General features: G+C 37.6%; 7 protein-coding genes across 7 annotated transcripts; 4 read left to right on the top strand and 3 right to left on the bottom strand.

Moving 5' to 3' along the window:
- The first annotated feature begins 6115 nt into the window (after positions 1-6115).
- Positions 6116-8070, top strand: LOC111802316 (gibberellin 2-beta-dioxygenase). Its single transcript, XM_023686634.2, has 3 exons — positions 6116-6577; positions 6662-7007; positions 7643-8070. Exons 1-3 carry the CDS (start codon positions 6123-6125, stop codon positions 7904-7906), a joined length of 1065 nt encoding a protein of 354 aa, XP_023542402.2. The 5' UTR covers positions 6116-6122; the 3' UTR covers positions 7907-8070.
- Positions 8071-8564: 494 nt separating this feature from the next.
- On the bottom strand, positions 8565-11246 carry LOC111801505 (uncharacterized). The gene is made up of 5 exons (XM_023685517.2): positions 11011-11246; positions 10635-10784; positions 10252-10491; positions 10102-10161; positions 8565-8875 (listed from the first exon to the last, which is right to left on the bottom strand). The coding sequence occupies exons 1-5, from the start codon at positions 11119-11121 to the stop codon at positions 8771-8773; spliced, it is 666 nt and encodes a 221-aa protein (XP_023541285.2). The 5' UTR covers positions 11122-11246; the 3' UTR covers positions 8565-8770.
- A 3779-nt stretch (positions 11247-15025) lies between these two features.
- On the bottom strand, positions 15026-17496 carry LOC111802108 (glucan endo-1,3-beta-glucosidase 11). The gene is made up of 4 exons (XM_023686355.2): positions 17354-17496; positions 16955-17265; positions 15385-16137; positions 15026-15243 (listed from the first exon to the last, which is right to left on the bottom strand). The coding sequence occupies exons 1-4, from the start codon at positions 17388-17390 to the stop codon at positions 15154-15156; spliced, it is 1191 nt and encodes a 396-aa protein (XP_023542123.2). The 5' UTR covers positions 17391-17496; the 3' UTR covers positions 15026-15153.
- Positions 17497-20179: 2683 nt separating this feature from the next.
- Positions 20180-32352, top strand: LOC111801834 (cullin-4). The gene is made up of 17 exons (XM_023686016.2): positions 20180-20657; positions 21408-21523; positions 21645-21991; positions 25724-25904; positions 27649-27771; positions 27873-28160; positions 28755-28880; positions 29018-29119; positions 29263-29316; positions 30069-30175; positions 30267-30327; positions 30413-30544; positions 30696-30833; positions 30921-31001; positions 31086-31166; positions 31328-31408; positions 31969-32352. Exons 1-17 carry the CDS (start codon positions 20282-20284, stop codon positions 32080-32082), a joined length of 2508 nt encoding a protein of 835 aa, XP_023541784.2. The 5' UTR covers positions 20180-20281; the 3' UTR covers positions 32083-32352.
- Positions 32353-33934: 1582 nt separating this feature from the next.
- LOC111801954 (Transketolase family protein) lies at positions 33935-38660 on the bottom strand. Its single transcript, XM_023686202.2, has 4 exons — positions 38292-38660; positions 38110-38210; positions 37959-38002; positions 33935-35197 (listed from the first exon to the last, which is right to left on the bottom strand). The coding sequence occupies exons 1-4, from the start codon at positions 38398-38400 to the stop codon at positions 34225-34227; spliced, it is 1227 nt and encodes a 408-aa protein (XP_023541970.1). The 5' UTR covers positions 38401-38660; the 3' UTR covers positions 33935-34224.
- Positions 38661-42186: 3526 nt separating this feature from the next.
- LOC111802755 (protein TIFY 5A-like) lies at positions 42187-43883 on the top strand. Its single transcript, XM_023687243.2, has 3 exons — positions 42187-42364; positions 43405-43492; positions 43579-43883. Exons 1-3 carry the CDS (start codon positions 42237-42239, stop codon positions 43750-43752), a joined length of 390 nt encoding a protein of 129 aa, XP_023543011.2. The 5' UTR covers positions 42187-42236; the 3' UTR covers positions 43753-43883.
- A 2766-nt stretch (positions 43884-46649) lies between these two features.
- On the top strand, positions 46650-55461 carry LOC111802343 (ornithine aminotransferase, mitochondrial). Its single transcript, XM_023686671.2, has 10 exons — positions 46650-47072; positions 48451-48559; positions 48725-48955; positions 50177-50336; positions 50521-50576; positions 51368-51520; positions 51743-51840; positions 53613-53693; positions 53830-54063; positions 55156-55461. The coding sequence occupies exons 1-10, from the start codon at positions 46951-46953 to the stop codon at positions 55307-55309; spliced, it is 1398 nt and encodes a 465-aa protein (XP_023542439.2). The 5' UTR covers positions 46650-46950; the 3' UTR covers positions 55310-55461.
- The last annotated feature ends 5487 nt before the right edge of the window (positions 55462-60948 follow it).

Genomic DNA, 60948 nt, shown 5'->3' with positions numbered 1-60948 from the left:
ATCAAAGAAAAATATGAACGATTATTTATAAACAGGTCGAAAACGTTCTTCTGAGAGTACTATAACGTGCTATTGAGCTTTAACTATAGGTTGGTTGAGTTTGAAGTTCGGTTCGTTTGAAGTTTGAAGTTTTGTAAGTGTGCTATATGTATTGGAGATGTTTATGGGACGGAAACACGAAGACTTTCCTATTTCTGTTAAATTTTCCATTTATTTTTCTGAAAGTTGGGATGAGGTTCTCCGCACGAAATTCACGAGCATCGGGTTTCTGCAGAATTGTCCATTTTTCAATATAATTTATATTAAAAAGGTAAAACATTCCAATAAATCCAATTTTCATAAGAAAAAATATATAATATAACGTCCTATCGACATAATTTTAAAATTTCATAGTTTTCAACGCTCTTGCTCAAACAGATGGAAATAAGAAATATATATAAGGCAAAACGAGGATGGAGAGAATAATTCCCATCCCCGACCCGTTTCGGTAACGGGAGATACCTCTCCTCGATTCTTCCCTATTTTCCATTCAAATGAAGATTTTCTACCCCGTTCGAGTTGATATATATATAACCTCTAAATCATAGAACATTCAACAATAAAACGAGCATCCTAATTGCTCCAATGTTGTAAATCACTGAACTAAAGATTAGAGAGTCGAGATCGAGATCGAGGTCGAGGTCCTTTAATCTAACGTTCATTACGAGTAAGCAATCAAACTCAATCACGATCGTCCTCCCGAGCATGTAATAATAGAAATAGAGAGGAATTAAAAAGAAAATAATAATAATAATAATAATAATAATAATACAAGATGTAGACATACTTCAGACAGGATCAGTGAACCATGAAGAAGAGTGGAGTGTCGATGGCAATATGGTAATTTTATTTATTTATTTATATTTGGAAACTTTTAAAATATAAAATATAAAATATAAAATAATTTTAAAAAAAGGAGGGCCGTTGGGTTATTATCCAGTGCGGGACCCTAACTCTAGAAACGAGCACGTTAAAAACGGAAAAGGGGACAGATGGCGACAGGAAATTGCATCTTAGTCGCGCTTATTTATTTGACCCACTTTCCAACTCATCGCTTACCAACGCCCACGTCAGCAATTCTCCCCTCTGACTCACCCTTCTCTTACACGTGTCCTCATCTCTTTCCTCCATCTCATCATTTTATTTACCCCATGGATCTTTAACATAACCCCAATGGGCCAACTAGACAATTTTCTATGCCAATTCATTACATGCCACGTTTGCACAATTTTAAAATAATATGGAATTTATATAATTATTTATGAGAGAAAATTTGGGAACATTTTTATAGTGAATAAAAAAAAATACATTTTAATTTTAATAATTATATCAATTATCGAATGTCTTCGCTGCTACGTTATATTCACGTTGATTATTTTTATAAGGTATATATATATGTGTAACGCTCATGTCAAGGATTTAAACTAGAATTTTGAACCTAGATTCGTCATTTGATGGACTCGACATTCTCCTACATCCTCTGCACGATAACCATGTTATCTACTTGTCTTGAACTGATACTACGAGTGAAAACTATCTTCACAAACTAACACGGATTCTTTAGAATGTTTTGTCCTCATCCATACATTTTTTACGAAAATTTCTAGGAAGTCACCTAAGATCGAAAAATTACTAAAGTTATTTAGCGTCAGATCCATATTGTAAAATATTATTTAGTTCCAAACGTTGAATTAATATGTTTTGATATACATTTCTTATCTCATATCTTGTATTCATTTATTGCTCTTTTCATTTTTTTTTTTTTTTTTATAATCTATTTGATTCTGTAAATGATTATACATAGAAAACTCTCACCACCTTTTAGATACTCTACTGAGACAAAGATGGGTTGTGTCAAGGACGTAGAGTATGGATCGTACATGGACGGTAGTTGGAGTCAGTAGCTCTCTTAGGGTTCTCTCATCTGGGATCCCTGGGGAAGTGGATCAAGTTAGTCCTTGCGAACAGCTTGATGCACTATCTCCCTTCAACCATTTGAGCTACCCCATCGTCTCCACCCCGTAAGAACTACTAGATCACTCCAAGGACGCCTTCGATATCCATGGGTCGCAGACTGACCATAGAACCCAGTTCAATAAGTGGAACGCATTAGCTGTCCGCTATCCCGTTGAACAGTAAGGGTCGGAGAAGGGCAATCACTGATTCTTAAAGTATATTTAAGAAAATAGAGATAAAATGAATGAAGGAAACGTGCGATGACGTTGCTCCACCAAGACTTTTTTATTGGGGGGAGACAAAAGATCTAGTACTACGACATCAAAGTCCTATCACGTTGAATTATGTCGAGACAATAAAAGACACGACGGTTATTAGAATCACGTACCAAAATGTTAATATTGTACAATGAATGAACTATTAGGCAACGTCATTCTTACACAATATCCCATCACTTTCATTTCTCAATCAATAGGCTTAGATTAAACGAATATGGTCACAAAATAGTTGTAGGCTGCTACCAAAAAAAGCTTGTTGTATGTTGATGATATTTATTTTTATTTATATATATTTCGCTAAATTAATAAAAATATTTCTAAATTTTTAATAATTTTAATAACTTTAATAATTTTAACTCTTCTTAAAACTAAATAATAATAATAATAATAATAATAAAATAAAATAAAATAAAATAAAAAGTTTATTTGTTTTTAAAATATCTTTAAATTTTGAAAAGTTTTATTAATATTCTTTTTTATTTTTAAAATATTAAAGAAATACCCATAAAATTTAAAAATAATATTAACTCTAAAGTTTTTATCGAAAATTATTTATTTACGCCTCATTTTTCGACTGTAAATTTTTATTTTTTTTAAAAAAAAGTTAAGGATATTAATATTTAACGTAATTAGTGATAAAAAAAAAAATTTAGTTTTTAAAAAAAATTAAGGTTTTAATAAATTTTAAAAAATTTAAAAATATTTCTTTTTTTTAATTATTATATATTTTTTTTAATTTAAGGATATTATTGAAATAAAATATATATTATTAATTTTATCTCATCATGAAGTCATCTTTTATCTTTATGATATGATTATACATATATTTATTTTAATTTTCCTTTCTTCTATAATTATCCGTTCACAATTCACCCATCCTTGCTGGCACTCTTTCCTTCCTCCAACCGATGTGGGACCGCCTCCAAATCCACCCCCTTCGGGGAACAACGAGAAGGCTGACACATCGTCCGGTGTCTGGCTCTGATACCATTTGTAACGACTCATATCCACCTCCAATCGATGTGGGACCACCCCCAAATCCACCCCCCTTCGGGGAACAGCGAGCAAATCCACCCCCCTTCGGGAACAGCGAGAAGGCTGACACATCGTCCGGTGTCTGGCTCTGATATCATTTGTAATGGCCCAAATCCATTACTAGCCGATATTGTCCTCTTTGGGCTTTCACTTCCGGACTTCCCCTCAAGGCTTTAAAACACGCTAGGGGAAGGTTTCCACGCCCTTATAAATGGTGATTTGTTCTCCTCAATGTGGGACATCACATATTATAACATTTTCTAACCCCTTTTTAAATAATTTTTCAAAATATATATTACAATTAAATAACCAATCTTAATTCAACATTAATAAGTAAATAATTATTTTACTCATTAACATTTTACCTTTAGTAAAAATAAAAAATTCAATAAATTACCTATACCATCTGAACGAATAAATCCCAAACATTTTACGGTTGGTTCAGATTGTATCAACTCGACACAGTTTAATCCATAAATCCTTTTAACTTTTTATCGAATATATTTATTAATTTACAACACTTCATTTTTTTTTATTAGCGGTGAGTAAAAATTTATAATTATTATTAATATTATGAATGATCGGGGAGACGAAGGGACACGAAGCAATATGTGATATTACAAAATAAAAGAAATTTTGATGGGTATCAACAATTATTACTTTGTGATATTTCATATCAGTAATAGTTTGAAGCGTCCTATTGAATATTTAAATAATATTTTTTTTTTTTTAGATTTTAAGGAAAGGATGATCGATCGTTGTTTGATTATCAGTATTGACTATAAGTTATGAAAGCTAACGACTTAGACTTGTTAACCGTCAATCGTTGATAATTGGCCTATAATAATCATCTTTGAGTATTTGTTGACTGTATGGATATTGCATGAAAATATACCTCGCAAGTTTGTACCATACAAAATAGGTTCGTGAAAAATGTTGTTATAACGAGAATAATTTTGGTTTACGATTATCATCAATTTAGTTTTCAATATCAGTTTAACACTAACGTTGTAGCTAAATGTCAATGAATGAATATAAATACACTGAGTTCATTCTCGATTTGATACCGACATCATAATTAATGATGATACCTATAAAGATGTCAGTTTACAAACTATCATCATATTGTTTCAATGACTGTGTAAATATAGCCTCAAAGGTCAAATTTGTTGGAGTGCTCACAATGGTACTGATAGACACGAAAATTCTAATCTAGAAAGAAGACCCAAAATATTTTATAACTCAAAAGGTGTTCAATGGCATCATGTTGGATTAAAGAACAAAGAACAGTCTAATACTAAGAGTTTTCTAGAATTTGTTCGATCATGCCACGAGAATCTAGGTTATAGAGGCAATCAACTCACATTTACGATGAACGTATTCGTTGAAGGAAAAGGTTATGTCGAGCCTTATGAGTTAGGATCGACTTGTCAAACTTCATCAAAGAGTTAAATTTGAAGCTCAAATATGAGTTCACCATTGACGACATGGCCTAATTTGGAGTCGAAAGATTCGACAATTACAATATATCTCAAGTTGATCCAAACTTAACGAATTCAGGAACTTGTGTGCAAAACACTAAAGAAAATCGAGGTAAAACATGATAAGGGAGACTCGTATACGTACCTCTAGGCTTGTCTCGTTAGGCTAGTGCACGCTTACGCTACTTAGAAGGGAAAGAGCTCACATAATATCATGTCGAACATAGGTCATACAATTCGTCCAACTAAGCCAACAGTGAAGTCACTTACTTAGTTGGCCTAAGCTAGAGATACCATCTTATTCTTGGTGCTAGTCCGAAACTACCCCTAGAGCATGAGTCAACCTATATGGGTCTATGGTATCGAGTTAGCTTAATGTGTCTAATGATCTCAAATAGTCCTGTGATTTAAACACACTTTAAATCGGTGAAAGAACAAATCTACCCACCTGAATTACCTCCAATAACGTTAGAAATAGCTCAATTAGACTTGAGTTCTTGAATCTTGGTTCTTTGTCCTTAGACACTCCTCGAGGAGACTTGTAGGGTCCTATGGTCAATGACTAACTCGATCCTAACTAATGCCCGAGGCTTCAAGCGTTCTTGTAAGATAGTTTGAATACATATGCCCGAAGTTTCACGCATTCTCTACGACGTAATGTCTGTGTCATAAGACCATGTTGCACTGCACGTTGAGAAGTCTTTTAGGGTATCTTGGGTTTAACTCTAAGAGTTTCTTGTAAAGTCCAGAGACATGACCAAAGTAAAACTCTTAACGTATACGCCCTAATCCATATGAGTCATAATCCATGTGCCACACACCCGTTGATGTATATTGGGTATGAGCACGGAAGCTAAGCAAAAACCCAGTAGGTTACATTAACACAACAGACTCTCTTTTCACACCTAAGTAGATTCTAGTACATCGTTAGTACATCATGCAAGCGTAAAGCTACTAGCGTTATCAATAGCAACCTGTTAAATATTACCATAATCAGCCCGATCTAATATGAACTTTCAATAACAACCTATTAACATCTTCGTCAGAATTTGTAACTTAGCTTTGGTTGTCGAACAGATCGAACCATGAATTCTAGTAGGCCATCGTAGTATTAAAGGGGAGTACGCCATTGAAGCACATTCAAAATCAACAACCCTTCAAACCAACATCATGATCAAACAAGTTCATTGTTAAAAATAAAAAGAAAATCATGTCCTTTTCTTTTTCTTTTGAATTGAAAAGATAAACATGAAATGGTAAATAATAATGATTTGTTTTTTAAAATTAGCAGCTCGTTCCTGATGGTATAAATATACGTTGTAAGCCAAGGCTAATGCCTCTCCTCATCCATTTCCTCATTCAAATTCAAAAACCTTCTTGTTCAATCATGGTGGTTCAATCACAGCTTGTGTTCGACCATTTTGCTCCGATCAAATCCTGCAAACACACCGCCCTGTTCACCGGAATTCCGGTGATCGACCTTTCCGACCCAGAAGCCAAAACCCATATCGTCAAAGCCTGTGAAGATTTCGGATTCTTTAAGGTTGTCAACCATGGCGTCTCCGACGACCTCATCGGAGCTCTCGAAGCCCAAGCTTTAAAATTCTTCCACCTCCCTCAATCTGAGAAGGAAAAAGCAGGGCCAGCTGACCCATTTGGATATGGCAGCAAGAGAATTGGCCCAAACGGCGATGTGGGTTGGATCGAATATCTCCTCCTAAACACGAATCATGAACTCATTTCTGAAAAATCCCTCTTCATTCTCCGTGAAAATCCAGAGATTTTCAGGTAAAAACACGTAAAATTACGAAGAACAGATTGCTCTGTTTTTTGGTTGCTCTGTTTTCTAATTTGTCGTGTTTTTTGTCGTAGGTGTGCGGTAGAGGAGTATATATTGGCAGTGAAAAAGATGGCTTGTGAAGTGCTGGAAGCAATGGCGGAAGGGCTGGGGATAGAGAAACATGATTTGAGCAGGCTGTTGAAGGACGAGAGAAGTGATTGTTGTTTCAGGCTGAACCATTATCCGCCATGCCCGGAGCTTGAAGCTTTGAGTGGCAGGAATTTGATTGGGTTTGGGGAACATACAGACCCACAAATAATATCTGTTCTGAGATCCAATAACACGACCGGACTCCATATTTGTTTGAGAGATGGAAGCTGGGTTCCAGTCCCACCTGATCAGAGGTCCTTTTTCATCAATGTTGGCGACTCATTGCAGGTATAGCTCACTCTTTCTCTGCCATTTTCATCTCAAGAAATGGCAATGGAATCTTGGGATGGTTTTGTTTATATTTTTGTTTCAAAGCCTACCCTTTTCTTAGGATTCTTGTGTCATCCTAACCAAGCATGCTTTATAAACATGTGTAAACCTCTCACACTAGTCGACCGTTTAAAAACCTTCGAGGAAAGCTCAAAAAGACACTATTTGCTAGTAGTGGACTTGAGCTGTTACTAATGGTATCAGAGCCAAACATCGGACAATGTGCTGAGGGGGTGGGCACGAGGAAATGTGCAAGCAAGGACCAAACACAGGGCGATGTGCCAGTGAATAAGCTGGGCCCCAAAAGAGGGTAGACAGTGAGATCCCATATCAGTTGGGGAGGAGAACGAGGAGGTTGAGTCTCAAACTGGGGTGGACACGAGGCAGTGTGCCAACAAAGACCAACACATCAGGTGATGTGCCAGCAAAGAGGCTGAGCCTCAGGCAGTGTGTCAGCAAGGACACTGGATCCCGAAGGGAAAGTGGATTGCGAAATCTCACATTGGTTGAATCTCCTAGCGGTGGCTTAGGTTGTTACGATTCTTGTTCTTCTTGTTCTTGGGTGGATCATAATTCGGGTTATATTGGTGCAGGTGATGACTAATGGGAGGTTCAACAGTGTGAAGCACAAGGTTTTAGCTGACCCAACAAAACCAAGGTTTTCAATGATATACTTTGGTGGGCCACCATTGATTGAAAAGATTGCACCTTTAGCATCACTATTGGAGGAGGGAGAGCAAAGGTTATACAAAGAGTTCACATGGTGGGATTACAAAAACTCAGCATATAAATCAAGGCTTGCTGCTTGTAGATTACGCCCTTTTGAGCACAAAAATCTCACCCCTTTGTTGACTTAAAAAAACCCAACAAAACAATACAATAAGGGATTTAGGAAGGCTTAGGAAACAAATAGAATAGGGTTTGTTTTTGTTAAATATTTTCCCCCAAAATACCTCTCACTTTGTTAATATACTTCTCTAATAACTTCCTCTTGCCCTCTTTGATTGCCCTCTTTGTATCAAAGCCTGTGGATTTCGATGTTATCTATAGTTCTTACCGGATAACACAATGTCAAATCTTTTGTAGTTTATCTCTAGGACTCACAGCTTAATACAATTGATAACCAACTTAAAATTGTTAACGAATAAGAACGATGATGAAATCAAGTGAAGAGAAGTCGATATCGAGATACTTGATGTAACAACTCGACACTACGAAACTTGGCATCAAATGTTAGGATCATACAACAACATACACTCGAACATAAATAACCGGAGAGAGAAAATGTAAGGACAAATATTGGCAGAAAGTACATTGTCAAATCACGGTACATTGCTACCGTATATAACTTTTTTACTATACATAATGGTTTACTATTTATGACCATTTAATTTATTGGGCTAGCTGATGTATTCCGAAAAAAAGGAGAGAATACCGAGCCTTAAACTCTCTTATTTGAGTTCATTGATCAAAATTTTCAACATCCATCATTCCTTAAAACAGCCCACTAACCTATGCAAAACATGAACTTTTTATAGATAACAAAACTCAGGAGCCAGTTTTATACAAACTCCATAACTAAAGCAAATAGAAAGGATTCAAAACCATATAAGCAAAGCCAGCCAAACGCGGTCCACTGATCATAAGAAAAACAGATATGATCTTCATCCAATCAAAGAATCGTTCCTAAAAGATGATTATTAGATTTGGAAAGCAATGGCTCAAGGAAACCCTTTAAGTGGATCAGCGGTCTTGCCGGATCTGGCATCAGTCCATGCCTTGGCTATCGTTTTTTTCATTTCATCATCACCATCATCATACATATTCTGCAGTTTTCATGTCAGCCATATTAAATCAGCAATCACACGGAGGTCAGTGTTCAGCCTAAATGCAGACATAGTTTCATGCTTATCCTAATTGTATATAAGATTATAAAAGGCGCGTGTAAGTGTACCTATTTCACATAGCATAACATACATGTGAGATCCCACATCACTTAGAGAGAAGAACGAGATCTCACATCCGTTAGAGAGGAGATTGAAGCATTCTTTATATAGATGTGGAAGTCTGTCCCTAGCAGACGTGTTTTAAAAACATTGAAGGGAATTCTGAAAAGAAAAGCCCACAGAAGACAATATCTGCTAGCAATGGACTTGGGTTGTTACAAATAGTATCAAAGTCAGACACCGGGCGGTGTGCCAGCGAGGACACTGAGTCCCAAAGGGAGGTGGACATAGGGCGGTATGCCAGCAAGGACGCTGGACTCCAGATCCCACGTCAATTGGAGAGAGAAATGAGTGTCAGCGAGTATGCTGGACCTCGAAGGGGGAGAATTGTGAGATCCTACATCGATTGGACAGAGGAATGAAATATTTTTTATAAGGGTGCGGAAACCTCTCCAAACGCGTTCTAAAAACCTTAAGGGGAAACTCGAAAGGAAAAGCTGGAAGAGGACAATATCTACTTGCAGTGGGTTTGGGCGGGCTGTTACAATATATCCATATACATCATGAGTTGAAAATCAATTGAAAAGTTTGGTTTTGTATTTGTACAAAAAGAAAAACAGGACAGTGACAAGACCAAGAATCAGTTAGTTAGGTTTCATGTAAAAATTCAGGTCATGGGACTTTTTTTCAGCCCAATTATCGAGCTCAAAGTGTCTTGTCCTCCATAGACATATGACAGCTATGGCAAAAAAAAGTGTCTAGTAACTCAACCAATCTCACAACCCATTTGAAGTGTGTTCCTTGACAAATCTCACAAGAAAATCATTCGACCCAACACTTTTGTTGTCAAGAAACTCATGATCCTAAACAGATGAAGAGGATGGGATTTCAATCATGGTGGAGCTTTCACTTATCACCTCCCAGCCCATCTAAGTAACTTGAAGAACACATCACATCATCATCTTTATCCACTCTTTACTCACCAAAACTCAGGCATAAATGTGAAAGAAATTTTAGGACCACCCACCCCAAAAAAATAAGAAAAGAAAGAGAAACGTTCCTTCATTTTCAATCCATAAAGTCTACATAGGCTAAGAAGCTGTTACCTTCATTAAGTCCATGATTCCTGCCATTGGGTTGCGTTCCTTATCTAGACTTGGCTTGAGCTGTAAGATGTAAAAAAAACATAACGTTAGCTGAATAAATGCTACCCAGATACAACTAGATCGCCACTTACTGCCTGTTAAATCAATTACCTTGTCCTCCTTCATCTGCAAGTCCAACCAATTCCCATTTGAAGCTTTAAACAATGTGATCACAGCCCGTGTTGGTCTAACTAAGAACTTGCACTTCTCAGGAACAATTTCCTCATTCAGCTTAGGAATTGCAAACCGATAATTCTTCCCTTTTACATCATGGAACTTGATATCGACCGACGTTTCCTTGTAGACAGCCTCTACTTTTTCTTGGTCAATTCCTTCCAGAGATATATATATCTACATCCCCAAAAAGGATAATGAAAATTACATCCATACATCCACCCAAATGAGAGAACATGATAATTTTAAATTTTAACATACACTAATTTTCACAAAAGGATTCTAATCATGCCATCCAGTAGAAACTTGAAGCCTTTTACCTTCAATTTATCATTGTCCTGGTCCCAGCTGAATCCAGGTAGTGGAGTGTAAACAATGGCTGAATTGATGGGCACCTTAGCTGTCGAAGTTGAAATTGGAATGGGAGTGGGAGTTTGTAGGGATGGAGCTGAGACAGTCTCTTTTGACAACTGAGTGAACATACACCATTAATGCAATGTATCAAATTAAGATAATCGATATCCATAGCTCAAAATTCACTTCCATCACATTATCAGTTTCAGAAAGCCACGAAAGAACAGCTAATGACGAACAATTACCGAACAATAACATTCAGATTTCTACCATAACGTGTAATTAAGATCATTGAAAAAGGCCAAAGTTAGTTCAAATTCATAAGAGAAAACAGCGAAGAACCTTCTCTAAGTTGCAAATCTGAGAGGAAATTAGAGAGATGACTCGAGGCCTCTTGGCAATGCTTTGGAGGTGACGAAGCTCCTCCAAATCAAGCGAAAAATCTTCCGCCATAATCAGAATATTCTTCAAGATTAAAATGAAAATGAAACAGGGGAGCGTTGGGGAATTTGGAGGAAGAAGATGAAGAAAATGGAGAAGGCCAAATCAGGGACGGGGATTGCTATAACCAATGAGGGTTACGTAGGGCTAAAATTTTGGATTCGCTTAAAAACCTTTTTTTTTTTTTTTTTTTTGCTAAATTAATAAAAATATTATAATACGATACCACTTGTCACAATCGCACTTTTGATGGCAGCGGACTTGCGATTGTGCTGCACTTACTTTCTAACGACTGAGTTAAGCCAATCCGTTCTTGCGTCGCCTACGGCTAAGTGACGTATGCTCGAGCCTCTGGCCTCGGTTTTAAGAGAAGGTTTTAGAAAACGAGGGCAAAGAGAGATTTTTGGAAGAGACGTTATATAAGCAAGCAAGAGAGAAATAACAACGGCTTCAAGTATATAACCTTGGGTAGGGAGAAGTTGAAAACTAGCGTATCTCCCTATAGTACATTCTGAGGCATTTCATGTCTGACAGGTCTAGACATGATATTTCTGAAACGTCATACTTCTTCTAAATACAAAAGTAAAACACTAGAATATGAAAAGACATAAAGGGTTGGGCTTGTCATGGGCATGTGGCCATGGGCAACACGCCTTGGACGAGCATGACCGTGACATCCTCCCCCACCTAATCAGTTAACGTCCCTACACACGATCATACGTGCGAATATGGACCCACCAGTCGGTTCGCACATCTCTTGGGCTCCTTTCCTTGTCGGGCTAGCATTATCTGGTGCTCTTATCAAACACCCGATAGGAATAGTGATCGTCGTAGTATTATGATAAACATAATAATCATTTTCCTTTTCGATATGTACACGTTCGTATCCATCGTAAACAGATAAATTTTCCGATGCATGAAGTCCCAACCTTTTTCATTTATCAAACCATATAAAAACAACCCCTCACATTTTCCTTCATATCATATCGCTTTTAAAACATATATCGGGGTTGTATACGATATGGAAACATATATATTGTATGTCATTCATGTCATGTCATGCACATAACATATTGTATCATATCATGCACGTATCATATTATAAACCATATCACAATATACGTCATATCGTCAATGATATCATATCATAACATATGTCATATTACCCACATGTCATATTATAACATGTATCATATCACAGACATATCATTTCATAAATATTTCACACATATTAAACATATGTTGCGTATAGAATCAAGAGGCATGTGTCATAATACAAGACACAAACTTTTAACCATACCGATAGAAAGATCACTTACTTGATTAGCTTAAGTTGATGTCACCAATTTATCCTTAATGAAAATTCGATTTTGTCCTTCGAAATTTAAGTCAACCTATGTGAGCTCGTGACATCAACACTAGATCATTAGACACTTTGTTAAAAAAAATTAATATAATCTATATGGTATCTTTTTTTAGGGTTTTGAATCACATCGTCGAACGTCCAAAAAATTTACTCAACCTAGCCCAACTCGACTAAGGTACACTCCTATTAATAACCCAACTCAAACTATATAATCTAATTGGGTTTAGGTGGATCGAGAGTCGAGTAACCTCAGATCGTCTAAGACCCATTGAAATAGGAACCACACATGGAAAAGCACTTGCCATTCGTTGGTTCATAGGGGCATCCCGAAAACGTCCGGGTCGAAATATGGCTATCAAATTAAGTTCCGAATTAGTAGATGCTGCCAAAGGGAGTGGCATTGTCATACGTAAAAAGGGAGAGACTCATAGAATGGAACCTAACTTAAATTGAAAATAGATCCACTTATAAAAGTTGACAATTTTGATCGTTATCGAAACGTCATACAAAATTCAAAGACTGATCTCTTCATAGAACGTGTTAGTCGGTAGAATATTTGAATGTAAAATCTAGAATGTTCTTGGCTTTAATTAAATGTGGAAGGGCACATGGAGAAAGGGCAATCCTCATCACCACCCTCAAAGGCTGACCTTAAAATGTCTGCACTTCCACCCCTAACCATAGATCCATGGCAATAAAAAAAGGGCTCAAAAGGGCTCAAAAGGGCTCAAAAGGAAGCACCTTTCCAAGTAAAAGCACTTCCAAACAACCCATCTTTCTCGTGGCTAGTTTTTTTGGCCACGGAATAAAGCACTTCACCGACCATTCTCACTTCAACAATGATTAAAAAAAACATGACAACAATCTGTCATGTCTCTTCACTTTTTATGACTTTCGTGATATCCTACATTGATTGAGAAGAGAACGAAACACCTTTATAAGAGTGTGGAAACCTTTCTCTATTAGATGCGTTTTAAAGCCTTGAAGGGAAACTCAAAAGAGGACAATATTTGCTAGCGGTGAGTCTGGGCTGTTACAAATGGTATCAGAACCATACACTGAGCGATGTGCCAACAAGGAGGTTGTTCCTTGAAGGGGGTAGACTAGGCGATGTGCCAGCAAGGAGGTTGTTCCCTAAATGGGGGTAGACACGAGGCGGTGTACCAGTAAGGATGCTGGGCCCTAAAGGGGGTGGATTTGGTCGAGATCCCACATCGATTGTAGAAAGGAACGGGTGCCAACGAGGACGCATGGGCCCTGAAGGGGGGTGGATTGTGATATCTCACGTTGGTTGGTGAGGAGAACGAAACATCTTTATAAGGGTATTCGGGGCTCAATTTGGTGGGGATCCCACATCGATTGTAGAAAGGAACGAGTGCCAGCAAGGACGCAGGGCCCTGAAGGAAGGTGGATTGTGATATCTCACATTAGTTGGAGAGGAGAACGAAACACCTGTGTAGAAACCTTTCCCACCAGTTTTAAAGCCTTGAGGGAAAGCCCGAAATAGAAAGTCCAAAGATGACAATATCTACTGGACTTAGAGTTTTAAAATAATCAAATAATGATATGACGGTAAATTCTAATATTCAATAATTTTTTTATTTATTATTATTATTATTTTTTTTTTTTTGGTCAAAAGTAACCTAACATATTCTTGAAGTTGAATGAAAAGATTCATAATTTTAAATTATGACGATAAAAGTAACAATGTGACAAAGTTGAGTGACAAAATAATATAATAAAGTAACATTTATATAAATGTATATAACTTTACTTTTTAAATGAACTCCATTATTACTCAATTATTCAAGTACTATTATTCTTAAATGAGTGGATAAAACATCATAGTACTAAAACAATAATAACAATAATTAATAATAATAGGTGGTGCACATTATTCCACGTCACGCACGACCCGAAACAACATTAGTAACTAACGAAGTCTAAGGAAAAATAGATGAGTGCCCACGTGTTGGGTTGCATAGATGAGTACTTCTCTAGTCGATATTGTCCATTTTAGCCTGTTACGTATCACCATCAGCCTCACAGTTTTAAAACGCATCTACTAGGAACAGGTTTCCACACCCTTATAAGGAATGTTTCGTTCTCCTCTCCAATCGATATGAGATCTCACAATTTACCTCCTTGAAGCCAGCGTCCTCGTTGGTACACTACCCAGTATTTGGCTTTGATATCATTTGTAACAGCTCAAGCTCACCGCTAACAAATATTGTCTGTTTTAGTGTGTTACGTATCGTCGTCAACTTCACGGTTTTGAAAACGCGTCTACTAGGGAGAGATTTCCATATTCATATAAGGAATACTTCATTCTCATCTTCAACCGACGTGAGATCTCACACATGCCCACGAATTTCCACCTTGGTTTCCTCAAACCATATTTTCCCAAGAGAGGTATCATCTAATACCTACTGTTACCGTCATACTTTTTAACCATACAAGATCATGATCTCGGCACGCTCATGACAAATCTTTAGAAAAAACTCAAACCCCATTTCTATTTTTCGCTCAATTTTGCAATTTCGTCGGACCTTAGGCAAGGTTCTCTTTCACTGATCGAACACAAGTCATACAGAAACTAAACGTATGTCAATTTCTTATTAAAATTACAATAACCAAATTTAGAGACTAAAATAGAATAAATCCCGAACGAAGAACGGTTAAAACAGTCTTCTCGTAAAAACTCGAGAGGTGATCAAATACACAAACATCGAGTACACCAAGCTTCGACAATACCCGATCGTAGAACCCTGTTCAATTCAATTTAAACAAATTCTCAAGAACATCACAAACTCGAATTCATATCGAATTATTCATACGAACAACCAAATCCAAGCCCTTTGGTGCCCTCTAATTACAATATATAGTGAAATTCAAGGGTTGTTCATTACCTTCATCTCTCTAGTAGCCATTGATGTGAGTGAAATGGAAGAAGAAGAAGGAGAGAAGGAAGTGCCCTTAAAGGAGGACAGCCCTACATTGTAGGCCATGGTGCCATCCGGCTGGTAAAGGCCATAGTTCCTTTCAGAGGTCGGTCCAGGCTTCATATTCTCATTAAACAAAGCAAACAAGTAAACCTCAAGCCTCAAATTAGGCCTTAATGGTGTCCCTTCATTAGCCATTTGTCTCCTCAACAAATTCCTATTATAATTGGCTGCATTTTCAAGGCTTGCCCCAACCTCATTAGGGTCCCCTTTCGATGGCCACCCCGTTTCCGAGACCCGAACTTCGATACCCCCGAAACCTAGCTTTGCCATCGCGAAAAGAACTGCGTCGGCTTGAGCGTAAAGCATGTTGTCGTAATGGAGATTCGTGTAGGGATCGATCATGCCTGGGTTCGGGTTGAAGATTACGTATTCTAATGGGATGTTATTTGGGTTGTCTTTGTAGGCGAAATATGGGTATGCATTGATCCAAAATGGTGCCTTTGTTGTGTTTAGGAATTGTAAGAATTGGGACATGATTCCGGTTATTTCGGGCTTGAAACTCCCGGCCGAGGGCGGGTAGGATTCTTGTAGGACGGCTAGGGAGCTAGGTGTCGAGACTTTTATGGTGTCTAGACCTAATTGGGATAAGGCTGTATGGATGCTTAGCATGGCCGGGACTAGCGTCTCCATCAATGTCAAGTCGTCGTCCGTAAAGACCTAACAAAAAATACAATGGTATCACGATATCAAAATAAGTACTTTTGTGTTAATCTGCATAGCTCGTTAAATACTAAACTAATTAGGTCGATTATTTAATTATATTTCGCTATTAAATATCGTTTTTAGCGTTTAATTTTTATTTAGTTTATAAAGTTTTAAAATGAATTTTCAAAATGTTTCTTGAGTTGACATAAAGACAATAGATGACATGAATCAATGAACTTTCTAGAGAGAGAAAAGGAGGAGAGAGAAAGAATCTTTTTCTTTTTTCTTTTCTTACCCAATTTTTTAATAACAAAACTAAATTTTTAAAAATTATTTTTGAAATTTTAGCTTATTTTTTAAAAATATTTATATAACGGCCCGATCCTACCTGGGTTGGGACGGAGAATAAAACATTCTTTAAAATGTGTGAAAACCCCCCTAGCAAAAGGGTTGAGAAAAAGCTCGGGAAAATACAAAAAAGGACAATATCTACCCGAAGTAGATTTGTACGGTTATAAAAATATAATTTTTTTTATTTTCTAAATTTTACCTATTTTTTAAAAAATATTTATAAAATCATATAGATAACAAAACATTGTTTATAAGCGTGTGAAAACCTCTATTGCTAGACAAATTTTAAAAACCTCGAGGAGAAGCTGGAAAGCGAAAACTCAAAGAAGACAATATCTGTTAGCGGTAAACTCGTACCATTACAAAAATATATAAATAAAAAAAAACAAATTTTTATAAACTTAATTTTAATAAAACAAAAAACCCATTATCCTACCGGAACGAACAAACTTTTGAGTTCGATAATGATTTAACTAACCTCATTCCCAATCGCGATTCCAGTAACCCGAGTCGCAGGAACATAAGGCTTAATCCGAGTAGCAACCCATTGAAGGGCTTGTTGGGGGTCCATAAGTTCACCCAGCATTTCATTTTCGACCGTAACGATAATCTCCACATTAGAGTTAGCAAAAGCCGACAATATCTGTTGATTCGTATCGTAAATCCTTACTTTAGTAATCTTCAAAGCCAACAACATATCCAAAACCTTGTCAGGTGATGGCAAATCATCACCAATTTGGCCATAATTGATACCCAAAGATGAAGCTCCTCTAAGCTCACCACCAAACCCTAAAAAAAAGCTTCAAACTTCAAATCAAAATCATGGGTAACACATAAAAAACAACAAGAACATGAATCAAGAACAGAAATTAAGTACCATGGAGAAGAAACAGAAGAAGAACATGGAAGAACATGGCATGAAGATTGAAGAAATGGGAGGAGAGGGAAAGAGAAAATATAAGAACAAGAAAGCCGCAATTCCTTTCTTTTCTTGTTTGTGAAAAAAAATGATGTTTTTTTTTTTGTTTTTTTTTTTTGATATATAAATTTGTTGTCTTTACAGCCACGCCAAGTTCTTTAATTTCTTCGCATGAAAGTAAATTCAAATGGGAAGGAAATGAAATGAAGAAATGTTGATATTGATTATATCTATGTCTATGCTTAGCCACTACTTCTTGTGCCCTTTGCATGTGGCCTTCCATTTTAGGTACTACGAGTAACGCGATCACGTTTTACGATATCGAAGCTTCATGTCTATGGTTTACATCATGATTTGGTTATGTATAACTGAACTCAAATGACCCGAAAGTTCGATCAACTCAATTCAGCTCGTACAATATGGGTTGAGTTGTGAACTTATTTGGGTTGGGTTCGTTAGAAACCACGACTTTCGTAATGGTATGATATTGTTCACTTTGAGTATAATCTCTGTCGTGAACTTATTTGGGTTGGGTTTGTTAGAAACCATGACCTACGTGATGATATGATATCGTTCACTTTGAGTATAAGCTCTAATGGATTTACTTTTGGTTTTACCGAAAGCTTCGTATCGATGGAGATGTACTGATCATCCCTTTAATTAGCCAGTGTGAGACTCTTTCACGACCATTCTCAACTGGGTTGAGTTCAAATAAACGAAATAAATGAAAATTTTATAAATTAAGTTGATTTATGTTCGCTAAAACTAGATTGGATTGAGCCAACTCAATTCAAATTTACTGTTAATTTTAAAATATACATTTTTATTTACCATACAATTATATATACATATATTTATTTAATTTTATAATTTTTTTTATTACTATTTTACTTTTATAAAATAAATTTTAATTAGCTACACGTGAGTGAGTGGCTAATCTCATTTCACTTTTACTAAAACGATTGAGTAAATGACTCGAACCAACTCGAGCTAATCGAACCTGAAAATTTATGACACGGTTGGGGTTATTATTTAATAAAAGTTGTTTAAATTGAAAAAATTTACAACTTGAACAATTGAGTTGAAACTAAAAAAACGTCACAATCCGACCTCACATAATACATAAACATCTCTAATAATCGCTAATAGTTTCGAGGGCTAAAGGGTGGCATGTGTGTTCATGTTTATTTTCAATAAAGGAAAGAATTTGGGGGGTCGTGTGGATCCATCACCTCATTTTGAGTGATCATTTCAAGCTTTATACTTGATTTTAATCATCATCTTCGACTCTTTTTTCGAGAACTTTGTAGAAATCCGACCCGAAGAAAGCATAATTAAAAAGAAACTATTTATTTTGAAGAATATTCGAAAACGTTTCGTGGGTATTTGAGTGTTCGGGAATAGTTAACTTGAACGTTATTTAAGTGAATAATATCTGTATGAGATCTCACATCAATTAGAGAGGGTAACAAAACATTCTTTATAAGAGTGTAGAAACCTCTTCCTAGCAAACACGTTTTAAAACCTTGAGAGTAAGTTCGAAGGAAAGTCCAAAAGGGACAATATCGAATGTTATCCTAGGTTGGAAGTCCAAGCTTTATTAAGAGGCCCAACGATATGGGCCTTTGCTTGGCCCAATTACATTACCGTCTAAGCGTTTAGGCCAAGTAAACTATCATCCTAATTTGAATCTTGGACATAGGACATTACAAATGGTATTGGAGGGGCACATGTCCTAGTTGGATGAGACTCGAGGACGAACCAAGGCAGAAGTTAATGAGCATATGATATTTCATGTTATGATGATGTACATGTATGAGATGTCATGTTGCATTATGATGAAGAGTTTTCTGATACACAATCCATAATGATGTTATAAATGATGAATGTGTAAACACTTATGCATACAAGTTACCAAAAGTAATATGTGAAAGATGTGTGGAGTTTGTATCACATGAATGATTTAAGATGAAAACTATAGAGACCTCATGCATATTGTATGTTCACTTACATCATCAGGTTACTTCTCCTTTTATAATAATGAGTACGGACGCGTACACTATGATGATGATCATGCCTTGCATGATATTCAAGGGTTTGTTGTACCTCCAGACGTCCAGTTACATCCAACTAGCCCGACAATGATGAGCTTAGGGGGTGTGCGAACCGCTTGGTGGGCTCATGCTCATACGTATGGGCCGTGTGTAGGGAAGTACTACACATCCAATTTATCTAGACTAGAGGACACCTCAAGTCATGTGCTACTTCTATATTTCAGCTAAAAGCAAGGCACATGCTTTCATCCAACTGGGCTATATCTCGGTATTGTGGTTATTTACTTTGTAATTAAAAACACGAACAAAAAGTAGTCAACAGTACCCCACGAAAAACGAATCAAAAACGGGTCACGAGCGTAACCTTTATTGAATGTTGATTACTAATCATACGTGTCAAAACCATCGAATTTGAGCGCTCCTCACAATAATGTATAAAAGTATTGATCTTAACTTAGGTTTTTTACCCGTGCTTTGGTTGACTCAATTAGGGTTTCGATTTTAAGGTTGATATATGCAGTAGTGCTGTAGGCTCATTTTGTTCGAAATCCAAGCCCTACTACGATTCCCTACGGGAATATTAGGATATTAGATAGGGAAACTAGGTTTCCGAAATTGCCCTAAAACACGAACAAAAAGCCGGGAACACGAACGATACCTATTTTGGCTAATAATAATAAAAAAAAGAAAAAAAAAAGAAAGAAAAGGGAATTCTGAAATTGTCTTGTGTGTTGGTTGGGTAGAGCGGTCTTCAGAAATCAATCTTCAATTTTGTGCTCAAAATTTCCTCTGTTCTGCTTCACTGGACAATGCCCTCCTCTTGATCACTTTCATGTCTCTCCCCACCAAACGCTCTGCTACCGCCACCGCCAACACCGCCGCCAGCTCCGTCGTCTCTTCTTCACCCACTTCCACCGCCTCCATCTCTTCCCCTCCTATGAAGAAAACCAAATCCCAACCTCTTTCCACCTCCCTCGACCCCAACAAGAATGGCCTCCACCACCTCGACCGCCCTTCTTCCAACATTACTTCCTCCGCGCTCGTCGATGACGCCGATTTCGACCCTTCTTCCATGGCCCTAGATGAAGATCTCAAGCCCGACGACTCCCATCTCATTGGCACTAGTCGCGCCGTCGCCACCAATTTGTCGCGGAAGAAAGCTACTCTTCCTCAGCCTGCCAAGAAACTTGTCATCAAGCTTGTCAAAGGTCTGTTCTTTAGATCTCGTTCCTCACTCGTGGGGTTTAGGGAATTCGTTTTGGATGTTTTGTTGGTTAGGTTTTGTTTTCGCGTGATCGATTCAATTTGTTCTTTCTGACTTCTAGGTTCAATTTGTTCTTGCTGATTGATATCTTCGTGTTCTTACTTTTAAATTACTTGGAATTTAGCTGTAACTCAACATGGGCTCTCGAGTTGAATTCAATTCATTTTGTTTTTGTGGCCATTCATACTAGATTACTTGTAGTTGAGCTTTAATTGGACGTTTTCTGCTGATTTTCCTTCTGATTGCTGAGTTCTACACAGCGGCATTTAAATTTTCAAGTGGATCCTAAGAAATTCTATGGTAGAGCTACCAGGATTATAAAACATTATTTCATGTTCTTGGAGATTAAGAGGACACTCTGCGTATAGAATTGGGGAAGTTCATTCATTATTTTGGGTAGATTTTGTAGCTAGAAATATGTACTCTTCTACCAATATCTCAATTGGAAGTTCATGATGATGGAAGATTTTTTGTCATCTGCCAAAAATTGGTAAGCTGAAGAAAACATACTTCAACTTGGTATCTATTATTACAGTGAGATCACGTCTATACTCTGTGTTAGCTTTTGCTTTTGTTTACTGCCTAGCCTTTTATGGTGTAGATGGTTCTAAATAGTTGTTAAGACACTGTTAAACTTAAATCTCATGTTGAAAATGGTTTACATTCGTCAATTTTTCTTTTTTTCTCTATGAAGCAAAACCGACCCTCCCTGCTAATTTTGAGGAGGATACATGGGCAAAGTTGAAATCAGCAATATGTGCCATATTCTTGAAGCAACCTAATTCTTGTGATCTCGAGAAGCTTTATCAGGTCAAATTTATGTCTATATAATTGTTCCTCCACTTCTTTGGTTGAAAAAGGAGAGTTTCTGAAATTTCGTCATTTATCCGTATCTGAGGTCTCTTGACCAATTGCTGTATTATGTATGCAGGCTGTTAATGATCTTTGCTTGCACAAAATGGGTGGAAACCTTTATCGGCGGATTGAGAAGGAGTGTGAACTGCACATATCTGCAGCATTACAGTCTTTGGTTGGGCAAAGCCCAGATTTGGTGGTTTTCTTGGCATATGTGGAGAAATGTTGGCAAGATTTTTGTGATCAGATGTTGATGATTCGTGGCATTGCCCTTTATCTGGACAGGACGTATGTCAAACAAACACCAAGTGTGTGCTCATTATGGGACATGGGCTTGCAACTTTTCAGAAAACATCTATCTTTATCTTCAGAAGTCGAGCACAAGACAGTTACTGGTCTATTAAGAATGATTGAGAAAGAAAGGTAAATCTCTATTCTGAATGATGCAATAATTTTTAGCATTATGGATATCGCATATTCACATGAAATTGGACGTTTTTTCTTTATTTGTGGACACTAATTTTGGACTGTGACTTCTCATGCACGTTTTGAGTTAATAATAAAGTTAATAGCCGAGGGATTTCTTAATGAAAAAGCTTGAATACTTGCAACAATTGTTAGCAGTCTTAGTTTACTAGAGGATATAAGCTATTGGCAAAAATGGTTATGACAGTCGTTTCGTATAAGTTTCTGTGATTGGAATGAGGATCGACAAACAATTAAGAAGATGTTTTCTTTTTAAAGTTATTTGTGTACGTTAGGTTTATGTAACGAGAAACTCTTTTCATTGATTTAGAGAAAAAGAATACAATTTCAGTTAATTACAGAGATTGGTACAAAATGAATTCTCAATGAAACAAGAAATTTGATTAGGTCAACAACGACCTCCTAACCTTTTTATTTGCATTGAATGATATGGTTGTTCCTTCCCGTAGACCAGCGATTGCTTTAAGGGCATTCAGCCACAAAATTTTCCTTCTCTTCAAACTATGCGCACCTAGCATTGGAGAAGGTTGTCATCTCCTCTTTTTAGCCAAGTGATCTTACCTTTTTGAATCAATCTTATTCCCTTTGTTATTGAGATGTCAAGGAGTTCTTTCCTTCATATCTTTCTCTAATCTTTTTCTTCATTAGAAAGTTGCATGTTCTCCTCCTTAGCATCGTAAAGTTCCGTCTTATTCTCGAGATTCTTCTTTTCAAGCAAACACAGCAATGAAAGGCACTTACTACATTCTTTGATGATTAGAACTGAGAGAAACTATAAACTCAGTTTTCTGCTTTTTTTCAAGCTGTTGGCAGCTTGGAAAATATTGGACATGCTGCAATGAAAGCCATCAGAACTAAGAAATGCCTCATCTATATTCATTTTATGTCTTTGTCAAATTTTTCTCGAGTTCATTCACCTTTGGCCTCTTCCTTCTTCCATGAATCTAAATTTTTGGATCTAACACCAGATAAGATATGATATGATTATTTAATATTTGAGTATAAGAGGAATTTTTTCTAAGTCATGGAATTAATATTTATTCGTAAGTCAAGTTTGGGTATATGATCCCCTTGGTTTGAGACCGGATGTGTTTGTGGCGTTAACATCTGGATAGTTGTTTGGGGATTGAATGCCGATTGCATATCTTGAAATGATAAAAAATATTTGTCTTTGTTGAGGGTGACAAATTCTTGATGCATCCCTCATGGCCAACGAACTCATTGATGAACGGGAAAGAAAGAAACAAAAAGGTGTAGTCATTAAACTTGACATGGAAAAGGCCTTCGACAAGGTTGATTCGACTTTCCTCGAAAGCATTCTTATGGCAAAAGGCTTTGGCCCAAAATGGCGAAGGTGGATTAGAGGATGCATCTCATCCATAAATTTCTCCATCATCATCAATGGAAGACCGAGAGGGAATATTTATGTCACACGGGGTCTGAGACAAGAAGATCCACTATCCCCTTTTCTCTTCATCATGGTAGTGGACTGTCTCAGTCGCCTATTGACAAAAGCAAAATACGAAGAGCAGATAAAAGGTTTTTAGATTGGTAATGAAGGCTTGAGCATCAACCACCTTCAGTTCGCAAATGACACAATCCTCTTTTCTGATTTGGTTGATGCCTCTTCCATAAAAAACATGATTGAGATGGTAAAAACCTGCGAAGGATTCTCTGGACAAAATATCAATCTCCAAAAAACAGAGATCATGGGCATCAATATTAGCACAAAGATCATTGAAGAATTTGCTAGCATAGATGGGTGTAAAAAGGGAGAATGGCCGAATATGTACCTAGGACTACCTTTAAAAGGAGACCACAAATCCTTTTTTTTTTTTGGAAGATTATTATTGAGAAAATAGAAAAAAGGTTGTCAACGTGGTCATCACGTTATACTTCAAAAGGCGGAAGACTGACCCTAATACAAGCCACATTATCTAACCTCCCTACTTACTACATGTCTCTATTTGAAATGCCACAAAAAGTGGCCGCGGATATAGAAAGACTTTTCAGAAACTACTTGTGGAAAGATGATGCACACCTTGTTCGTTGGAATATTATAAACCTCCCAACAGAAAGGGAGGCCTCGGTCTTCTCTCGATAAGGAAGAAGAACAAAGCTCTCCTCGCCAAATGGATATGGAGATATCATCCTGAAGAAAAGGCCTTATGGCAAAATCTTATAAAGGCTAAATATACTCCTACATCAAACAAAAATCACCCCCTCCATCTTCTACAAAAGGGCCTTGAAGTACATAAAGAAACATCAAAATCTCATCACCAACCGAACTCGCCATAAGGTGGGGAATGGGGGAAGCACATCATTTTGGACCGATTCATGGATTGAAAACACCACGCTAGCCTTGAAGTATCCATTTTTGTACAGGCTCTCTCATAGCAGAAAAGCCACGATTACAGAAACGTGGTATTTTGTCAACAAATTTTGGGACTTGAAGCTTGGTAGGAATTTAAAGGATAATGAAGCAACGGAGTGGGCCAAATTAAGCCTTGGTCTTGGCCTTGCCCCTGCCCCTGTGGTATTGTCAAACAAAGAAGATTTACTAACTTGGCTCCCCAACGCTGATGGGGTCTTTTCTACAAAATCCTTGATGATGGACACGGGGGAAAAAGTAGAAGCAATAAATTCCACGCTAGCAAAGACAATATGGAAAGGACATCAACCTAAAAAGGTGAAGTTCTTCCTTTGGGAAATAGCGCATAAAACCATTAGCACAAGTGAAAATCTTCAAAAAAAAAAAAAAAAAAAAAAGAATGCCTTACATCACTCTCTCTACACATTGGTGTCCATTATGCAAGAAAGAAAACGAATCAAAAAGTCACTTGTTTATGCAATGCACATACGCTCAGAATTTCTAGACAACGATTCTCAATATATTCGGATGACATCTCACATTTCCTAGGGAGGTAAAAGATTTTTTTGGATATGGCCTTAACGTACCACCCTTTCAAGAATGCAAAACCCTATTACGGAAAAATCTCATCATGACTTTCTTTTGGAATTTGTGGAAAGAAAGAAATCAGAGAATATTTGCAGAAAAGACACAACCCTACACAAAACTTTCGACAATGTTGTTTATCCAGCTATATCTTGGTGTAAATTGTCTAATACTTTTACTTCCTATAGTTATTACCTCCCTCATTGCAAATTGGGAAGGTCTTTTGTAAACACCATGGATTATACATCCCTCTTGTAAGTTTCAATCATCAATGAAATTGCCTCTTATAAAAAAAAAAAAATCTGTCTTTGATGGTTGAAAATTTTATATTAGTGACACTGACACATTACAGATCAGTAATCCCTATATGGGTGAATCTTCCCGTTCCTTTACTTCTCATCCGTGGGAATTATTTGCTTCATGTAGTTTTTTCTAAATTGACACAATTATCTACGGCGTGCAATCCAAACGAGACATTACAAGTTTGCAAGTGTAGATTACTTTATATTGGAATCTTTCCTGTTTCCCACCATGCATTAGAATTTCAGAATTTCATAAAACAGCATAAGCCAATTTTACTGAGGTTTGAATATTCATTATGAAGTAAAATAAAAAGTTTTTTTGTACAATTAGTTTATCTACTAGATTATTCCACATTATATATGTATTATATAAAATAATTGACTAACATGGATCTTTAATTGGTCTTTTAGGCTAGGTGAAGCAGTTAATCGGACTCTCCTCAACCACCTTTTGAAGATGTTTACTGCGCTAGGAATTTACTCAGAGAGCTTTGAAAAGCCATTCCTTGAATACACTTCGGAGTTCTATGCTGCTGAAGGCATGAAACACATGCAGCAGTCAGACGTTTCAGAATATTTAAAGCATGCAGAGGTTTGCATTCATCTATCTTTGTGATAATCTTGCTCTTTTTCTTAGCCATGTTTACATTGATTAAGTACGCAGTAAATCTTTTGGGAAAAATACACTTTTAGTACCTCTGGTATGAGGTTGGTGTTTATTTGGTCTCTGGGGTTTCAAAATCTAAATTTTTGTCCTGAAGGATTGAAAAATGGTTCTAAATGGTCCTGAGTTAAGTTGAATATTAGTTGACTTACCTAAAAATTAGGTACCATGTTGATGTGACAATTTTTAGTTGAGGTTTCAATTTTCATACTAATTTTGGCTTAGGTAATTTTTTTTTTTTTTTTTTTAACTTCCTTTTCCTTTTCCCTCTTCCCTACTCGTTCCTTTTCTCTTCCCTTCTCCTTTCTTCTCCTCCTCCAGCCGACGTCTACGGTAAAATGAAAACACGAACAACCCCCTCTCAAACTTTGGAATCTAAAAAGAAGGAAACTCCCCTATCCATAAACACACACTACCCCCTTTGTAACTCCTCTTGTCTCCATTCTCATTCCCAATCACATCAAATTCCTCGTGAACAAACGAGCAATTGAAGAGTCGAGTAGAAGAAGCATGATGAATTTAATCAAATTGAAGATGAATTTGATGCTCAGTTTGTTCTATGCCTTCATCGTCGATCCACTCCATTTTGATCTCCCAATTTCATCAGTTCTTTTCTATGATTGAACAACAAATGAATCGGGTGGGTGATTTAAAAGCTGGGTTGCAATCTCAAGTCATTGCTCTGCCATCATAAGCTTCAGTATGAGGTTGTAGAAACGTTTTGATAGGTTGGGTGTTATCAGTTGCATGGAGGAGCAGATTTCCCGAATTGTAATGTTTCCTTTTCAAAACTTTTTACTATTTTAGTGTCGTTCAATATAATTTAAAAAAATTACAAATAAGCAATCTATGTCAATAATTAACAACCTAGTCAATGTTTTGGTGTTAACCAACGGGTAATAGGTTCAGGACTCCTTAGAACTATATTTCAAACTTCAAAGACCAAATAAACACTAGGACCAAAGTTGTACCTTGCCAAAATCTCTTTTTAAAGCAAAAAAGTAGGGAGCAATGATTGGAAATCAAACCTAAGTTCAAGGTAGAAATTAGGAAAATGCTCTCGTAATTGTAAAAATAAGAAAAAAGGGGCTGGTCTGCAACTTATGTTCCAAGGATAGTCATTCTATCATATTCTTCTTCATTGTGTTTTTGCCGCTAATGGGTGGTTTCGGTTGATGGAGGAGTTTGGCCTCGTGGAGTCTCTTCTGAGGTTCTGGAAATCAAAACTGGTCTGGAATAAAGGGGCTGAAGTTTTCTAGGTTGGACATTAAAGTGGACCTTCTCTTAATTTTCTTTTCTTCCTCTTTTTTGTATATCCCAGCTGAATCCAGTTGGAATTAAGGGGATGCGCGTTCTTATTCCCAGTTGGACACTCTGCACTCATAAACATTGGATATCTCTTGGTTGTATAAATAGTAAGAGAACATGGCTTGGTAAATATTGGAGGCTACTTACCTGCAATTTGCAGTATCCCAAGTCGATCAGAATTATAGGTTTAGTAGTTCTTAGTTTTGAATCTCATAGTTAATGAATATGAAGGGGTTGGTTGATTCCTTGGCATAAAAAAGATTGCACATTGTGTCCATTGAAGAACCGAATGTTAATCTTCCTTCTTGTGTTTCTCACTAATCATCCATTTATGTTAATTCCAGTTCTGTATCTGTTGTTCCAGGGGAGGTTGCAGGCAGAGCAAGATAGATGTTTGCACTACCTTGATTCAAGTACAAGAAAGCCACTGATAGCAACTACAGAAAGACAACTCCTTGAACGTCATATATCTGCAATTCTTGATAAGGTTCCATCAATAACTCAATTTTCTTTATTCTTCCATAAATTCTTCGCTCCTACATTTTCTTCTTGCAGAATATATTTGTTTAGAATCTTTTTTGGCTTTAGGGTTTTACATTGCTGATGGATGGGAATCGTATGGGAGACCTTCTGAGAATGTACAACCTTATTTCAAGGGTCAATGCCCTTGAATCACTAAGACAAGCCCTTAGCTCATATATACGAAGAACTGGGCAAAATATTGTCATGGATGATGAGAAGGACAAGGATATGGTCCCATCGCTTTTAGAATTTAAGGCTTCTCTTGATACAATATGGGAAGAAAGTTTTTCCAAGAATGAAGCTTTTTGCAATACGATAAAGGATTCGTTTGAGCATCTGATTAATCTTCGTCAGGTACTACTCTCTCCATGTTTGTGTTCTTGTTTTCTTTTCAGCATGTTCCCATTCCCATTAATTGTTGAAGATAATTAAAATAAGTGGTGCATGCACATTCTTAAACTGCAACATAATTGAATTAATAACCTTGTAATTGGTATTATTCTATCTGGTGTACTTTGTCATCCTTGTTTAAAAGCGTATATCTGATGATGTTGAGAGTCGAGGCAGCTCACCCCATTTATTAAAGAAAACATTGAGAACTAATGTTCACCTTATTGCGCGACGAGGTGAATAAGCAACAATATCTGCTGAGCCAAGTGCTATAGCATGATTTGCAGGAAGAGTTCAACTCTTTTTTCTTCATATGTAATGTGATAAACTGGACTTTGATCTTGCTCATAATCATAAGTTGTAAAAACTATGGACCAAACTTTTATTGATATGTGAATTAATTCTGCTAATCTGTATTACTTTCAAGACCTATTTTTGATTTCCTCATCAGCTTTGCATGTCTTAACATACTTTTAACATTTTCTTTTGTATCATCATTTCAGCTGCAGGTTTATGTTCAATTATATGATCTAACAGCCAAATATTTTCCTTCTGTAGAATCGTCCGGCCGAACTGATTGCAAAGTTTCTTGATGAAAAACTCCGTGCTGGAAATAAGGGTACTTCTGAAGAAGAATTGGAGGGTACCCTGGACAAAGTGTTGGTTCTGTTCAGGTTTATTCAGGTAGTTATCATATTTGTCTAATTGATCTCAAATTATTTTTCGGCCACTTGCTATTTTATTTTGCCATAGCTTATGCACACTTGTAATTGCCATAAAGAATTTTTTTTTTACAGCCTGCTTGATTTTGTTCAATGTAGGGCAAAGATGTGTTTGAAGCCTTTTACAAGAAGGATCTAGCGAAGAGGCTTCTTTTAGGAAAGAGTGCTTCCATTGATGCAGAGAAGTCTATGATCTCCAAAGTCGGGGACTAGTTTTCCTTGTTTCAAATTTCAATAGTGATTGTTGAGTTTTATTTACTAATCATGCCAACAGTTTATTTGTCCAATTCTTTAGCTCGTAGTTGTTTTAATAATGCTAACTAGTTCTTTTTTCTTCATTGCAGCTTAAGACCGAGTGTGGTAGTCAGTTTACGAACAAACTTGAAGGAATGTTTAAGGTGCATACTTCTGAAATTTATTTTCAAGGTTTCTCCAACAATTGTGATTTTGTTTTCGACACAATCCCGAATAGTTGTGAATTGTGGTTAGTTGTTATGAAGAATTCATTTAATTTGACTTTAAATGACATCTTTGCTCTTAGAGGGAGAAGGGAAGTGACTGAGCATCTAGCATCTTAAAAAACACGTCCTCCACCTCGACAAAATTTCTGCTATAATTTCTCTCGAACAATATATTCCCACCCACTATGGCACTTATTGGTAGATTTCTGGCTACAGAAGGTCTCCTTGAAAAATTTAGTAATCCCAATGTCCGAAGATTGAATAGACCTACATTCCATCATCATCCGTCGTTGAGTCAGATAAACTCGATTGGAGCCCAGTAATCCCAATTTAGTTATCTCAAAGAGCTAAAAGAATGGACCTTTTGATGGGCTCAAAAATCATGGAGGGGGGTATTCGATAAACTCGATTGGAGCCCAGTCGATAAACTCGAAAATTCAGTGAGGGTGTTTTCCTTTGTATATGAATGAATTCAAATATTCACCATGCCATTTCTTGGGGTAAATTGTCTAATACTTTGTCTATGAATGAACTCAAAAATCATCTCTCTCCTTTTTCCCGTCTCCTTTTCTTATTTTTCGTTGCTGTCTTGGGCCTTTTTCCTTCACACATGTCTACTAATTACCATACCTATCCTACGTTGGAATTTCACTATCTTCTGAAATCTATTTTCTGTTGTATTGCATTAGGACATAGAATTGTCTAAAGAGATCAATGAATCTTTCAAGCAATCATCCCAAGCGAGGACAAAGCTCCCCATGGGGATTGAAATGAGTGTTCATGTCTTAACGACTGGGTAAGTTGTAATTAATGTGGTTATTTACTGATTAACTCTGTTTCATTGTTCCGCTTTTAACAACAATTTTAATAACCTATTGCATCTGTAGGTATTGGCCAACTTATCCTCCCATGGACGTTAGGCTTCCCCACGAATTGAATGTCTACCAGGTTGATATCAATAGACAATAGTATGGATCTTTAAGAGTACATGTAATTTGGAGTAATCCTTTGATTTCCTTGCTTTGTGTTGTAGGACATTTTCAAAGAGTTCTATTTGAGCAAGTACAGTGGGAGACGCTTAATGTGGCATAATTCATTAGGCCACTGTGTGTTGAAAGCTGAGTTCCCAAAAGGTAAAAAAGAGTTGGCCGTTTCCCTTTTTCAGGTGAGTTACTTTTGGGCATTATGGTTGTTTTTAGGGATTCTGTGGGACCTTTTTTTATTACTCTTCCTTGTCTTTCTTGGATGAAATGGGGCGGGAAATCATTGTATTCTCTTACCACGTCGAAAGATTTAAACTGTGCATTGTCGTCCAGACCGTGGTTTTAATGCTTTTCAACGACGCTGAGAAGCTCAGTTTTCAAGACATTAGAGAATCTACTGGAATTGAGGATAAAGAACTCAGGAGAACTTTACAGTCACTTGCCTGTGGAAAAGTTAGAGTACTGCAAAAGGTGGACTTCATTTGATGTCTTTTCTGGGAGAAAATACAAAATGAATTATGAATTTGAACTCCTTTTCTCTCTCCATTATATATTTAGATACCCAAAGGTAGAGACGTGGAGGACCATGATTCGTTCGTGTTCAATGAAGTGTTTACTGCTCCCCTCTACCGTCTTAAGGTACGTCGAATTTCATTTTGCCCACTCGGAATGATCGTGTTATTCCAACGTCTGAAACTACATGTATTATCGTGTGGGATGCAGGTCAATGCAATTCAGATGAAGGAAACAGTAGAAGAGAATACCAGCACAACTGAAAGAGTCTTTCAGGACCGTCAATATCAGGTTAACCATTTTTCTCTATAGTTCTTTGAACTTGAATGTAAACTTAGAATCGAAGAGAAGAATAAGACTTGAAAGGCTTGTTACTATTCTCTGACCAAACAGCAGATTAATAGTAGATTACGGATTCGTATACCCCTAAATTAGTTGTGTGCCATCTGCAGGTTGATGCCGCTATTGTTCGAATAATGAAAACCCGGAAAGTGTTGAGTCACACCCTTCTGATAACCGAATTATTCCAACAGGTAAAAGACATTATTTGTTTTTTGTTTCAACTATATGTAGGGGCTAGAGATTCGAACCTTTGTCTTTTTAGTTGAGATATAATGTCTTAATCGATGAGTTATGCTTGATAAGTAAAAACGCCTCATGCATTCCTAGTCCATATTATTCGTTATTTTTCCCGACAAGAAACACTTTTCATTAAATGGCACTTCTGGTAACTCCTTGACGTTTCTTCCTCCTATAAATGAGAGCGAAAATGGCTTCGTTTTTTGTTTCAACAATATGTAGGGGCTAGAGATTCGAACCTTTGTCTTTTTTAGCTGAGATATAATGTCTTAATCAGTTGAGTTATGCTTGATAGGTAAAAACACCTCGTGCATTCTTAGTCCATATTATTCTTTATTTTTCCCGACAAGAAACACTTTTCATTAAACGGCACTTCTTGCAACTCCTTGACGTTCTTCCACCTATAAATGAAAGCGAAAATGGCTATCTGATTCTGGTTTGTTTGGAGGAACTGAGAAGTGTGTAATATCTTGACTCTTGATATCGAACTGGATTTATGTGGTATGTTGAACAGTTAAAGTTTCCAATAAAGCCAGCTGATTTGAAGAAGCGGATCGAAAGTCTAATCGATAGAGAGTACCTAGAACGTGACAAGAGCAACCCACAGATATACAATTACCTTGCCTAAAATAGTGTTTTCCCCTTGCAAACGACACCGAAAATTTCGGGCATTGGAAGGAGGGCGGGATGTTCTTCATCAATCCCTTTGTCAAATTAATGTACAGAAAGAATTTTAGTTTCAATATTTTTGGTTATGTATGTTGGACGTTGATGATTGTAAAGGCATAATTTTGTCTCTTTAAATCTCTTCTGGCGTCTCTGGTGAAAGTTGTGTATCCCATGAAATCATCTTATCAAGTTTACACCCAAAAGTTATATTAAAACAAAGAGATCCCAATTGTAGTTTTATGATAATTCTTTGGGAAGTAAGATTAGGAATCTAGTAGATACAATAATTGGGTCGCCGGCCGATCTTTGAAGTCATTTTGTTTTAAGACGACGGATCTAAAGTTGAATTGAACACTGAGAAGCATATTAAGGCTAGTATCAAGAATAATTAGTAACTTCAACCTTGACCTACCAGGTAAGTGGCTTCTTCACTAGTATTTGGGTTGGATGAATTGTTCGGAAACAGCGCGTGCCCTATGGTCCTTACACGAGTTTTATCTTGTGATTGTTATGTTTGTTTATTATATTATGGTGTGCTTATGATGAGATATGTCATTTTATGGAACATCATGTTGACAAGTTATGTCATTGTTGAGTATGGTATCATATTGTACTCTACCTTATGTAATGACATGAAATGACTATGTTATGTATAAAATGAACGAAAATATGTATTGTATCATGGATACATGTCATGATTTTAAACTATGGGGCCTCATGCATATTGTATGATCACTTGCATTGAGATATTTCACCGTCATGATTAGTCAAACATGTATTCAACATTTATGTCCGTCATGATGTTATAATATGGTATTATATACCCCACAATACTATGCACACTCCCTTCCCTTCATGATATACCGACAGTGTGGGTTTACACTAGTTGAAAGCTAGGTCCAAGAGTACGTATACGAGCTCGTCTGAGGGTTGATGTGCGCGTAGGCCGTGTGTAGATAAGTACTTACACATATAATTCTATCCACAGTGGAAGTTGAGACCAAGGCCATGAAATAATGTTTTATGATAGGTCCTAAACACGATTGCATTTGATCGTATTTCTTGATCCCTAGGGTCACTTACTGAGAATATTTCTTAAAATACTCGAGGTACATGCTTATTTTTCAAACAAAGGTAAAGTACCCCTTGACAGTTGACGACATCGCATTGGAGGTCATTGGATCAAAGGTAGGATAGTTGTATTTATATTTAAATTGTAGCCCTAAAGTTAGATTAGGGTGTTTTTGTTACTTTGAATTTTTGTTATTTTGAGGTAATGTGTAAAAATGTTACCGTGGAAGCCATGGGATCGAAGCTAAGATAGTTACATTTATGTTTAAATTGCAACCTTAAGGTTCATTTATATTTAAATCATAGCCGTAAGTTGTTTTTATTATTTTGTTTATGCTATTTTTTTTATGGTTACTTTATTTGAAATTGATTTAACATCGCATACAAAATATTTTAAATGAACTTCTCAGTGCATATTAGAAATGACATACATGCAATGACGACTTTGAGTGCATATTAGATATGACATACATGTAATGGCAACCTTGAGTGCATATCAGACATGACATACGTGCAATGGCGACCTTGAGTGCATATTAGACATGACATACATGCAATGACGACTTTGTACATCCTTATGGGAATCCTTGCTCTCATCCCCACAAAAATAAGAGAAATTTTAAGATTTCTACATCCCCGACCCATAGACACATGTATAGAACCAATATTTAAAAGTAGAACAAACACATAATTTGTGGGTTTGAAAGGAGACAGCCACGGTCAATAAACCTTCAATTACGTGATACTAAAAATGGATCATAGATCCCTATTAAACTGATCAACAATTCCATATTACTCGGGCCTATCTGCGAAAGAACATTACAAAAACAAGTACTAAAGAAAAATGGAACCATGGGAGAAAGAAAGAGTTCAAACAAAACAAACAATCAAACAGTTTCATAAGTTTTCAATAATGAAAAATTGCTCAGAGATCTGAAGTGAAAACCTTCATTAACGCTAACTCTTCTATCACTGAAGACGAACCACAACTTGGATGCTAACTTCCATAGCTCTGCTTGCATCAGTTAAATTATTGGCAAAGCTGTTCAACGGCAGTGACAATCTGCGCAGGCTGTACCACAGTCCAATCTTCCAAAGTCCCTGCATAAGGAGTAGGCACATCCTGAGAAGACAAGCATACAATTGGCGCATCCAAGTAATCGTGGAAGTTCTCGGTGATTGCTGCTGTCAAACTAGCGCCAATTCCTCCGGTTCTCATGCACTCCTCAACGATCAGTACTCGATGAGTTTTCTTCACGGAGTTCCCAATCGTGTGAAGATCGAAGGGCTTCAACGACCTGATGTCGATTACTTCGGGATCGTAACCTTTGTTTACAAGAGTTTTAGCAGCCTGCATCACATGATACCTCATCCGGGAATATGTCAATATTGTGACGTGCTCGCCAGGTCTAACCATCTCGGCTTCCTCGAGAGAACAGATGTATTCTTCATCTGGGATTCTCTCTTTTAAGTTGTAAAGCAAAACATGTTCAAAGAGGATCACTGGGTTGTCACTCCTGATTGCAGCTTTCATCAAGCCCTTTGCATTGTAGGGTGTGGAACAAGCAACCATCTGGATTCCAGGGATTGACTGAAAATATGATTCGAGACGTTGCGAGTGCTCAGCACCAAGTTGACGCCCAACTCCACCGGGGCCACGAATAACTATTGGTATCTTGAATTGGCCGCCAGATGTGTAGTGAAGCATTCCACAATTGTTAGAGATTTGGTTGAATGCAAGAAGAAGAAATCCCATGTTCATTCCCTCAACAATTGGCCTCAGCCCAGTCATGGCAGCTCCAATACCCATACCTGTGAAGGAGTTCTCGGCAATAGGCGTATCGAGAACTCTAAGATCCCCATATTTGGTAGCTAGACCTTTGGTTACCTTGTAAGAACCACCATAGTGACCGACGTCTTCACCCATGACACAAACACATGGGTCCCTATCCATTTCTTCCTCCAAACCTTCTCTTAGTGCTTCAAAAAGCAAGAGTTCATGCCTGAGAAGAAGAATGAAGAGATTAAATGCAACAGAAATTGACAGCATGTATTTAGAATTGTGGCACAACTGATACATGAGAAGGGCCGCAGGGTTGTATAGTTTGTCGATCAACATGTATGGTAATTCAATGGCATGACTCAAATTAACGACACAAAATTGTAATAAGCAAGTACTATTTAAACTAGATGTGGTAATGTAATCATCTCTCCCCATTCCTCGTCTCGGCACGAGCTTTTCCTGGGAGTATGGCATGGGTTACTTTAGCGCCGTAGCGCTTGGTACTCAAACATTGGCCTCGAAGTATTTCTCTACCCCTTCTTAACCTGAAAAAATAGGGACACCTTGCATCCTTGAACCGACAACCATCCTTTGGCTAACCTAGCCTCCTCCATCCCTCGGGACCAAGGAGGGGTAGTACATGAATATTCACCTATTGTCCATTGACTACGCTTTTCGGCCTAATCTTAGGCCCTATCTCACCCTCTGTGGACGCGGAGGAACCCTTAGGTTTTCGGGGCATTGGATTCTCACCAATACAAAGCAAATTACCCATAAATAAAAACTACATTGCAAGAAGGCAATGGTTAAAGAGGTGTGGAGTCACTTTTAATAGCAAACTTGGGAGAAAGTTGAAAGGCATGGAGATGGAACGATCTCAGTCTCGATCTTGCACCAATTGTCATCTTACAAAGGGAATATCCATGGAGATGGGTTCCTAATTCAAATGGTTCCTTCTCCTTCAAATCTCTGCTTTATGATATGGTCAACTCAATTAACCTTTTGGAGACATGTTTGGCTAGATGTATTTGGAAAGATAATTACCCAAAGAAGATCAAGTTTTTTCTTTAGGAAATTTCTCACAGAGCCATCTTAACTAAAAATATCCTTCAAAGGCGAATACTACCATTTCCTCAGGCTGGTGTTTCTTATGCAAGGCTGATGGCGAAGCACAAAAGCAGAAATTCATTCATTGCCCGCTTGCTTGGAATTTCTGTAGCAAAATTCTCGAAGTTTTTGGCTGGTATTTGACAATTCCTAGTTATACTAAAGGATCTTATCAACTTTTCAGACAGATCACCCCTTTAACAATGCTAAAGCACTGCTTTGGAAGCACATCACCTTGGCCTTCTTTTGGGTTTTATGGAAGGAATGAATCCAATGGGCTTGTTTGGATAAAGAGTACACCTTTAAAGGGTTTTTCAATCTCATTATTTATTATGTTATTTCTTAGTGTAAACTGTCCAATCTCTTTGTTTCTTATGAGTATGCTTTCCTTTTAATCAACTCGGAAAGCAAGTACGACGTGAGCTACTTCGGTGCACAATGTGTTCAGTCTCTCAGACTGTCCTGAGATCATAATTTCACTACTAAAAACTTGGTTATCTTTTATGAATATGTATACTGAATCCAAATGCAGAGGGACAATAAAATCACATTGCAGATGCACAGATATTAAATAAATATATACAGAACATCTGACGATGATTCTATTGAGAGACCAAATTTCAGAAGCAAGAATAGGAAGGACGCAAGGCAATAGCATCAAGATACTTGAAAGAAAAGGGAGGCTGGGAAGCCTTCGCAAACATCAAGGTAATACACAGGCAACACTCTCCAACATTATTACAACTGACCTACCAACCGAAAACCCTCCCCAAGTCCCTAAATGAGAAGGTGTGAGAGAGAAAACCATCCAGAAAAGAAGCACCTCTTCCTAGGCAGAACCAAAAGCCAAGGCATTACCAAGAAGGCTTGAACCAAATTTGTCTAAAAGAAAAGCATTGATGAAGGAGATCCAAATCCTGATACCCTGTGTCTCTCCTATAAAACACACACCTCATCTAAAGCATAAAGACTGTTTCAGGTAGCGTGTCCATGTCGAACATGTGTAGGACAAGGATACATCCAGACATGCTCAAATACGTCGAACATGTGTAGGACAAGGATACATCCAGACATGCTCAAATACGTATCCAACGAGCTAAAGTCATGTCTAATATTATTCTTATGTTCTAATTTTGGACACGACTTCCTAAGCTCTTGGGATCCCATCCTCTTCCACCAGCCATAGCCCACCAAATCCTTCCATATCTTCAAGCTCTTCAAACATTGCTAGTTGTCTAAACTTCGTATATTTGTCGAGGCTCATAGTCACCTCTACCGTACTTGCCAACAGACCGAAGGACATTCTTCATGGTAAAATTGCTCCCAATGAATCAGCTTTTACGGCTAATTGCCAAATCATTGACTTTATCATTTTATTTCCAGTGAAACAATGGATGACTTCAAGCTCGTTTAGCAAAGGAAGTAATTGCTAAGACCATCTTCGGAAAAGTCCAACATGGTTGACTTGAATTTCTCGTGAGAGGTCCATGCTAAAAGACAAGGCTATAGCTCTAAAATAGTGGCGAAGTACCACAGGCCTATTAGCCCCAACACAACCTTTCACAAAAATAGTGGCGAATTGCTCAATAAAGTAAAGCTCAGAAGATATTTAGGCATTAAGCGTTTGTAACAGAGTTTCCAAATCCGAAACATGTCATGCAGTTTCAGAGAAAAAGAGATCCCAATTCCCAATACTCAAGTCAAAATGTTAACATAATCATCAAATAATTTCCGCATCCCACAAATCCCTTATCAAATATAATAACAACGCTTCAGCAATTCTATTGCTTTGAATAATCAAGTCAAGTACAGTAAGTTCAGGTGTTAATTACAGAAATGAAATAGCATTTCGGATTCAGGGATGAGAAGCATACCCTGGTTTCGATGCAGTGGAAGCAGAGGAACTATCAGCCTTGGTCTAACAAAAAAAACAAAAAAGAAGTTAGTACAACGAAGTGGGGTTTGATTAAGCAGTAAAAACAGAAAGAAAATGAAAGAGAGGAGGAGGAGAAGCAAGCAACTAACCGCAACTGCACTAGTGATGAACTGGTCAGAGCGAGATCTAGGCCTAAGAACATGGTTAGTTCTTCCCTCAGATCGAACAACGAACAACCCAGCCTTCCTGTCTAAATCAAATGAAAAGAAACAAGAATAAGAGACTCGAGAAGCATGGAAGGAAAAGAAAAAAGAAAGAAGAAAGAAAATACCAGAAACGGAGAGGGATCTGGGAGGGTGAAGGAGGGATTTGTTGGAATCTAAGGCATTGGGAGGGGAGAAAGGCGTACGAACTACAAGCCCCTGGAAAACAGTCGCCATATCCGATGAGTAGAGAGCAGAGCGGAAGGGGGAGGAAGAGAGATTGTGAAGCGGGTGGCAGGGAGAAGAAGAGGAATTTATATGAAACGAAAAGGGAAATGGTGGAGGGCGGCGGAGGAATCAAGGGGGAAAGGAGAAGAAATCGAGCTCCGTTACAGTAATTGCTGCTTCTTCGTCTTCTTCAGGCAGTGTGTTCCTCGCAGAGATTGGCGATTTAACTGCAGGAATATCATCGCCCACATCCACATGCTCCACTTCGATTTCATCGCCACCTCCAAAAAAAAAAAAAAAAAAAACCTTTTTTTTTTTTTTTTTTTTTTTTTTTTTTTTTTTTTTTTTTTTTTAATTCTCCTTTAATTGTAATCGTTTTCAAAAAAAAAAATTAAATTAAATTAAATTAAATTAAATTCCGGTCGGGTGAGACCACTACACCCAACCCTATCCCATCCAACATTGGGTTAGGTACGGTTAAGTTGTTAGGTTATGGAGACTGTTGCTTATTTATAGCTTAGTCAACTGTTAGTTATACTTAGTAAAGCTTGGTAAATAACGTAAAAAACACGATAGTTATATATATATATATATTAGATGGTTATATCTCATAAACTAAACCATATAGATCCAGTGTATTCTGTTCTTCTTACATTTTTGTATTCTGTTCTTTGTGTTTATCTAGATCGAGTGTTTGTGCGATCCTAACACATGTTACATTAATAACTAAAATTTTATAAAGTTCAAATATGAAATATTATGTACAAAAGTCACGAGTTGACTTGACCAAAAAATGTCAACTTTCAAAAATTCAATTGACTCAATCGAACCAAAATTTAGCTCAACTCAATTTTTATGGTTTTGATGATACGAACATAATTGAATCACTAAAAAAAAATTAATAAATAACCAAACTCATAAAATTTAGAATTGACTTTTTTTTTTTAATCCATTCTTTTATTTTCTTTGTTTTTTTTTTTATATATTTATTTTAGGTTTCTTTTTATTATTATTATTATTATTCCTTCAGTTCTTTGCTCTCACAACCTTTTTTAATTATATTTTTTTCTTATTTTCTTTTTCTTTTTTAATATAATTATATTATTTTGTTATTTTTCCATTATTTGAGTTTAATGTATGTTTTTATTTATGACTATTTATGGTTTAACAGTTTCATTTTCTTTGATAAAAAATTAATTTTACTTACTAATCATTTTCAAATGGTTTATAAAGTCATGGGAGAAAATGATAATAAATTGAAATAAATGTATTTTACATTATAAATAAGTTATATTTAATTTTTAAAATATAATATGCATAATTAATCACGAATAAAAATTTATACAATTTTATTAAAATTATTTATTCGAAAATAATTATTAATATTAATTGTTAAATAAACTCAAAAACATAATGAATTTTTAATTAGTTTAAATTATTTTAATTATTTGATAAAATTGTTAGAAGTAATTAAACAAAAATATTATATATTTATTTAGATGAAATTGTGATAGCTACTTAAACAAAATAATAATAATAATATTCTTAATAAAATAAACAAAAAATAATAATAATATTCTTAATAAAATAAACAAAAAAAGTTGGTAATTATATAAATAATAATAATAAAGGAGAGATAGTATTTAATGGGCGATAAAATATGGTGGCCTATTTTCCATACCTAACCAAAGTTTTGCTTTTAATTTTAATGAAATGGGTATTTTTTTTTTTTTTTTTTTTTTTAATTCGAGTAAAGTATCAATCAGTAACGGTTTTTATCGGGCTAAGTTTGAGTAAAGTATCAGTATAGGTGTGATTCGAGTAACGTATCAGTCAGTAACGATTTTTATGTTAGGCTCATACTATTTTTATCGGGCTAAGTTGGAGTAAAATATGTAAAGACGAGTCAGTAGTAACGGTTGGGTTAAGGTTTAAGATTATTTTGATTAGTTTTTAATTTTGATAAAAAGAAATAATAAATAAATAATAATAATAAAAAATGTCTTTTTCGAGTAGTTCGAATTTGATAACCTAACTCGAAAGGGTTTTATTTATCAATTTTAAAAAATATATAAAGTTGCATTTTTTTAATGTCTTAAATTTATATAATATTTGTTTTTTGTTTTCTTTCTTTTTATATTTTGACTTTTTCTGAGCGGTTTAGAGTTTAGGTGGACGGTTGATTGGTGTTATCTCTTATTTATTTACATAGTCATGTATATAGGTGTGAGATCTCACATCAGTCACGGAGGATTATGAAACATTCTTTTATAAGGGTGTGGAAACCTCTCCCTAGTAGATACGTTTTAAAAATCTTGACAGAAAGCCCGAGAGTGAAATTCTAAATAGGACAATATATGCTAACGGTGGGCTTGAGTTATTACAAATGGTATCAGAGCTAGACACTAGGTGATGTGTCAGCGAGGAGGTGAGCTCCAAAGGGGGTGGATACGAGGCAGTGTGCCAGCAAGGACGTTGGACCCTAAAGGGGGTGGATTTGGTGGGGGTCCCACATCGATGGGAGAAAAGAATGAGTGTCAGCGAGGACGCTGAGCACTGAACGAGAGTGGATTGTGAGATCCCACGTCGATTGGGGAGGAAAACGAAACATCATTTATGAGTGTGTGGAAACCTCTGTTTAACCGACATGTTTTAAGGGGAACCCCCAAATAGTAAACTCAAAGAGAACAATATTCTCTAGAAGTGAGCTTAGACGGTTACAATAGTTATTATTGCAAGTCCACTAAACCTCAAGCCGAGCTCACCGTGTGGCTATGTTGATGATTTTACACTATTGGTTGAATTAATGGCAATATTATTTTAATTTGAATGAAATTTTAGCATCAATAAGATAAGCCTCGTGTCTATTTCATAAAGTTATATGAACGACTAAAAATGAAAATTTAAAAAGTAAACGTGTGGAATTAACACAAGCTACGTACATTCTACCACCGTTTTTTTCAGTTGAATGTTTGAATTTTGATCATTATGTATATAACCGATTAATTCTATATTCTAAAAAAATAATAATAATAATAATAATAATTAGAAAATGTATATATAATTCAAATAAAATTAAGGGTTTAGGTTTAACGTACCTATTAAATAAATATTAGGCAGCTAGTTTAAGATAAAACCGTTTATATTTTGTTTTAAAAATACCTTTTAAATTTTGATATGGACGAAACTATTAGTAACAAATTTTAAAAATTTTTCTAATTTAAATAAACAGTTGTTCGTTCATATATTGATAATAGTAACATTTTAAAACGCTTCATACAGGTTAAAAATGTTAATACTGCTTTTAAAAGTTTACGATTATTTTTTGGATATGGTATTAATAGTAAGAATAATTTTGAAAATCAAATGAATTTTGAAAAAAAAGTAAACGAGTATTTCTTCAGTTTACGAATATTTTTATTAATTTAGTTTAAAAAATTTAAAAATACGAATAAAAATAACACGGGATAGTATATTATACCATCGAAAGTGTTCGAATTTTTATCGTACTATATTCTAAAAAATAAAGTGGAAAAAAAATTATGAAATGTTTATATAATTTAAATAAAATTTAGAGAAATATCCATTTAAATGTTGGGATAATGTTGCCGACTTAAGCACGTGATTTAAATGGGTAAAACACGACAAATTGAGAGCTACCAAATAAATAGCGGCGGATTATTTGGCCTCCTCTTAATAAACATTTAAAACGTGTTTTATTTAGAAAAAATCTTGTCGTTAAGCATTCATATAAACAAGCCTTCGGTTCTTCCATTTTGTTTAAGTCCAAAAATCTCATCTTTTTTGATCTGGGTCTGTTTGATTGTTTCGATTCTCCTCCTCTAATGGCGGTTCTTCCCATTTTCATGGAGAAAAATTGTAACTTGGAACTTTGTCTTTCTTCTTCTATGGCTTCTTCCGATCATGATTCCGGTGACCTCCGCCGCCATCAGCCTCCCCTCCACCAGTTCTTGTAAGTTTTCTCTCTAAACAACGAACCTCCACAATCACATATAATATTGTTTGTAGTTATACCTATGGTGAAATCCTACGTTGGTTGGAAAGGAGAATGAAACATTTTTTATAAAGGTGTGGAAATTTCTCTCTAACAAACCGATTTTGAAAACCGGGTAAGTCCAAAGAGAACAATTTCGACTAACGGTAGGTTTGAGGTGAACACGAAACAGTGTATCTCTAAGGATGTTGGACCCTAAAGTGGGTGGATTGGGGGTCCCACATCGATTAGAGAAGGGAACGAGTGCAAACAAGGACGTTGAGCCACTAAGAGAGTAGATTGTAAAATCCCCTGTCGGTTGGGGAGGAGAATGAAACACCATTTATAACGGTGTGGAAATCTCTCCTTAGCAGACGTTTTTAAAACGTTGAGGGGAAGCTTGAAAGGGAAAAGTCAATATCTGCTAGTTGTGGGTTTGAGCAGTTACAAATGGTATTAGAGTCAAACAACGGATGATGTGCCAACGAGGAGGCTGAGCCCAAAGTGGGTAGATTGGGGGGTTCCACATCGATTAGAGAAGGGAACGAGTGTCAACGAGGACACTGAGCCACGAAAGGGGTGGATTGTAAGATCCTCATCGATTGGGGAGGAGAATGAAACACCATTTATAACGGTGTGGAAACCTCTCTTTAACAAACGTTTTAAAAACTTTGAGGGGAAGCCTGAAAAGAAAACCTTAAAGAGGACAATATCCGCTAGCGAGAACACTGGGGCCCAAACGGAGTGGATCGTGAGATCCCACATTGGTTGGGGAGGAGAACGAAACATTATTTATAAGAGTGTGAAAACCTCTCCATAGAGTTTTAAAACCTCGAGAGGAAGCGGGAAAGGCCAAAGAAGACAATATCTATCAGTGGTAAGCTTGGGCCGTTACACGTACGAGGTTTGACACCTAAGGATTATCACTTATAAAACAACACACTTCCACCGTTCGTATGAATAAAGATAGTGTCAATCAATCGTGACTTTGCGATTGATTACGGTTGTTCTTATGGCAGAGATGATGAGTCGAGCAAGAACTCTCAACAGCAGATGACAATTTTCTACAATGGAAGAGTTTGTGTGGCTGATTTTACAGAGGATCAGGTACCCTTCTTCTTCTTCTTCTTGGGATTGCATTAAAAAATGGGTGATTTTGATTACAAATTCATGAACTTGTTGGTGCATTTCAGGCCAGAGCTATAATAATGCTAGCAACCCGACGATCCACGAGTCGTCGATATCGATCGGAACCGTGTAAACGTGAAGATGGCTCCGATTCCGGGCTCTCCATGAAGAGATCTTTGCAGAGGTTTCTACGTAAAAGGAAGCATCGGATTCAATCTGCTTCACCTTACACTCAATAACCCATCAATTGAGATGTTTAGAATTGTAATGTTTAGATCGGGCCAAATTTAGCTCTAAGCTGTAGAACGTTTTAAGTCCATACATCTTTTATGAAATATTTTAAATGAACGTTTTCGGTACGCATTAGTCATGTCATGCATTGTAATACCACTAATTTTCTTGTCCTAACAGTCGATGACGTCGCTTCTGTCCCACGGTAATAGTCGGTGGAGTGGGTTCTAGTAGTTCATCTTCTCCTTCCTTGGTTTTAGTTGCTCTCAGGGTGGCAACATAACTAGTAGGCGCTATCTTTTTGTCTAGTCCAGGACGAACGTCCATGCTAATTTATGTTCAGAGTCCACCAACTTTAGAGCGAACTATTTCATTATCATAAAATCCCTTGCATACGTGGTAATTGAATGTCTTCTCTGACTTATATGTGTGAACTCTTGCTGTTTACGGAGTTGAGTAATACTCTTCCAGAAAAGCGCTCTTGAAGTCTGACCACGAGATTACACCTCCCTCAGGACTAAGAATCTCACGGCTGAACTGCCACCACAACTCTACATCACCTCGCAGCATGAATGTTGCACATGGTACATTATGATCATTTGAGCAATTTGTCAGCGTGACCATTGTATCCATTGAAGTCAACCACAACTGTGCCACTATCGGATCATCTGTAGTCCCGCTAAAGTTACGAGGGTCACCTTTTTTAAAGTCTAGTTGATATTTTGCCTCTCTAGTTGATGATGAGACATTGTCTTGTTGGGTTGTTACCATCGTTTGCATAATTGCTTGTAATGATTCCATTAGGGCAGTTGTGGGGTCTTGTGTACTGTTGGAGGTGGGGTGACACCGTTCGTCAAATCGATTCATCGATTCCTCACGACTAAACCTCTTCTACCCCTTTCTCTACCGCTAGTAGGGGGTCGTCCCCTACGCCCTTTACCTCTTCCTCTAGGTAGCATAATCTATGTGCAGAACATAACGTACTAAGTCTATAACACTGCACTTACATACATTATATACTTCTCTAATCAATCACATAAATACAAGCTTACAACTTTGCATTAACACACTTGACATAATTTGTCTAACCTTGTACTATCAAAACATGGTCGGACTTTACTCTAGCATTCACTGTCATCCGTACATGGGAGCTTTACTCTTTTCTGAAAATATAAGGGTAGCATGTGACTTGAGTATGTTAAGAAATACTCAATAAGTCACCTAACTGTTGGGGTTAATAATGCAATCACACACTTAACAACATTGGGACCTATTTTAAAACCGTAACATGACCTTTGGTCTTTCCAGTCTTGGGCAGGGTTGGATGTGCAGTACTTCTCCACACACGGCCTGCGTACGGGCACATGGACCCACCAGGCGGACTCGTATGTGTACCCCCTGAGTCTGACTTGGTCAGGCATAATGCATTGTCACCGGATGCTTATAGAAAATAAATAACCTGCATGATAACATGGCAAACATAAATATCGAAAGTACGTGTCCTTACTAGCATAACATAACGGAGAAGTATCCCGATGCACATGACATACATATATGTGGTTCCCATGATTTTTATTCAAAACATAACATTAACTTCATGTGGCAAGACATGACATGACATACATAGCATTTTATTTCATTCATAACATAGTATATACATGCATATATTACACAACATCATATGTCAATACAAATAGCAAGCATAACATAAAATAATATGGTGCATGTCATATATTATCCATTTATCTGACTCGAACAGTAAGGTCACTTACTTGGTTGGCCTTGGCCGATATTACTAATTACTTTGTAGCTGTACCGAGCACTATACTTTGACGTTAAATGTCACCTATAGCAATCCATGTCACATACTTAGGGCATATCAATATCTTAATCTCGGTAAACATGATGATTATTTCTAATATAAGTCCTAAAACTTACTTTGCTCTGCTATTATTTCTTTAATTTCATCATATGGTATCAGAGTTATGTCTTTAACTTAGTCATGTCAATAGAATCCTCAAGTGTGAACAAAGAAGTTGTGAGTCTCGAAAGTGTAGTCAAAAGTGACTCAAGTGTCGAACAAAAGATGTACTTTGTTCGAGGACTCCAGAGAAGGAGTCGAGCCTCAATTACCTGGCTAGTCCCAGGATCGAAACTTGGCTTTGATACCAATATCTACTAGCGATGGGTTTGGGGCGTTACAAATGGTATCAGAACCTGATATCAAGAGTGATGTTATAGCGATGAGGTTGAGCCCCGAAGGGGGTGGACAAGAGGCAGTGTGCCAACAAGGACTTTGGGTCCCGAAGGGGGGTGGATTGAGGGGTCCCACGTCGATTGAAGAAGGGAACGAGTGCCAGCCTCAAGTGTTGAACAAAAGGTGTACTTTATTCGAGGATTCTAGAGAAGGAGTCGAGCCTCAATTACCTGGCTCGTCCCAGGATCGAAACTCGGCTCTGATACCAATATCTACTAGCGGTGGGCTTGGGCCGTTACAAATGGTATCAGAGCCAGATACCGAGAGTGATGTTCCAGCGAGGAAGTTGAGCCCAAAATGGGGTGGACAAGAGGCAGTGTGCCAGCAAGGACGTTGGGTCCCGAATGGGGGTAGATTGAGGGGTCCCACAACGATTGGAGAAGGGAACGAGTGCTAGCGAGGACGCTAAGCCTCGAATGGAGATGGATTGTGAAATCCCACGTCGGTTAGAGAGAAGAACGAAGCATTATTTATAAGGGTGTGGAAACCTCTTCCTAAACACGTTGAACAAAAGTCCAACAATGACAATATAGCAACGGGCTTGACAATTACAATTTTAACCATAATATTAGAACAACTCTTTAAACTTTTTGACCCTTAAAAGGTAAATGGATAACAATTGTACACATTTATTCCTTATTCTAAGATTCTATAAACATTGCTTGTGCCGGTTGAACTCTGAGTCCATCACGACGCGAATATTTTTCAGGGCAAAAAAAGTCTGCTGTTTATCGTCCGCTGCGATGCCACAACAGGAAAAAGCAACGGACGACAGCGATCAACTAGTGGGGTTCTTAATTTACGAAGAAATGGTTCCAATTTTCAATAGATAAGAGATATATTTAGCCGAATAAAAAGGCCTTAATCTCTGGGGTTTGGATATTTCGCTCTGTGGATGCTGTGAGGTGAAACCCAGAAGGGAATTTGTTTGAGATTCCGAGATTTATCAATGGCGTCCAGAAGGCAGTTGCAATGTTTGATCAGCTTGGTTTGCAGGGGAAGGAGGCCATTCTCTTCTTTTCCTGCTTCTGAGAAGCTCATCGATATGGAAAAAGATCATAGTGCACATAAGTGAGCTCCCCGTTTCATGATTTTGATTGTTTGGTTTCTTGATGAACTCTTGATCTTATCTTGAATTGAAGGTTTCTGGTGGTGTTCTTGTTTTCATGCTGTGATATCTGTTGTTTTCTGATGTTTTTGATTCTGGGTTCTCTCTGTTTTTCTTCATGTCTTTGATATAGATGATGATATGTGTTACTTCTCTTGATTTCTCCATGGGCGGCCTGAATAACCTTTGATGCAGCAAGCTTCTGTCTATCAGAAGATATCAATCATATTGCTTAATGTTTATAAGAGAGTGTTATGATGCTTATATTATTGATTGGATAAAAAGGTTTATGTAGTTCCAACTTTTATTGTTGTTACTAATCAAATGGCTGAAGTTGCAGCAGGCATTAGTTTATACAAGTCTATGTCATATCAAATGTCGCTTAAGAGCCTTGAATTTTCTTCTTTTCTTTGTGTTCTTGCAAGAGTCTAAGCTCACCGCTACTTTCGGACTTCCTCTCAAGGTTTTAAAATGCGCATGCTAGGGAGTAAGGAGAAGTCTCCACATCCTTATAAGGAATGTTTCGTTCTCCTCCCCCACCGATGTGGGATCTCATAATCCACTCCCCTTCTAGGCCCAGCGTCCTCGCTGGCATTTGTTCCCTTTCTCCAATCGATATGGGACGCCCCAATCCACCATTCCCTTCGAGGCTCAGCGTATTTGCTGGCACACTACCTCGTGTCCACCCCCCTCCGGGCATCAGCATTCTCGTTGGCACATCGCCCGGTGTCTGGCTTTGATACCATTTGTAACAGCCCAATCCTAACTCTAGCATATATTGTCCTCTTTGGGCTTTTCCTTTCGAGCTTCCCCTCATGGTTTTAAAACGCGTCTACCAGGGAGAGTTTTCCACACCCTTATAAGGAATGATGCTTCGTTTTCCTCCCCAATTGATGTGGGACCTCACAATCCACCCCCTTCAGGGCTCAGCGTCCTTGTCGGGATTCGTTCCCTTCTCCAATCAATATGGGACACTCCAATTCAGCCCCCTTCGGGGTCCAGTGTCCTTGCTGGTGCACTGCCTCGTGTTCACCCCCCTTCAGGGCTCAGCCTCCTCGCTCGCACACCGCCCAGTGTCTGGTTTTGATACCATTTGTAATAGCTCAAGCCCAGTGCTAGCAGATATTGTCCTCTTTGGGCTTTCCCTTTCGGGCTTCCACTCAAGGTTTTAAAACACGTCTACTAGGAAGAGGTTTGCACATTCTTGTGAGGAATGTTTCGTTCTCCTCTCCAACTGATATGGGATCTCACAGTTCCCATACCGAGGGAATTGTAGTATGTAGAGTGTCGAATTTATGTTGATTCTACCCTTATTGATGGATACTTAATGGCGTTATGCAGCTACCACCCGATTCCAGTTGTATTCTCAGAAGCAAAGGGGTCATCGATATGGGACCCAGAGGGTAAGAGATATCTGGATTTTCTATCAGCTTATTCTGCTGTCAACCAGGTACACGACTGTAATTGATCTCCATGCATGATGTGAACTAAATTGAACGTTTTTAGCATTGTTCATTCTGATAACAGGTGTTTTTTTCCTTTAATAATCATTTCTAAGTGACTTGTTTGATAATTCAACGCTTAATTGATATCTTTTATTGCCTCATGCCTGTAGGGACATTGTCATCCAAAGATTGTCAAGGCATTCCAAGAACAAGCAGAGAAACTCACTCTTAGCTCTCGAGCTTTCTATAATGATAAGTTTCCCCTGTTTGCTGAGTACTTAACACAAATTTTTGGCTATGATATGGTTCTTCCAATGAACACTGGTGCTGAAGGAGTGGAAACTGCTTTGAAGTTGGCAAGGAAATGGGGTTACAAGAAGAAGAAAATCCCCAAAGATGAGGTGCGGTATACGGAAATTTTGTGCTATAATTTAGATCTTGGTCTTCAAATTTTGAAAGTTTCTCCGTTCTCCATTTTAGTTCGGAACGTTTAGCATATTAGCTGTGAGATCCCTCATCGGTTGGGGAGGAGAACGAAACATTCTTTATAAGGGTGTGGAAACTTCTCCTTAGCATACACGTTTTAAAAAACTTGAGGGGAAGCCCGGCCCAAAGAAGACAATATCTGCTAGCGGTGGGCTTGGGCTGTTACAAATGGTATCAGAGCCAGACACCGGGCGATGTGCCAGCAAGGAGTCTGAGCCTCGAAGGGGGGTGGACACAAGGCGGTGTGCCAGTAAGGACGGTGGGCCCTGAAGGGGGTGGATTGGGGGGTCCGACATCGATTGGAGAAGGGAACGAGTGCCAACGAGGATGTTGGGCCCCGAAAGGGGGTGGATTGTGAGATCCCACATCGATTGGGGAGGAGAACGAAACATTCTTTATAAGGGTGTGGAAACCTCTCCCTAGTTTTAAAAACATTGAAGGGAAGCCCGAAAGGGAAAGCCCAAAAAGGACAATATTTGCTAGAAGTGGGTTTGGGCTTGTTACAAATGACACCGGGTGATGTGCTAGCGAGGAGTCTGAGCCCCGAAGGGGGGTGGACACGAGGCGGTGTGCCAGTAAGGACACCGGGCCCTGAAGGGGGTGGTTGGGGGGTCCCACATCGATTGGAGAAGGGACCGAGTGCCAACGAGAACGTTGGGCCGCGAAGGGGGGTGGATTGTGAGATCCCATATCGATTGGGGAGGAGAATGAAACATTCTTTATAAGGGTGTGGAAATCTCTCCCTAGCAGACGCGTTTTAAAAACCTTGAGGGGAGGCCCGAAAGGGAAAGTCCAAAGAGGACAATATTTGTTAGCAGTGGGCTTGGACTGTTACAAATGGCATCAGAACCAGACACCAGGCCATGTGCCAACGAGGAGACTGAAGACGATCTACTAGCAGTGGACTTGGGCTGTTACGTTAGCCTTCATCGTAGTTCAAACTTGATTACTGTTAAGTGCTAGTAGGTGCTTTTAGGAGCTTAATAAATTACTTTTCTTAAAACTTACTTGCAAAACTGTGATGAAACTAATCAATCTAGAACATATTGGTTGTGCTAAAAAATCAAGAACTTATCCTCCAAATTCTTCATAATTAAATGACCTTTGAAATCCCATGTTTTCTGTCACATATGCAGGCTATTATTGTTTCATGTTGTGGGTGCTTTCACGGTCGGACATTGGCTGTTATTTCCATGAGCTGCGACAACGAAGCGACGCGAGAATTTGGGCCCTTGTTGCCTGGACATCTTAAAGTTGATTTTGGTGATGCAGTTGCCCTTGAGAAAATATTTAAAGGTTGGTTGAATATATTGTTCCAAGACATGGTTTCCCTTGTGTTTTCTATTTACATGTCAAGAAATTTGTTCATGTATTTTCCCTATAAAACAATCCTATCCATTAATTTTTGTTTTGCTTGGTCATGGGGATTTGTATTTGGCGTTCGGTTTATCTTATGGCTCGTCGTTTTCATGGAGTGCAGAGCATGGGGACCGAATAGCTGGATTTTTGTTCGAGCCCATTCAAGGAGAGGCAGGGGTATGTATGAAGGGACAGAAATCTTTTACTAGGGAAGGTTGTTTTCTAAATGTTGTCGGCTAAGGAAACATTCTTTATAAGGGTGTGGAAACCTCTCTTTATCAGACGCGTTTTAAAACCGTGAGGCTGATGGCGATACATAACGAGCCAAAGCGGACAATATCTGCTAGTTGTGGGCTTGGGCTGTTACAAATGGTATCAGAAGCAGATACCAGGTGGTGTGCCAGCGAGGACGCTAGGCCCCAAGGGGTGGATTTTGAGATCCCACATTGGTTGGAGAGGAGAAAGAAACATTCCTTATAAGGGTGTGGAAACCTCTCTCTTGCAGACACGTTTTAAAAACCTTGAGGGGAAGCCCGAAAAGGAAAGTTCAAAGAGAATAATATCTGCTAGCAGTGGACTAGGGCCGTTGCAAATGGTATCAGAGCAAGTCACTAGATAGTGCGAGGCACTAGTCAGAGTAGGGCTAGACTCCCTACATAGTAGATGCGTTTTAAAATCGTGAGACTGACGACGATACGTAATGGGCCAAAGCAAACAATATCTGCTAACGGTGGGTTTAGGCTTGGACTGTCTGTTACAATAAATAATAAAATAATGTGTTATAAGGATCTTACATGAAACGAAAACACGTGCTATGATCTTTTTAGACATAGATCTACGAAAAGTCCAATACTACTTTCTTTTTTCGCTATCTTGAAGAATGAGGATTGCTACCTAATGTATTGACTCTTACAGTTTCGCTTTCGACATCTGAATCATTTTGTGTGGATATTTCGATATTCTTCTAGGTTATTATTCCCCCTGATGGTTACATGAAAGCTGTTCGAGATCTTTGCTCGAAGTATAATGTCTTAATGATTGCTGACGAAATACAATCTGGCTTAGCGAGGTCGGGAAAATTGTTGGCTTGCGATTGGGAGAATGTCAAACCAGATCTAGTGGTAATGCCCCGTCTCGCTCTTCCCATATGATAGGACGTTTTCTTTTATTTATTTATATTTATTAAGAACGAACCTATTTGATTCTCGACATTTCCTGTACTACTACGGGTTCATCTACGATAGGGGAAGGTTCGATCAACGTTCTTCATTTAACCAAACATCTCATTAATTCTTATATTTCTTCTGCTATAAACTTGTACATGATTTTTTTTTATGATTCAGATACTGGGAAAAGCATTGGGCGGTGGAGTAATACCTGTGAGTGCTGTTCTTGCTGACAAAGATGTAATGCTTTGTATCCAACCTGGAGAGCATGGGAGGTATGTAGCTTGTGTTTAGATTTATGAGATAGACTTTTTTTCGCCTTCTAGCGCCCGACTTTTAATCTTCACTTATCGTTAAAATTAAGACGTTTTCTTTTCGGGTGCTGTTTTTCAAATTAATAGTTTCATGAAAACTGACCAAAGTTTATGAGTCGTCGTCTATGGTTATCGTCTCCTTTCTCTAGAACACTCGTACTAGACTGAAAGTATAAAGAAAAATACATAGACGATAACCATAATTATACTACCTGTAACAGTCTAAGCCCACCGCTAGCAGATATTGTCTTCTTTAGGTTTTTCCTTTCGGGCTTCTCCTCAAGTTTTTTAAAACGCGTATGTTAGGAAGAGGTTTCTACACCCTTATAAAAAATGTTTCATTCTCCTCCCTAATCGATGTGGGATCTTATAATCCACCCCCTTTGGGGTCCAGCGTTCTTACTGACACACTACCTCGTGTCCACTCCCTTTCGGGGCTTAGTCTCCTTGCTAGCACATCGTCCGGTGTCTGGCTCTTATACCAACTATAACAGCCCAAGTCCACCGCTAGCAAATATTGTCCTCTTTAGGCTTTCTCTTTCGGCCTTATCCTCAAGGTTTTAGAACGCGTCTGCTAGCGAGAGGTTTCCACACCTTTATAAAGAATGCTTTGTTTTCCTTCCCAACCGATGTGGGATCTCACACTACCCCTCCTTTCCCAACACTCCACCATGCACGATCCCGATAAATTTCTAACCAACTTGTCATCCTTGTAATTCCCCTTTTCCCCCTTCTCGCAAACGGACCAAGAATCGGTTGGAAGATTAGCTGCGGCTGCTTGCAAATTGTGAGGCAGCCTCCACTTGAGATGGATGCATTGCCCACTTGCTAAGCCAGCCGAAGTACATCCGAGGAGATTTGAAAAAGGATCTTAGAGTGTCTAGGGTTGGGCAAGGAGGGTTTCTTTACGCCTTCTTTTTTCTTCTCATCGGAGTTAAATGGAAAAGTTGCCTTATTAAAGGTCCCTGTGAACATTATATTAGGCTTCACTCTCTGCAGAAACCGTCAGGCACAACTTAAGAATCAGTTCTATACATGAACCCTATCTGAATTAATATAAACCATGGAGAATGCTGCCACTTGACATGATCAGAATTTCCGCTACATATGTTGCTTTGTGTCTAAGACGTGTCTGTCTGTAACAGCCCAAGCCCACTGCTAGCAAATATTGTTCTCTTTGGGCTTTCCCTTTCAGGCTCCTTTTCAAGGTTTTAAAACGTGTCTCCAATTTTATCGGATGTCCCTGAAGGGGGTGGATTGTGAGATCCTACATCGGTTGGAGAGGGTAACGAAGCATTCCTTATAAGGGTGTGGAAATCTCTCCCTAGTAGATGCGTTTTAAAACCTTGAGGGGAAGTCCGGAAGGGAAAGCCCAAAGAGGACAATAGCTAGCGGTGGGCTTGGGCCGTTACATATGGTATCAAAGCCAGACACTGGGCGATGTGTAAGCGAGGACGCTAGCCCTCAAGGGGGTGGATTGTGAGATCCCACATTGGTTGGAAAGGAGAACAAATCATTCCTAATAAGGGTGTGGAAATCTCTCCCTAGTAGACGCGTTTTAAAATCTTGAGGGGAAACCTAGAAGGGAAAGCCCAAAGAGGACAATATCTGCTAGCAATGGGCTTAGGCTTAGGTTGTTACGCTGTACTCGTGTGCGGTTGAGAACACTATCTTAAACTGCTGTTGTGATATCAAATAAAGACTGACCTTGATCTTTATCTCATTATGCATAGCACTTTTGGGGGAAATCCACTGGCAAGTGCAGTTGCTATTGCCTCACTTGAAGTGATCAAAGATGAGAAACTTGCTGAAAGGTATGAAGTATGTATGATAAATTGCTGCCTGTTATACTTTTCAAGATGTTTTCTAGTCATTTCCTTTACTATCTCCTTTTTTGGTCCTCTGATTTATACTATGAAATGTTGAACTTTGTTTCCATGTAAAAAACAGATCAGCTAAATTAGGAGAGGAGCTCAGAAATCAGCTCGTCGAAGTTCAGGAGCGTTTCCCGCAATACATCAAGCATGTTCGAGGAAGAGGTTTATTCAATGCCGTGGAGCTCAAAAGCAAAGCTTTATCTCCTGTTTCGGCGTATGATATTTGCATGAAGTTGAAGGAAAGGGGAGTTCTTGCTAAACCGACGCACGATACTATAATTCGGTTAACGCCTCCACTCTCGATAAGGTATGCCAAATCTTTTATAGTTACCTCTTTTGTTTTATGGAACTTAGCTAGAGACAATATTAAAAGGGGGGGAATGTTCTGATATCCATTGGTTCTCATATCGGTTGGAGAGGGAAACTAAACATTTTTTTAAGGGTGTGGAAACCTCTTCCTAGCAGACACGTTTTAAAATCCTTAAGGAGAAGCCTGAAAGGGAAAGTCTAAAGAGGACAATATCTGCTAGCGGTGGGCTTGGGCTGTTACAAATGGTATTAGAGCCAAACATTGGGCAGTCTACCAATGACGACGCTGAGCCCTGAAGGGGGTGACACTAGGCGGTGTGTCAGCAAGGACGCTGGGCCGAAGGGGGTTGATTGTGAGATCCCACATCAATTGGAGAGAGGAACGAGTGCCCGTGATGACTCTGCGCCCTGAAAGGGGGTGGATTGTGAGATCCCACATCGATTGGAGAGAGGAACGAGTGCCCACGAGGACGTTGGGCCCTGAAAGGGGGTGGATTGTGAGATTCCACATCGATTGGAGAGAGGAACGAGTGCCCACGAGGACGTTGGGCCCTGAAAGGGGGTGGATTGTTAGATCCCACATCGGTTGGAGAGGGAAATGAAGCATTCTTTACAAGGGTGTGGAAACCTCTCCCTAGCAGACGCGTTTTAAAACCCTTGAGGGGAAGCCCAAAAGAGAAAGTCCAAAGAGGACAATATTTTCTAGCGGTGGGCTTGGGCTTTTACAAATGGTATCAAAGCCAGACATCGGGTGGTGTGCTAGCAAGGACGCTGGGCCTTGAAAAGAGGAGGGGGGGGAGTTGTGAGACCCCACATTGATTGGAGAGAGGAACGAGTGCTAGCGAGGATGCTGGGCCCTGAAGGGCAGTGGATTGTGAGATCCCACATCGGTTGTGGAGAGGGGGCCGAACTAGGACATCATTGTATGCTGCAGCAAACGGGGAAACACGTAGAGAGAAAATACAAGAGGATTTGCCTTTCCAAAGACCTCAAGAAGCCGAAAACAAGACGAACGGTTTCAATGAGCTTGATACAAGCAGTAAAAACTTCATAATACCATAGAGAATGATTGTAAGCCTTTGTTGTGCAGTTTGGATGAGGTGAAAGAAGGCACGAAGGCACTCCATGATGTGCTGGAAATTGATCTTCCAAAGCTGATGAAGGAAAAGCCACACAATACTTCCCCAAGTGATTCTAACATATGTGATCGCTGCGGAAGAAACCTATCTGCCTCTACGGATTAGGATCTCTCCACTTCTTGTACTGTAGACTGCTTGATCTTCTGATCTATTTGAGATGATGTTCGTTCAGTGCATGACTTCAAGAATGCTGTCTGTTATCATCTGTTCTTGGGTTGAGCCCAGATTCTAATGATGGCTAGATTTTGGTTCTTAAACTTTCAAGTTTGTTCGGTTTTGATCCTTGTTACGCTGTTTTTTTTTACTGTAGATCTGTTTTTTTCGATGTTCCTGCAACAACCCTCTTTTTTTAAGCACTGGAAATCTCACAATTTTCTGGTGAAACCTCGGAGGAACGTCGCTGGTTTAGTTGAAATTCGTGATCATTCTCACCTTGAATCGTCATGATTTGTGAGTAATCGACCCAGAATTAGCCTAAGTTTCTATCGATTTTTGTGAGTCATAGATCGGTTTTTCTTTTCCAAATTTATTGAGTTTAAGATGTGTTGTCGTGCAATTGACAAGGGAAAAAGAATTGGGATAGTAAGTTGGTTGTTTTGGTGGTAAAATGACGTCATGAAACGTCGAAAATTTGTCATCGAGAGTTGCCCGAGAAGCGCTTGTTATTAGCAACAAAGTCGGGTAAAGGAGGAGGATCCACTGGGTTAGGTTGGATTGGGTCGGGTCGAGTCAAATTTGAACCCCAAACTCAACATCTCAACTCCAGCTTTGGTCTTGCCCACCAATTGCCTTAAGCCCAACCCACATCAACCCCACAGATGGCCCAATCCAACAGCTTCAACCGTGCACGTGGCTCGGTCACGTCTTGGTTGTCAGCTCAGTGGAAACCTAAGGCACTTTAGTAGAAACCTGTCGGACTGGGGCTTTGGATCTTGCTCAATGCTGCTATAACTGAAGAACCAAAAAGCTCTATGTCGAACTTCAGTCCCTGAGAGTTGGCCACGAGACAACAACCTCTGACACCCCACACCATTGCGGCCGGAGGGGTCTTGCCCATCGGCCTACTTTGCCAAGAGGTGGTGTAGGAGCGCAATGACCAAAACCCACTTAGATGAAGGTGCAAGGCATGAAGGGAGCGAGTACCCTAATTGAAGATCACTCCAAAAGATCAACCTAACCTAGCCCAACCTACTTAAACAACCTAAAGGCTTGGACCCTTTTACCGAACGGAGGTATCGTAGCGTAGCGAACCGATAAAATCTTAATTACGGTGGAATCTTCCTTCTTGGATGATTCTTCTTGAATTAGGGTGCGAAAGTTATATTACTTTTTCGTGAGTAAACCCGTATGTCAATGACTAATCTGTGCGTACACGTGACTTGATCGGTGTTGAATGATTTCTAGGTCCTTTAACTTCTTGATAACAGATATGATTGTATACATATCTAACCCCGATATATGGGTTTCTTACCGAATATTTTTAATACCCAAAACTTTAAAAAAAAAATTTAGGATACCATGATCGTGACGAGAACGAGTGTTTATGGCCATGAGTGACTGTAATTGTGCTAGCTTATCTTCTACATCTTTCTATTAGGATACCATCGGTTTTATTTTTAAACGATAAACTCTAGTAGTCGTTGATTATTTAACTTTTAAACGTATACAAAGAAGATTCTCGTTACCCTCCATTGGACTGATTTCACTCGGTAAATAGGTTCAGGTTTCGGAGCTTCTCTTTCTTTCATTCTCTGATTCTAATTCTTCCTTCATTTGATTCTTCTTCTTCTTTTAGAGGATTTAATTCATTTACCAGGCGGGATACTTAATGCGTTAGCTACAACACTGCACGGGTCGATACGCACAGCGCCTAGGACTATTGGGGTATCTAATCCCATTTACTCCCCTAGCTTTCGTCTCTCAGTGTCAGTGTCAGCCCAGCAGAGTGCTTTCGCCGTTAGTGTTCTTTCCGATCTCTACACATTTCACCGCTCCACCGAAAATTCCCTCTATCCCTACCGTACTCCAGCTTGGTACTTTCCACCCTCATACTACGTTTGAATGATTTTTATTAAAATATATGAGCTTATTTCCATCGCTTTAAACGACGTACACATGTATATGATAAAGAGCTTGCACGAGGCTAGGGGTTTTACAAAGTCGGGTCATTACTGATTCAAAAACTAATCATACTATCATACTAGTATACATAGCTAAAGTCAAAACAAAACAGCTAAGAAGTTCGAAAACGGAGGTGAGATTTAAACCTAATAACAAATAATAAATCAGATCAGTATAATACAGATTCAGATTCGTTACATCATTCTTCAAAATAACAGCATATAAGTTGATTAATTAAATGATAAGGACAACTAAAAAATATTCTTAAGCTCGAGTTTAGAATCAGAAACACGGTTGACCATAACCTATCACTTAACGTTTCAAATCATTGAGAAAATTATGGAAATCGGGAATTTTAAAATTTAAATATTTTAATAAAATAAAGTATATAATAATAATTATACACTAAAATAAGGGACACATTAGAGACACAATAATTAGTAGCTTTTAGTGGTTGTGACAATTATAAAGCCAGAACAGCTTCTAATATTTTATAATTTATTTATTTATTTTTATTTATTTTTATTTATTTTAATTTGAGCTATGGATTAAAAAGCTTTTGAAATTATTAATTTTTTTTTAATTATTAAAAAAAATAAAATCTTGTGGGACATGTCCTAGAAATTTCTAATTGATATATTAGCTGGATTACATTAATTTATTGTGACAATTTTAAAAAATAAATAAAATAAAATAAAAAGCTTAGCTGTTTTATTATCAAATTTTTTAATTTTCATAATTTTATTTTTGGCTATTTTTTTTTTTTTTTTTTAATTCTGGAATGATTTGGGTAAATATTTATTTATTTATTGACTATTTTTTAGTATTTAGGTGAATTATCGAGATTAATATTTAAAATAAAATTTTCGAAAGAATTCTGAAGTCTTCGTATAAGCCTTCATGTCTATAGTATAATCACAGACCGTTAGTTATTGAATCAAATCAGAATTATTGTTATAAATATTTCAAAACAACTTTTTCAAACGTTGAATCGATTCAATTAAGAAGTTATCAAATCAAATGACGTTGACAAATATTTATATATTGTGACACATTTTTTCCAGTGGCTCAATCATAGGAACTCTATAGTTAAGCGTGCATGGATTTTCTTAAGATGCATGTGAGTGACGAAAAAACGTACTGGGTCTTTTAAAAGGAGTAACTAACGTGATCATGTTGCAGAGGAAGGGTTAGGCTATCAGGTGTTGAATCCAGATTCCGAATTTTGATTTGAATCATGGACATGGGTTTTAGCTTATATAACTGAAAAGACTAAAAAGACCTAATTTTTTGAATCACGAACGTTAAATTATTAAAAAAAAAGCCCGAAAACGAAAAACAATGGGCGAGATTAGGGGTAGCATGAGATCATCAAATGTGATATGCACTCTTTTAGGGTTTAGGGAATTTGATATTAAATGCATTCCTAAATTGATATCAACTTTGGAATCCAACCTTTTCCCTCCCACTTGGTTCATTAAAGTATATTGATTCCTAAAGTTATTTATTCTTTTTTTTTTTTTTTGTGGGTATTTTGTTCGGTTCTTTTTAACTTTAGAATTTGTTATTAGACGCTACCATATAGGGTATCGTATTTATTACTCATTATTTTATTTTGTAATTATTTGAATTCGTTAGATATTCGTTCGATACGAAATAAAGATATGTTGGGCTGATATAGCTTAATCTGTATATGCATTAATGTATATTTTTGGCATCTTTCGACTCACCGTCCATTTTAGGACAAAAGAACAAATTAGGTGATTGCTATATTTGAAACTTACTCACACGACCCGTTGTTTATTTATTTAAGTTTTTGAGTGTTCTAGTTAGTTTACACGTATCTGAACTAATTTTACTTGAAAAATTATTATTCGTTTCGTTGTGTGTAGTTGGTCGATCTCTTGAGTCTTACTAGAAGGTATTGTCCCACTGTCTCTTTATCTTACACGGTTGCTGTAACAAATGTGTGAGCTGAACCCTCATCAATTGGAGAGAGGAATGAGCCCCAATGAGGACGTTGGCCCCGAAGGAGGGTGGATTGTGAGATCCCACATCGGTTGGAGAGGAGAACGAAACATTCTTTATAAGGGTGTGGAAACATCTCTTAGCGCGTTTTGAAAACTTTGAGGGGAACCCTGAAAGGGAAAGTCCGAAGAGGACAATATCTACTAACGGTGGACTTGGGTTGCTACAAAACGATTCTCCGCATTGCTGGTTTCCATCGTTGTAACGTTTACTTCATCCATACAACTCACCTCCTACTCTAGATCATCTCGTTCGGTACATATACGTTACATACATTGCGTGTATCTAATCCCAGTAGGGACTACTTACTACATTTTCAGATAAAGGCAAAGACATACACAGTCTTTTTTTTTTTTAACGAGACATACACATAAAGCCCGTAGGCATCCGAGTTTTTTGAACCCTAATAAGGATTACTTTCTCGATAAAGACAAAGACAGACACAACAAGTGACACGACCGGTTGATTATTGTACCATAAAGTCTATATCATCACGTTTAGGGTTGATTGTGCCATAAAGATCGATTATTGCTTCTTCTTTTTTAATTTCGACGAAAATTTATCATAAACAAAGTAACGTGATTCTTTATTTCTCAAAACATTCAAATCTTTACATTCATTACCGAATTATTTCATTTCAAATCATAAACTTTTATCATATGAAACACGAAAAAAAAAAAAAAAAATTCATATTCAATGAACTAAATATTAAATTTAATAGATTGCTACGATACTATGAATCGTGTATATTTTATGTACGGTTAAACCATACGGAATTTTAATTCACCGTTCATTTGTGTACTTTTATTTTTTTAAATTATTATTATCGTTTCGTATTAATTGCTTCCAAGACATGACACGTGCAAAATCACTTGGCTACTTCGAAAATATTATTTATTTATTTCTATAATTTAATTTTAATTTTTATTACATCTAATCCAATCAACCCTTCGTGGGTGATACTTAGATGGGATCCATCATCTACTTTTTCAATTATTATTATTATTATTATTATTATTATTATTATTTTCTTATTCAATTATTTATTTATTTATTGATGTGGTTTGATTTAATTATATCACCACCATCTTATATTATATAAATATATTTCAATTCATGCTTTAATATATATTTGAATAATCGAGTCCGTTACTCGAAGAATTTGATTAATTTAATCTAATTTATACCGTTTGGACTGAGTTGAGTTGAATACAGATAAAAATTTTATTGGTTGAATTGGTTCGTGGGTTCTCCCGAAATTAGTCTGGATTAAATTGTATCGACCTAAATTTATTGTTAATTTATATATTAGTTCAAAAAACGTGGATAACCGTTAGATCAATCTAATTTAATTCGTACCGTTTAAGATGGGTCATCAACTTATATGAGTTGGTGTTTTGCTTACGATGTAATTATCTATCCGTTCAATTATGTTTATTACATTTTATTTTATAATTATTTTCCGAGTATTTTATTTTTGAATAACTTTTAAAAAAATTTAAATCGGGAAAGATTTATAAATAAATAAATGGATATTTTATATATATTAACATTTTACTTTTATTTAAAATTTTGAATAAATGATTTGAATAATT

This window comes from Cucurbita pepo, chromosome 9 (genome assembly GCF_057944985.1).
Source record: "Cucurbita pepo subsp. pepo isolate OVF chromosome 9, ASM5794498v1, whole genome shotgun sequence".
Classification (NCBI taxonomy): Eukaryota; Viridiplantae; Streptophyta; class Magnoliopsida; order Cucurbitales; family Cucurbitaceae; genus Cucurbita; species Cucurbita pepo.
The sequence above is the reverse complement of the archived record's forward strand: the minus strand, read 5'-3'. Positions and strand labels throughout refer to the sequence as shown.

What these genes read in the sequence shown, in the direction of transcription:
- LOC111802343 (XM_023686671.2), top strand. Translation starts at nt 46,951, where the DNA reads ATGGCGTCCAGAAGGCAGTTGCAATGTTTGATCAGCTTGGTTTGCAGG. An exon ending in CTTATTCTGCTGTCAACCAG is followed by an intron (nt 48,560 to 48,724) that starts GTACACGACTGT and finishes TCATGCCTGTAG; the next exon opens with GGACATTGTCATCCAAAGAT. An exon ending in GATGAGAAACTTGCTGAAAG is followed by an intron (nt 53,694 to 53,829) that starts GTATGAAGTATG and finishes TGTAAAAAACAG; the next exon opens with ATCAGCTAAATTAGGAGAGG.
- LOC111801954 (XM_023686202.2), bottom strand. Translation starts at nt 38,400, where the DNA reads ATGGCGACTGTTTTCCAGGGGCTTGTAGTTCGTACGCCTTTCTCCCCT. An exon ending in CAGATCCCTCTCCGTTTCTG is followed by an intron (nt 38,211 to 38,291) that starts GTATTTTCTTTC and finishes CATTTGATTTAG; the next exon opens with ACAGGAAGGCTGGGTTGTTC. An exon ending in TCCACTGCATCGAAACCAGG is followed by an intron (nt 35,198 to 37,958) that starts GTATGCTTCTCA and finishes TCTTCTTCTCAG; the next exon opens with GCATGAACTCTTGCTTTTTG.
- LOC111802755 (XM_023687243.2), top strand. Translation starts at nt 42,237, where the DNA reads ATGGCGGTTCTTCCCATTTTCATGGAGAAAAATTGTAACTTGGAACTT. An exon ending in CCTCCCCTCCACCAGTTCTT is followed by an intron (nt 42,365 to 43,404) that starts GTAAGTTTTCTC and finishes TTCTTATGGCAG; the next exon opens with AGATGATGAGTCGAGCAAGA. An exon ending in CTGATTTTACAGAGGATCAG is followed by an intron (nt 43,493 to 43,578) that starts GTACCCTTCTTC and finishes GGTGCATTTCAG; the next exon opens with GCCAGAGCTATAATAATGCT.
- LOC111801505 (XM_023685517.2), bottom strand. Translation starts at nt 11,121, where the DNA reads ATGGCGGAAGATTTTTCGCTTGATTTGGAGGAGCTTCGTCACCTCCAA. An exon ending in AGGACAATGATAAATTGAAG is followed by an intron (nt 10,492 to 10,634) that starts GTAAAAGGCTTC and finishes TTGGGGATGTAG; the next exon opens with ATATATATATCTCTGGAAGG. An exon ending in TGCAGATGAAGGAGGACAAG is followed by an intron (nt 10,162 to 10,251) that starts GTAATTGATTTA and finishes TACATCTTACAG; the next exon opens with CTCAAGCCAAGTCTAGATAA.
- LOC111802316 (XM_023686634.2), top strand. Translation starts at nt 6,123, where the DNA reads ATGCCTCTCCTCATCCATTTCCTCATTCAAATTCAAAAACCTTCTTGT. An exon ending in GAAAATCCAGAGATTTTCAG is followed by an intron (nt 6,578 to 6,661) that starts GTAAAAACACGT and finishes TTTTTGTCGTAG; the next exon opens with GTGTGCGGTAGAGGAGTATA. An exon ending in ATGTTGGCGACTCATTGCAG is followed by an intron (nt 7,008 to 7,642) that starts GTATAGCTCACT and finishes ATATTGGTGCAG; the next exon opens with GTGATGACTAATGGGAGGTT.
- LOC111801834 (XM_023686016.2), top strand. Translation starts at nt 20,282, where the DNA reads ATGTCTCTCCCCACCAAACGCTCTGCTACCGCCACCGCCAACACCGCC. An exon ending in GTTCATGTCTTAACGACTGG is followed by an intron (nt 30,176 to 30,266) that starts GTAAGTTGTAAT and finishes TTGCATCTGTAG; the next exon opens with GTATTGGCCAACTTATCCTC. An exon ending in TTCAGGACCGTCAATATCAG is followed by an intron (nt 31,167 to 31,327) that starts GTTAACCATTTT and finishes TGCCATCTGCAG; the next exon opens with GTTGATGCCGCTATTGTTCG.
- LOC111802108 (XM_023686355.2), bottom strand. Translation starts at nt 17,390, where the DNA reads ATGTTCTTCCATGTTCTTCTTCTGTTTCTTCTCCATG. An exon ending in TCTTCTGTTTCTTCTCCATG is followed by an intron (nt 17,266 to 17,353) that starts GTACTTAATTTC and finishes GCTTTTTTTTAG; the next exon opens with GGTTTGGTGGTGAGCTTAGA. An exon ending in TGGCTACTAGAGAGATGAAG is followed by an intron (nt 15,244 to 15,384) that starts GTAATGAACAAC and finishes TGAATTGAACAG; the next exon opens with GGTTCTACGATCGGGTATTG.